The sequence below is a fragment of the Chenopodium quinoa genome, unplaced genomic scaffold (genome assembly GCF_001683475.1).
Source record: "Chenopodium quinoa cultivar QQ74 unplaced genomic scaffold, ASM168347v1, whole genome shotgun sequence".
Classification (NCBI taxonomy): domain Eukaryota; kingdom Viridiplantae; phylum Streptophyta; class Magnoliopsida; order Caryophyllales; family Amaranthaceae; genus Chenopodium; species Chenopodium quinoa.
Genome location: NW_018745533.1, coordinates 2,190,717 through 2,261,644, shown reverse-complemented (window position 1 = coordinate 2,261,644; position 70,928 = coordinate 2,190,717). Strand labels below are relative to the sequence as shown.

Below are 70,928 nucleotides of genomic sequence, written 5' to 3'. Positions count from 1 at the left end.
TGAGGTATGGAATCAAGATTTTGATTGATTGGTTGGTTGATTTGATCAGGATCTTTTTATGAATTTTATACTACTAGCTAGATGCTAATAATCACTGATAAAAAAAATATAGTTTGATGAAACCTCTAAAACACGTATTAATCCGATCCCTAATAAATATCCATATTTCCCTTTAAATCTAATGACATGTTCTAATTTATTGAACTGATTGGAGCTGAATTGAACTGGATATTTTATGAGAGAAGGAATTAGGAACTGAACTGAACTGAAATTAAGCTGAAGAGAACAGACCCTAAGTGGTCTTGTACAAATTCAACTAGCATAAATGAAAGTATCCCTACCTTATAAAAAGCATAAAATTACTCTTATGAATAGTGTGATGCCAATTTATCCCCTTAAAATGTGTATTTTCATATAACCCCTCACTAATCTGTATTAGTTTTTATTCATGAATAATATTTGAACAAGTATACCCTCAAAAACTATTTTCTCTCATTAATGTTAGTTGAATTACCTTGGACATTTAAACCTATAAACGTAGTTTTTTTTTTTTTTCGTATCAAGAATTAATAAATTTGTGATTTAAGGTCAAACCGAAAGTAGTTTTGGATATAGCTAGCTATGATGACCGCCTTAGCCTAGTTTACTTCAAAAGTATTCCATACTCTAATACAAAGTATAATTTAATTATTTAGGTCTTGTTCCGATTGACTGAACTGAGCTGAACTGAACTGAACTTATTAATTAGTGATTTTTAACTACGGATTAGTGATCTTTGATTATTTATTGATTATTTATTACTATACATATGTGTATATACAACTGTACATATTAAAATATTTACGAAAAATATACTATATAATTATAATTATAAAATGTATGGAAAATATATTATAAAATGTATGGAAAATACATTAAAAACTTGAAACCTCTAAACATTTTAAACACATATACTATTTAATTTAAAAATAAAATAGTATTAGGACAAAAGAACACAAAACACTTACATGTATCTAACCCATTTAAACAAATTTTAAAAAAAATAATATATAAAAAAAAAAGAACCAACAAGAAAAGCTAAAATTTGCTACGGCCCAACACCCTAACCCACTCTCTTTTCCTTTAATTAATAACAAATCTTACAAATAAAGAATTAAAGATGCTCTAACCCCAAATGAAGAGAAATATGTATCAAAAAAATTGAACCATTTGAACAATGAATTGTATCAATATTATTATTGTTATTATTATTATTAATTATTGATGACTATTATTATTATTTATTGATTATTATTATTATTATTATTATTTATTATTATTTATTATTATTATTATTTATTGATGATTAATATTATTATTTATTGATTATTATTACTAGTATTATTATTTCAATTATTATTATTGTTATTATTATTATTATTATTATTATTGTTTTTGTTGTTGTTGTCGTTGTAATAAGAGCTTAAAAGAATGAAATTTGGCTTTATATCATTAGCAATATCATTAGACATAAATTAAGAGCTGAGCTGAGCTGAACTGAACTGAGCTGAACTGAACTGAGCTGAACTGAACTGAACTAAATTTCAACGGAACAAAACTGGCCCTTAATTAAACTTGTCATACTTTTGAATTGATTTCTTATGCCATATCATGACACTAACTATTTTTTTTATTGACATACATTAAAGAAAATTTGTGGGAAACTACTAAAACTTATAAATAGAAAATTTGTGGGAAACTACTATAACTTATAAATAACTAACTTAAAATTATACTTAATAATATATATATTTTTTTTAAATAACCTAAATATCTTATACTTGTATGAACTTTTTCGGTTAATAACACTACTAGCAAGATATTGTCCAAATTTTTGCTTGTGGGGTCCACATTTATTGTTCTTGATTAACTTTTGGGTTTTTCTAAGCTATGTACCCAAGTTCTTCGATATCTAAGCTATATCCATGCTTTTTCAAAGTTATAAGTTGTGCTCTCCACCTCACGATATTTTATCAACAATACTCTTGGACTGTTATTGAAATTGGCGGTTCAAAGTGATGAAATTGGGTAGTGAATTGCTATTTGCGTTTTGTTTTGGTGGTTTGATTGGTAGTGGCTGATAGGCGGAATTTTGTGGCGGGTTGAGCTTGGTGGAATTAAAGTAGTTGTTATTGCAGTTGCTGAAAGTTTGTTGCTGTCATTTATGTTACGTTAATGTGGCCGTTGACGATGTTTTAATGCATTGTTGTCATTTGGTGGTTTTGCGACTTTCGAGGGTGAAGGGGGTTGTCGGCGCTTTCCGAGGGCGGGGAAAGGCGGGGAAGGGTGGGAGTTTTTCGGCAGTTTCCCAGTGGGGGAGGGGTGGGGGCTATTGGTGGTTTGATTTTTTTTAAATTTTTGTTAAATTATTTTTATTTTTTTAACAATCAGAGCTTGACACGTGTCAAGTAACCTGTTATAATAGGTTGTTGACTTTTATTGACCGGTCATGACTTGATAGGGGAAAAAAAAACTTCCCTCAAAGTTGGCATTATTACAGAATAATCGAATAGGTAATAAGCTTTTTTTTCTTGTAGTGGTTGGGATTAATTAAAGTAAATGGCTCAAAGTTGGAAAACTATTACCAAATTTTCCAAAATAATTTAATTTTAGTAAAATAATTTTAGTTAATAAAAATAATTTCAAATCATAAAAATTAAGGTGAAGTGAACAATGCCTAAATAAAAAACACTCATGAATTAGTAAATTCAATAATTTCAATTTAATTACGACTAATCAAGGATATATACTAATATTTGCTCATAAAAAAGGAGACATAATATTTCATTTGTTTATAATTTGTAATATATCTAATTAATATTTTCTTAAATGCGTTTTCATGTATGATAAAAACTTCCTCCCTTTTTGGACTACCTTTCTAGTTTTCTTCCATAATAATCAACAAAATTAAAACACTTAATTTACGAGTGTTGGTTGTATATTATGGAGCATTTATGCATGTTTAGAAGACTTTCAAATGTGATGAGCGCTACTAGAAAAGTTTTAGCCAACAAAATACTCATCAATTAGCTTATTTAGTTTCCTTGTTATTATTCTTTTCCAAAAGTGAGCATGCATATATTAATTTATTTGCAACTTTATTGGTTTTGATTATTTCTAGGGTTTTGAAATTCAGCCGGTCCACAAATAATTCCTCTTGGTGGTCCAATGCAAATAAAAAGCAAGGAATAAAAGTGATGAATTTTATTGTTTGTGAAATTGGAGACCAAGAAAACATAAAAGTCCAAAGATTTAGTTGTAACTATCAATAATTATTACATTTGCATGCATGCATGAAGAAATTTCTACGTCTTAAAATAGAATAGATTATTCTTTGGAATTTAATTAATTTTAGTTATTAGTTCGTAAAAGGATTGTGTAATATTTTTGACCTATTTTTCTAGGTGTGTCTTTGTGGTTGGTGTTTTCTCTAGCACGCAATTTGATTGTGGAAAAGTAAAATTTAGGTACTATTTGATGTTGAAATTTGTCTCTTACTCAAAGAAAGTACCCAAAATAGTTTGGACTACTATTGATGTTGGACATAATAATAATCAATGCATGGTGTAGGTCATTATAGGGTTGATTATGACAGCATAAGAACTTGGAATGTAAACACAATTCATGCTCCTCATTTTTCGTACTCACTAGAATGAAATTTAGTTTCTCGATGATTTAAAAAATTGAAGCAAAATATATTTCATTCTAACGATTAGGCGGATTTATCATGATTTAAATTACATAGATCTTCTTGGAATTTCATTACCTTAATCAAGCCTTGTAATTTTTTAAGGGAAAGATAACATACGGGTATTGAGTTAAAATCCGCCTAAGTAGTAATACTTTTGGGGAAACGAACCGATACACCTCAATTTGCTCACTTCCCCCGATTTCCCTGATATGGTATTACTTTTAATGATATGATTACATTACTAATCAAATCTAATTTTAACTTGATTTTAAATCTTATGATTTTATTACATATCATTTCAAATATATATAATTTTCTCTTTTTTATGAAAATATTGTTAATTTCTTTATTGAGTAATTATTGTGGGAGTAGGCTTGAAAATTTGTCCTATATTTATGCTTACATATGTTACTACAAATCTACAATAATGGAAGGAATTTTCAAAGAAAAAGATTAATTAATGGACTATATGTATTGTCAAGATTATATAAAAATGCGGACGAAAGTCGATAATATGATGAATTGTATAGCCTTCAATTGAAATTCGAATTGATATTTTGAATTAAATTATCGTAAGTACAGTGTTGTTTACTTTGACGAGTCAATTAATTTTATTTTATTTTTCCCTTAAAAATAGGCCCGAGCGTATTGATGGGAGTTGTTATTCTATTTATACAGTACAATCACATATAATATAAAATGCAAATAAATTTCTTAAATATCAAGGGAAAAATAATGTAGACAGAAGACATGTAATGCTAGGAAGATTAAAAGGTCCATGGAAATCAATGAAGTTTTAGACAGAATAATTAGGTGACAGTCAAGTATGCATGATTTAGAAATTAAAGTGGAGGCACACCAACATTGCCCTAGTAAAGAATTTCTTACAACTACATCCTATCGTGTTATTTCATTTTCATTCTAAAGTAATATATTCGGCATGTATTGAAAGTAACGGTTTATCTAACATGATCCCCGGGAACATATTGTGTAACAAAAAAATATTTAATTTTCAACGGCTTTACTACCAAATTAAATAAAAAATCAATACAAAAGAAGTATATTCCCTCTATCGCGCAAAAGATATTATAAAATGGAATTTGGACAATAATTATCCTACAAAAAGGCTAAAAAGAATGGATAGAATTTGTGCTTTAAAAGTTTGCAATTTGAGCAAGAAATTTCCTTAGTCCAGGCAGCCAGCCATGATGGGATGCTCTTATGCGAAGCAATGCAACTAATGCAAGTTATATATGTTCGTTAAATCCTTAGCATAACATTGGTTGGATATATATTCCCTTTGTTTTTCCTCTAATGCAATGCATTTGATGGCATTATTATTACTATAAACTATTTGATACCAAAACTTTAGAATATTTTGAACTTTTAAGCAATTCATGTTTTAGAATATTTTGAACTTTTAAGTAACTTGTGTTTTAGAATATTTAATTTTGAACTATATGGGATTGCTTCCATTATATGTGTATCTAAATAGTGAATAAAAAAGAGCATATTTGACAAGTACAAGGTCGGAGACGACACATGTATCTTCGAGATTGGGCTTTTTCGATGTATCTTCGAGATTGAACTTTTTCATTAATTTATGAGATTATTATTTTTTTTCCATAGTTTTTTCTAATTCTGAACTAATTCAAGGGTATTTTGAGAAATTTTACTCGCCATTAAGGAATATTTTACTAAAACTAATGAACGAGATCGATGTTTGCAAACACATGACCCAGGCATGAAATTGTTCGATCAAAACTTGTTTAGTAAATATTGTTCAAAACTCGATCTGATTATATGATTGACAACCCAATATGAACCTGAAATCACTTTATAGCTTGGCTAATTTTAACCAAAACTATATATAATTCGCGTCAATTACAACATGATCCAACTTAATTGATATAAATCTAAATCCATTATAACCCAAATACACATGTTTCCAACCTAAATCATTTAAGTTGAAACCAAATATGTCTCACATAATTAAATTTTGAGATTTACGTCCCAAACTGATTCGAAACCGTAAAACTAACCAAACCAAATCGATATTCTAATTATAGTAGATCAACTGGCCACCAAGTGAACCCGCTTCAACCCAACTCATTTACAACCTAACTTGAAAACAATCCTTTGAATGGGCACAATTAGTTTGACCCTTAATGAAAGGAAATTCTTGTGTATATATTAGTAGAAATTATATATGGAGTATAAATAAAGATAATGTTATAAAAAAATTATATAAATGCTAAATAATTTAACAACATTATACCATATAGCATTAGTGTGTGGTTTATATATAAGTAAAAAAAAAATATATATATATATATATATATGAAATAGTATAAACTATTACGAAATGGTTAGAGTACGTATACATATTGACACGATTATTATTATTATTAAGGATGGACTAATATATATAAATACGAGTACATGATTGTAATTTATGTTATCCCGAGAAAAAAACGAGTTTATGTTCAGATGTTGTCACACTTATAATCCAAAGAGATCGAGAGTATTAGCTATGTTAATACTACTAATCGTATTAAGTATGAACTAACCCATTTGTAACATCAGTGCCATTCCTTTCACGAATTCCAGGTGTTTTAAGTTGTTATAGTTTGAATAGGAGTGTCTAGCAAAATTGAAAACCTTCAACATATCTACCAATTAGTCGGTTTTTGAATGTGTAAGTCAAACATTCAAACCTAAAACATGCAATTTTGAAAACTATTGGACATGTTTGTTGTACGTCAACCCACACCACACTACTATTATCAGCAACATTTACACAATTACTTAAAGACTTTTGACGGCACTACCAACATACACTTGTTAGGCTTTTAATATAACGTAACAAAATAATACTACGTATAAAATGAAGTTTCATTAGCTAAATAAATAATTAGCTGAATTTCAAAATTCATTACACTTCATAAATACATATTAATCAGATATATCACTCTCATTAACACCAACAAGACACCAACTTATATTACTTGTCAGATTGATACCAACGTACTGCAAAAATAACTAAATTGACATAAATGACATTGAATAACCAATATATCTATACTCGTACTTAGTATTAAAAAAAATCATCATTCTCATTATGCCACATGTAAACTTTATTTTTCACCAATGTCATATGTTACCTCACCTTTTCATTAATTAATAATTAATCCCCTTTCTCATTAGTAATAATAATAATATCTTCTTACCGTAGTGTTCTTTGCTACCGGCCGGGTGTTCCTTTGTTCTCCGTTTCAACACCGTGTTCTGCTTGCTCAAGGGTTTTTGATGGGGATATTTATGGGGATCATGCAGTGTCTTGTGCTAGGATGGAGGGTATTAAACATCGGCACAACTTTGTTCGTGACAGCCTTGTTGATATTTGTTTTCGGCCTGGGATTTTTGCTCGAAAGGAGGTTAACGTTGGGTTGTCTGGAGGGAACGACGGGACTCTACGACCAGCAGATGTGCTGCTTTATTCCTGAGATAGAGGCCTTAATGTATGTGTTGACTTGACGGAGTCTTCACCTTTGACGCAATCGGGGTTGTCTGATTTCGTTCCTGGTCGTGTTGTGTCGGCGGCGGCTCAACGGAAGTGGGACAAGTATGGGATGCGTTGCAGGGCTATTGACTATGGTTTTCTTCATTTCTCCTTTTCTTCGTTAGGGGAATTAGAGAAGGATGCTATTGCGTTGCTGAAGAGGGTACAGGTTTTCGCTAAGACTCAGGATATTAGTGCTCGTGCAGCAGCTCACATTTTTAGCAGGATCGGGTTTGCTATAGCTAGAGGGGTGGGGGCTCAGATTGTATGTTGGCTTCCCACCAATTTCTTGTAAATTGATTGACTTTGTAGGTTTTCTGATAATAATAATAATAATAATAATAATAATAATAATAATAATAATAATAATAATAATAATAATAATAATAATAATAATAATAATAATAATAATAATAAGCACTAGCTTTAATTGAATGTATGAAAGCTATTTGATTCACTTTCTTCTAACTTAATATCTTATATACAATAACATTCAGTTGTCACCATTTCTTCTTCTATATAAAGTATTCATTTTCCAATTGAAACATATTATAAAATAAATATTTATATTGTACACCTATATACATTCCATGCATTGCACGGGCCAAAAGGCTAATTTTACTTAATTTTATACCCTTATAAAATTATAACATTTCTGTCCAACATTTATTTGCTTGTAAATAATTATTATTGTGTTAGAAAAAAAAATTATATAAATGACGGACGTGGAGTAAACTTAAGTGTTTAGTGCTGTTATGTCAATTTTATTCTTTTTTAGCAAGTTGGTGTCGATTCAACAAGTGATACAAGTTTATGTCAGTATTTGTAACATACTCCAAAATTGGTGTCCATGAGTGTAAGGGCCTGTTCCGATTGACTGAACTCAGCTGAACTGAACTGAGCTGAACTGAACTGAACTGAACTTATTAATTAGTGATTTTTAACTACGGATTAGTGATCTTTGATTATTTATTGATTATTTATTACTATACATATGCGTATATACAAATGTACATATTAAAATATTTACGAAAAATATACTATATAATTATAAAATTTATGGAAAATATATTAAAAACTTGAAACCTCTAAACATTTTAAACACATATACTATTTAATTTAAAAATAAAATAGTATTATGACAAAAGAACACAAAACACTTACATGTATCTAACCCATTTGAACAATGAAATGTATCAATATTATTATTATTATTAATAATAATAATTATTGATGATGATTATTATTATTATTATTTATTGGTTATTATTATTATTAGTATTATTATTATTATTATTATTGTTATTATTATTATTATTTATTGATGATTATTTTTATTATTTATTGATGATTATTATTATTATTTATTGATTATTATTATTAGTATTATTATTATTATTATTTATTGATTATTATTATTATTATTTATTACTTATTGATTATTATTATTATTATTATTATTATTATTATTATTGTTGTTGTTGTTGTTGTTGTTGTTGTTGTTGTTAATATTATTATTATTATTATTATTATTATTATTGTTGTTGTTGTTGTTGTTGTTGTTGTTGTTGTTGTTGTTGTTGTTGTTGTTGTTGTTGTTGTTGTAATAAGAGCTTAAAATAATGAAATTTGGCTTTATATTATTAGCAATATCATTAGACATAAATTAAGAACTGAACTGAACTGAACTAAATTTCAACGGAAGAGAACATGCCCTAATTTTGTGAAAAAAGTTGTACAACTTTTCAATAAATTATACATCCTAGTTCCTATGTAATCATACATACGTCTGTCAAACAATCAAGGATTTGATAAATTACAAATTTACAGGGAAAAAAAAACCCTTACATAAAATAAGTACTTCATCCGTTTCGTGATAATCGCAATTCACTAACTGTTGCACATAGTTTTAGGAATAATATAGTGTGGAGATCAAAAAGAGAATTTAATAATAGTTAGTATATAATATATATGAGTATATTTGATTGTTAATAGGAGAAAGAAATTTTAAAAAAATAGTGTTACAAATATTATAAAACGGATGTAAAAGAAAACTGATGTGGTTAATGGTTATTAATACCAAAAAAAATAAAAAATAAAAAATAAAAAAGGAAGTAAGAGATTTTTATTTTTGATGTTACTCTGTGCATGTGGCTTTCATTGGAGGGCAGCTCATAAAACTAAGGGCATTTTTATTTCATCATATATTATAACTCATCCGATTTTATTTTTAGAGGGGAATTTTTTTTTAATTTTAGACAATAATTAACTTATCTTCTTATTTGCAGGGTAGAAAGTTTTTTATACAATTTCAAATTTTCAAACACATTACCACAATTCATGTAATTCAAATAAATTAATATAAATTCATACAAAATTCTACTTTGTATAAGTTAAATAAATACTCAAATTATATAAATTCATATAATATAATTTCAAACAAAATCAAATACTTTCTTTATTTCTTTTTAGTTACATCACTTCTCTAAAATAGGGTTTTAATTAAATTAGTTACTCACTTTATATTTAGTTAATAAACTATCTCTATCACTCTCCTATCAGATGATCGAATCCTTTTTTTTTTTCCTATCTCTCTCTATCTCTCATCTATAAAAATTATCTCTGATTCCGCAATTTGCAAAATGATGCAACTGAAAACAAGGAGAAAGTAAATCGAATTGACCATATTGGTAAATAAAAAAGACCCCTAACGACAATTTGGTAAAAAAATTACTCCCGACAAATTGGTAAAAAAAAACTAACAATATGCGACAATTTGGTAAAAATAATAAACTCCTGCGACATTTAGACCAAAAACTCTATTTTTTTTTCCGACAAACTCTTTAAAAATCCTAATTTAATTTGTTTTTGTGTTTTTAAATTTATTTTTCTCTTTTAAAATTTTAAATTAATATGTCATCTCCTTTTTATTTTGCTAAATTCCAATACCAAATTTATTTCCAACCCCTTTTTAAAAACATTTCGTTAATAAAGGGTATGAAACTTAAGTGAAAATTGATACTTAACAATTTTTTTTTCTTGTAATTGTTATTTCCATAAAAAGGGTTGGTAAAAAAACAAGAAAAACGAACTAATTTAAGTATTCTCGAGTATTTTGTTGGAAAGTTTTGCATTTTTTGGATTAAATGTCGCCTGAGATAATTTTATTTACCGAATTGTCACTTAGGGTTAACTTTTTTTTACCAAATTGTCACTGATGGTTTTTTTATATACCAATTTGGTCAATTGGTCCCCACATCTCATAAATTTTTGAAATATCCCTTTTAAAAGTTAGTTAGAAAAACCCCACAACAACCGTCACAAACCAAAAATGTAACATCAAGAAAATGTTGGAGAAAGATTGTCATTACTCAAGTTATTTGACATGAGATGAGCTTTTATATGATTGATAATCGGAGTGCTAGCTTTCTTCTTCCGTCAAAGCAGTGGCCGGCTAGTAGGCCCTCTGTTAGGAGGCCACACTTTTTATGAAAGAGCCCCATTCACCCTTGTATGTTGCAACACATTGCCTAATAGGAGTACTAGTAATAAATCAATTATTTCCTCCGTCCAAATTTATCAGTTGTATATACTCCCTTCGTTTTTAAATACTTGCTCAATTTTTTCATGCGCGGAGATTTAGAATATATTGAAGAAAGTAATAAAAACATGAAAGTAGTGGAGTATGTGGAAGAATAAAAAATTGTAAAAAGCAAAAGTTGTAGAGAGAATTGGAGGAGAGAATATTTAATTAATATAATACAAGTACGTAGTCTGATTTATGGTGAGCCCATTAGGTGAGTGAAATTAATTAAATGTTGTAAAAGCTTTCCAAATAAAGAAATGGAGCTAGTATTTAAAAACGGCCGAAAACAAAAAGTGGAGTAAGTATTTAAAAACGGAGAGAGTACTTCCTTCGCTTTATTACTCTATAAGCATAATACTCCCTCCGTCCTAGAATAACAAAGACTTTAGATTTTTTTTTTTTTAGTATTTATATACTAGTATTAACTTTGACAATATATATTTTATTATTTTTATTACTAAGATAATAACAACATATTTTATACTTCGTATTTTTTTATTTTTTTTATAAATAAAATAAGTATGTTGTTAGATATTTATAAAAGTTTCAATAATTTTTTTTTTCTATAATTTTCATTGATATTTACTTATGTAAAAATAAGGCCAAATAGTGTATCGATATGTATGCAAAGTTTGAATGTGTCAGTTATTTTAGGACAGTGAGTGTAACTTTTTACACCTTACCGTCTTTGATTTTTGTTGCAGTACAATTTGGAATACTGTGTAGTGTGTACTGTAGTAATTGGTGGGGGGTGTCAACTCATGTCCTGCGTGAAAATACTCCATAGTAAGAAAGAATTGCATTCCTAATCAATATCCACAGTCCACGGCCACCTATCTTCTTTAGTACAGGATTAAAAAAAAACCAATAATTCATACAAGTCCAACAGTGGTATGAATCATTGAATCAAAGCCAAAGGTTCGAGAGTTGGACCTGTGAGCTGGTTTATGCTCGTACAAGTTGATAGAGAGGGAATAAAGATAACACAATTGTATAACATACTAATGTGAAATAAATAAAGGCGAGTTATTGAGTGTGCAACTGAACAAGTTGAATGAAATGAACAGACCGAACAAGTGACATGAAAGCCAAAGGTTCCGAAGCTGTACCTGCGAGCTGGTCTACGCTCTTTCAAATTGCTAGAGAGGGAATAACAGTGTTTCGGTAGTCATATCCCAATTTCACAACTGAATACAGATGTTCTGCCAGATTGAACTCCGTGAACTTCAGAATACGTGTGTGTATATCAGTATATGTGATGCTGAACACAAGGACGATAACTAACAGTATCTGCGTTCAAAATCCCTCAGTATATTTCCCTATTTCCACAATAAACACACATCCACGGACTTTACAAGGAATTAATTGATAAAATCTTAATATACACCTTTCTGTTGGTATACATAACAGAAATTATTTAGCACAATGATCCTGTTAAACTTCCATAAACAACATATATGTGATAAGATAATAAAAATGAATCACTTGGTGGCCCCTCAGTCAGAACTGGTGAGAAGTGAGATTAGGGACTCATACTTGGGAAACTTTGCAACAAGCAAACTTCGCTTTGCCGACTCTGAGTCTTCATACTGGAAAGCAGGTGCACAAGTGACCCCCAATAGAGTGTAGTACTTGTCGGCATCTCTGGGTGTGACTTCAATATGTGAACCATCTGCAGATATGGTAATATCTTTGGTTGGAAATGAACCAAACCACATGAGAGGTGGCACTGTGTGCTGTGGTTTCTCATCCTCAAGAAGGTTAGGCCCAACACGAGTAAACTTGACCTGTCCATTAGTTTCATCCAATTCCATCACCTGAAAACAGCGAATTCTCAATTAGATCACAAAAGATGCAAAGAAACAGTTCAGGAAAATGCGCTCTTGTAAAAATTTATCTGAGCAAGTGAAACTGAGATTAACATGGAGATGGATACAAACATATCACCAGAAGCAAGTTATAGCCCCTTTTAATATAACTAATCGAGGCTTGCAAAATACTGACTGAAATTTAAATTATTCATGTATTTTATCCCAGCTGCTGCCTAAAAACGGTGGTTAAGGAAAGGGGAACAAACCAACTAAGGATATCACTGAGATGCCTAACAAAAATAAACCAGGTACCTTTTATAGGTAGTTATATGGGCGTTTCATAAGTCCAGGAAATATTGAATCAACTGACATAAAAGTAGAAATTTATTCTATTACCCTTTATTTAGCAACAAAGCTTTCCATGCAGATTGGCTGCGCATTAAAAAATCTAACAAAAAGGTTGTTGGTAGCCTGAGGACAAAGTACAGACTACAGAAGTACAGATAGATAGTCTGGTGTTTCTATTAATAGTAAGAAAACTAAAAAAACATCAGCTTAACTTATAATCTTTATTTCAAGTAATTTCTGGTAGAGTTTTAAATGGCTAGAAATATAATCCAAGTTGTTGTCATACTTCAACGTAATAACGTGTCAAAAACTCAATATACTGAAAAGCCACATTCGAAAGTACAATACCTAATAATTTGGTAAGACTAACCAACCATCTTCTATATTCATGCAAATGTCAGGCTATGTAACTGTAATTAGCTAATGCCTCTCTAATCTACAATATAAAACAATGAAGAAACTAGGAAGCAGACATAACCAGAACGTGAGAAGCTATACAGATTATACTAGGGAAAGGTCATGAAAAGATGCATCCAAAGCAGGTTATTCACAAGTCAGCAACAAAGATATAAACTGCTTCTCAAGGGACAATCAGTGTCACAAAACAGCGAATTCTGACAATTGTGCAGTACAAATGTACAGAAAATCTTAACAATGGCTATAAACATGTTCAGTAGAGCGCCTGGAAATTCACAGAAATAAGACAAAACTACTTAATCACATAAATCTATCTAAGACAATTTCACAGGTGAGAAAGAGTCGCAAACTCACACCCATCCTCACCATAAGTTTTGACGAAGGTGGTAGGCTAGCAAACTTTATAGGTTACTCCTGCATGCAATCACAAGCAAATTGGTTTTCTTGTTACATGTTTTAGCAACAAATAAAACTTCATCAAATTGATACTTCTTTGATTCTCACAATCCTTGCCTTTTGTAAAGTACCCCTTGGTGAGGGTTTTTTTTTTTTTTTTTTTTTTTTTTTTTTCAGTAGTCCTCATTGTGAACATTACAGTTTACAGTTTTCTGAACTCTGTCACTAATTATTGGATACAGTAGTGGCTTGCTCATTCTACAAATGCTCATCTTTTAAGAGCCTCTTTCCTCAAATGTTTTTGTCTTTGAAAAATTGAACTATCCCAACTTATGATATATCTATAGGAAATTAGATAAAGTCTTCCACCCATGAGGAGGCAAAATATTATTGTTTGACTTCGAAACAAGGAGATGTAGCACATTAGTGATTGTATGTCGGATTGTCGGTAGAAATTAATGTAAATGTCTCACCTAAATTCCCTCCTTAATTTAAGCCTACCCAAAAAAAAAAAAAAAAAAAAAAAGATTCAGTGTGCTACAAGATTAGGTACTGCATCTGCCAATACTAATTACTTGTATATAGTTCTGATACCAATGTGCAAAAATTGGGTGCATAACTCGATCTTGGAAGCATACAAATAAATTATCCAGGTTCTTGAAGGAATTGGAATAAAAAAACTTCCTACTTCTCGTTAATCTGGTTCGCTTACCAAGGTTTTGATTTCTAAAACTACCCTCTAGTGTTCCACAACTCAAGAACCACTTCTCACTCTTTCTATGTGGATTTGTAATTGCTAGGGAAGGTCTCTACATTCCATTTATATTGTTTAGCCCACTGACCCCTTATCATAGGAATGGGGTGGAAAGGATTGGTTTTCATACCCTAAGTTTATCTTTATCCCTTCATCAATGTGCTCTTGACTACCACTACAGCATGTTTCCATTCTCATAACTTGGTAGGCCTGTTAAGATTGTTATGGTTCCAAACAATATTATGACCCTGAGAGACACCCCTGACATACATTTCCCAAATCTGGTCTACAAACATGGATAACAGCTTTCAGTTTTAGAGAATTTTCGACTATTTCAAACCCAAAAAAGATAAAGGATGAGGGGCTTCTAATGGACCTCAAGAGACCCAAAGAGGTCATTTAGGTGGTTGGAACCATCTATTTTGCCTCTTAAATATCATTTCATCTAATTATACACACGCTTTAATCATTAACTTAAGGCAACCACAGGCATTTATGTGATCGACTAGTGGGCATATATGGTTTCAAAAAAACCTAATGCATCCCATCATCACTAGAGTTTTCAACACCATGCCTCATAATCTTAAAAAAAAAAGGTTCAGCTTTGTGTATTAACCTTTAAATATAGCTTCTAATAATCTTAAAAAAAAAAAAAAAAAAAAAAGATTCAGCTTTGTGTATATTTAAAGGTATATTTAAAAACCTTTAAATATAACTTTAAATATAACTATGTATTAACACAAGGTTAGACATCAAGGTTTTTCCTGAAGTTCCCAAAGGACCCCAAGAGGCCTATTTGGTGCTGGGAACCATCTAATTCATGCCTTGGCCATAACTTTGCACCGCTCATAATCACGTCATGCTATGCTTTGCCTTGCCTCTTCAAAATGCCCCTAAGGCGAGGCAAGATGCTACCCTCTATTTCCATAATAAGCATTTAAAAAAGAGGTGTCCTCGTGCTCATGCCTCGTACCCATATCTCATTCCTAGGTCTTGTGGTGGCATGCCTTGGCTGGAAGCGCCCATGACTTAGAACAACTGGGCATGAGCAACAAAATAAAACCAACACAAATACAAATCTCAAATTGACTTTCAAAAACTTCTACCACTCACTCATGATAACATTTCAAACTGAGAACCCCACTCAATCACTCCCAAAAAAGATGATCATAAAGATTAACTATTCTTGCGACCGGCAATAATACCTGCATGTTTTGTGAGCTCCAAACTAAAAACCCAAACAAGAGCTAAGATGAAGACATCACCATTTAACAAAAAATACTTGTATTACCCCAAATTAATTTTACCTTGAACATGAATATATCGTCATCATCACATGTGTCCAGGATCATGTGTCTATATAAAAAGGTAGTTCAACCTATAGACAGGTACAACTAACATATAGTCTTCCTATCACCAAGATGTCATTCAGTTAAAAGCCAAGTACTTGTACTCCAATTAGACTGAATCATCCAGGGTCATAGCTAGCAACTAACATCAACTCTGTGTCTCCGTTCCTCATTACATTGTCAAAAGTCCATAAGGTTTGATTAACATTCTCAATCTATAGGACTCATATGATGACAAAGTAGGGATCCATTTACTCATGTCCTCATTGGTCGTAGTACACGTGCTATGGTAGAGAAGAAACTCTTTCAGCAAAGAGCCTACATCAATCTCAAAAATACACCACACAAGTTACATTCAGTCACACCCACGTGCCTAACCTAAGTATTTATATGCTTACTCATTAGAGTCCCATGATCTACAAAAGAAAGAAGCATGTAGCATTAGAAAGATTCCAGCATTCAGATCAAACCTTACCGTAATTGGCTCACCCATGTAATGGTGAAAGGTTTCAGCACAAGGAATACGATGAATTTTCGCCACGCTCCCAGAAGGCAGCATGAAGTAAATGGCAGTGCTAACGGCTCGATCCACCTTGTCTGAACATCAACAAAACTCCTAGAAAATCATAAACCAAGATTTTGGCACTATAATTTCACTTATCACTAAACACAACAATCACAATTCACACATCACACTACAAGAACTAGCTGCCAAATTTCATAATTTTACCTATATATCATTAGTGTTAATGCAATTGAAATTAATTGACAATTAAAACATTCCAAACACTACTCCTTCCACCCCACTTTAATAGACCACAAGACTATTGAACCAACTAACACAATTCCACAGCTACTTAAGTATTGGGGTTTGGGAGATGAAATGAAAACCTTAAAATTGGATAATTTAGCAAATTAAATGCATATCAAACATCAACAACTGTTTAACCAAAAAGGGGTGAAATTATAATATAAAGTGTTAAGGAAAAAGATAGAAATTATGAGGGTTAGAACTTACATTGAGGAGGAAGGAGAGATTTAGAGAGAGAAACAGAGTTATCTCTGAATGTCTCAAAGTAAAACCCACCATCTGAGTGAGGTGTTAAATTCAATTTCTCCACAATTTCTGATGCCCTCAACATCTTCTTCAAACAAACGATTTGCAAGAAAGGGTTTATGTGAAGAAGATTGTAGAGACTAGAGAGTGATAATTTGATGATACAACTAGTAGATAAGATATCCTTATATTATGATGATGAAGTTACTTCGTTTGAAAATTAAAGCCGTCCGTCGTCTTTTAAGTGTTTTTTTCAACTTATTTTGACAGGTTGAAACTATCGGTAATTATTATGTTTTAGAATAAAAGGTGTGATTGAATTTATTGAAATTTAATTATAGAGCGGATTTTATTTTGAAAAAACACACGGTTAATAGTTACTCCTTAGTAATGAAGTTCCGAGTATCTTGCCATTAGGAAAATTTCAGATTTAGTACTTGAGGTCTAAAATGTACTATAGTTGTTTTATTTTGGGTACCTCACTCTAAACAATCCGATATTACCCAATACAATGTACTCTGTATAAAAAAAATAGTCAGGAAGTATTTATAAACTGTAGATAAAATTGCTCTTTAAACAAAATATTAATGCCGTAAAAATCACTCATAAAGTCATAAATCATAATGCATAAAATGGGAAAAAAAAAATATTTGGTTTTTTATTAGGATTAACAATTCTCACCGGACATGACTCAATCATGAACAAGAAGTTATTTCCAAGAAAAAATCAAAGAATAAGGTATAGTATTACTGTATTACATTTACATGGTACTAAACAACTAAGCATAGCACAAGTTTGATTCAATTGAAAACACTGTACAAATAATTGTGTGTCTAACTACTTACAACTTTCAACCCACTATGTACGGTCAAACTCGGAAGTTTTCTATGGTCATTAAGAAATTCCTATAGCCTGTGCATTCGATCATGGAATGGTGAAACGGGTAGCTACCTTACAGCACTCATCTTTTGTAAAGCGCAGCAACCCAAGGCGCAAGTTCCATGTTATCTGGTGTTCTTGGATTGACAGAATAGTAATCTGACCAGTAAAAATGCTGTCTCTCAGTGAATCTTCCATCAGAATACAAATTCAATGGTAACCAACCAAGACCCCCATTCATATTTCTTTTCTGCTCTCTAGGATAAGCCAATGGTGCCTGCACATACCTGCATAACAGGAAAATTCAAGGACAAACTGAGTACGGGAGAGACACTAACAAGCTGACAGCGGAAAGATAGCTAAACTTTTGAATCATGATGATGCAAGTCAGGCAACATGGGAATTACTCGAAAGCCAAGGACCAAAGTTAAGATGAGGGACATACCTGATCCCATCAAGAGTAGCATCCCAGCCAAAATGGGTGTGGCCAAACACATGACATGCAGCTTTGCTCCCCTCAGCACCGTGTATAGATCTGATTCGAGCCTCAAGAAAGTTGGAACCGATGATTTTAGGAAGGTTTGGATAGTAAAGCATTCTTTTCTCTGGACATAGGTCTAGCCTGTGAGAATTTAGAGCATAAGACAAATTGCCAGCATAAAATGGCACTCCATATCATAAACATTCTTATCCTTCCAAGAGAAAAATCAAGTAAAATCCTTGGAGGATGTAGATAGAAATATGTAACAGATATGCCTGGAATCGTACAAATACTTAATAGTGATAGAAAGAATGCCGGATATAAATGAGTAACTCTTATCTTAAAACTAACCTAGGAACATAGTGGGAAAATGTAATTACTTTTTCACATTTTCTCTGGATCTCTTTTATTGCATGGGCATGTTTCTCATTCATTGCATCAAAATGGCAAGCAAGAGAATCATCCCTATCACAGAGCTCAGCAGGCCATCTGCACGCATGAAAATCTTTACATACCTAAAAAAGATGTCCGCAGAACTAGCATGATTAGACTTTTCACACAAGCCTAAATCAGGAAATTTAATTTGTGAAAGAAATTTACATCATCAACCATGAGGAGAAGGAGAAAGAAAAATACCGATGCCTATAAAACTATTTATCAATGCACAAACACAACCAAAGGGAAATATTTGTTGAAACCACAAATATAAAGGTTAATCTCTTTCTAATAGATCCAGCTAAATGAGGTTCTTCCAATATGGAGTAAATAAAAGTGATTTTCCAATAAAATAGGAGCAAATGATCACTGAGGATAACTACTTGCTTGTTGGTCTCACTAGGATGGTTTATCATCATACAGGAATGCACAAGATTATCTATCCTAGCTAGCCTAATAAATAGAGCACTAAATTGGTATCAGAATCCAACAGTAACATACATTGTACATTACCAAAGCTATTAATAATCAGAGCAAAAATATTCAGCAATGTTCACAAGGTTAAGAATGATTTACCATCTTCAAGGAACTCTCACCCCAGTTATATCCTGCTCTGTATCGAAACTCTAAAATGCATAAAGCTCTAATCAGAAAGCAGTAAAAAATTATTAAGTAATTCAATTCAACCATAACAACATGGAAAAAATTGATCCAAGAAACACAAACCAGAAAGTGAACCAAAAGAGATAGCTTCAACTAACCTCATGATGCCATGAGAAGAGGGGTATGATTCCCAAGTCACCTACGATCAAAGGCCTTGATTCCACTCCAAGTTCACCACATGCGCGAAGCAGCGCATTGAGCTTGTCAAGTGAATCAACCTGGACGAATATTACTAGCATAAGCAATTATAGTTTCTAAAATACTTAATATTGCCCAAAGCAATAAGCTAGACATGCAGGGTCATAAGAAGTCCGGAACTATATAAACCCAAGATACCCTAAAGCAGCTAATAAAACAATTTTTACTATGCTTTATCAGGTACAATGCAAATAATATTGAAGAAGTACAGAAATTTCAAGCCATGCAAGTAGGGTCTTTATGGCTCATAAGGTACAAGGGTTAAACATAGCAGTGGGTGCTTCTGAAAAAAAAAAAAAAAAAAAAAAGTTATCGTGACACAACTGAAGAATAGTGAATTTTTATGTTTGTGGAAGATCAAATTCAAAGAAAATCATAAGATTTTTAATGAGTTAATCAGGGTTGTTTGGGCAAAACAACTGTAGGACAGCATTGGCTGTGCTCCCAATCTGAAGTATCATTAGTTTGATGGGTAAAGAGTGCAATAACTTCTTTCTCATGCCAGAAAGTTTACACTCAGATACTTTAATACAGCATAATCTAATTATCTAAGAGACACAAGGTGCACCGCACTTCAATCTCCTATACTTACTAATTCTCCTCTTTCTTAATTCAGCATCATTGGCACCAACACCAAAGGTCAGCTATATAAATCTCCTGGTCATTCCACCCATACAATTCCCTTTTCAAATTTATAATAACCTAGATTATAGGTTCATTGTGCCTTAGAAAAAAAAATTCATAAATAATTGGTTGTTCAACACAACATTACAAGCATTCAAACAGATCACAGACGCTTTGTGAAATTCCCCGCAGTTCATCGAGAACCTGCTCATAATAACCTTTACATATCATTCCAACTCACATATGTTTATCAGCATGTTTCAAGTGAAATCACCGCCTTCACCGCTTCACATGGTGCATGTATTGTTCAACACATAATAAATTTTACAAAATAAACAAAGGCTAATAACTAAACCAAGCCTATCATTTTCAAAAAATGCATGCATTCCTTCTTGATTTTAATATTCTCCCAACAGTACCTAGTACCTACCAGGACTACTATTCTTTTAGCATTTCCCCAATGGTATCATTATCGCATACATTCTTTCTTTCAGCATTTCCTTAATAAAACCTTTTCAATTCAATGTACATTATGCACCAATTTGCTATTTGATAAGATTGGAGACCAATGAACATCAGCATTACCCAAATGCCTCTAAAGGGGACTTTACCCCCGGGTTAGAAATTGTTTTTTCTTTTTTTTGGTTGCAATACAAACAAATCTACTTTCTATAGACCCTTGAGGCTAAATGCAACGACTGAGTTCTATCTGACAATTAAAAAAGTGAGAGTATGCATTTTGATGAGTCATGTTCATTAAGTTCATTTCAAAATCCAAAACTATAGTGACCTTTTACTTAGTCAGAAATGGTCAACTCATAGGTAAGAGACTATCTCCCTCTAAACAAAGTCTCCAAATTCCAAACATGGGAATTTCTTCATAACTTGACTCTATTCACAATTATCATAGATGTTTATAGGTTTTGTGGCTGCTTAAACAATATCAATATGCAAATGCAAGTAAACATGATCAAGAGTAAAGCATATAGTAGTATTTCCCAATATTAAAAACTAGGGTATTAAGAGTTTAGATTTTGGGTCTGGGAGAGCACTAAGCCAAAAAAAAAAAAAAAAAAAAAAAAAAAAAACAACTAGTAGTATTCCCTGAAGGATAAAAGAAAGAAACATAAACAAGTCAGGAGTCTTTTTTTAAGTCTCCAATGGTATTTATACGGAAAAAACAGGAAAGAAAAATGAAAGAAACAAGAAAAGTAAACTAGAATTCTGATTCTTACAAAGTCTTTTTTATCTTTGCGACACCAAAGATCATGATTTCCAGGCACATAGAAAACATGCTTGAATTTATTTGTCAATATAGACATAGTCAAGGTGAACCTATCGTACGTCTCAGCCACATCACCCGCAACAAGAAGAATATCATCCTGGTGGCTTGATGAAGAAATGCACTTTACCCACGCCATGTTCTCTGCATAATCAGTATGCAAGTCTGAGACCACAAAGACCCGAATATCCTTCATTTCTCTATGCATTGAAGCATATATCCTAGAATTTCTAGTACCGACCCTATTAATTTTGCACCTGGAATTTTTCCATGTAAGCTCTCTTGATGAATTGCTTGCAAACTGACTAGAATGCAACACGCCTTTCAAAGATAACGAAGATCCTCCTATCATTTGGCAACTCCAAACTGTCGACATATCCAACTTCTAAGCTATTAGGAGAAGAAAAACAACACAAGTATAAATATCTTAAATCTTATACATTATGTTTATTCAACACAAACAAAAGGATTCTCAACTGTAAGTGGTGGCGAATCTAACATTTTATATAAGTGGGTTCAAATTAAGTCAAAATTAAATACAAATTACAAGAAACTAAGTATATATTAAATAACACATTATTGACCCATATAATTATAAGTATTAATAGACTAATTATAATTTTATATTACCTCCGTTACTTTTTTGTTGACACGTATTCCTTTTTAGAAAGTTTTTTTTTAGTTGACATGTTTCCTTTTGGGGTAAATTTTTTACCTTGTATTTACAACCTACCCCACTTGCTTTTTCATTCTCTCTCACTCTCTCTCCTTTCCTTAATACATGTGCCTAAATAAAACGCGTCAACTAAATAGAAACGGAGGAAGTATCATTTTTCTCATATTATATAAATTCTATGTTAAATAATTATATCTTTTCTTACAAAATAAGAGGAGATGATTGACCCCATTACATCGAACATCGATCCGCCCCTAACTGAAAGTCTCTAATCAATGAAATTCGGAAACATCATATGATAAGCAATGGCAAGCCGCAAGTATAATGTTACTTGGCATTTTCATTATGCTACATATTGCATCCTAAGACCATTCAGGGAGTGAATGACTACAATTAGAATGACTTTTACTTATACCTAAGCATTGGAACAATGAAACTTGAGGGAGTTGAAAATTTTAGTGTTCTCTTTACCTGGCCTATACAGTACTTCGTATTATCTTATTGAACAATATCATTAGGTCTTATCAGACATTAATACCTTATTGGCCTTATCTTATCTAAACTTATTGGCCTAATACATGACCAAATCCCTAAAGAGTAGTTGGATACCAAAGTAATCTATCCTATACTTCCTATTTTAGGAAGTCCCAAGTCCCAACATAAGCCAGTCTTCATGTTTAACAAGCTATATTATGGATTCCATCATATTATTTTTATGACTAAATTGGTAGGCGGTAATAAATGGTGGTAACATCATATTATTTTTACCCGACTAATTTAGTAGGCGGTAATAAATGGTGGTAACGGAAATGAATCCGTATAGAAGTCTTATGCTAATGCCCATGGTAATGCAGCCTATGCAGGGCATCATTACTTCTAACCAAATGAAAAATGCAAGATTGCAAGATAACAAGAATTAAGCATCATAAAAGGGATCAAAACTGATAAACAAACAGGGCAGAAATTCAAATTGATTAAATGGGCATATATAAACAAGAATTAAGCATCAAAAAATTGAACAAAATTACACAAACAATAAAGAAATGAAAAACATTGTAAATACTATGAAGGTATAAAAGATTGACCATGAAATTACATTAGAAGAACCAAGAAAGAAAAAATGTAAGAGATGAGAAAATACCCAGAAAGTTAAAAGGGAATAAACGAATTGTGGCGGTGCAAACTTCAATGGCGTCGGCAAAGTGCTGATTTTTGGAATGCAGGTGATGATTGAACTTGAACCCCAAATGAAAGTTTTGAGCGTTGATAACCATAAGCTTTCCCAAGGTTATACTTAGTAAATGACTAATGAGAGGTAAGGAGTTGAGCACATTTTAGGTATGTGTAATTTCAATTTGGATGCCTAGTCTTTGACGGGTATGAGATGGAAATAAGGATAAGGATAGCGAAACTCCGAAATAATAGGGTGGATAAGGATAAATAATGATTATTTCTTGTTTGAAAGATAGAAATAAGATTGAAAAAGTGACTAAATTAAATAACTAAAAATATTTAATGTTCAAATGATTTGACTTTTGCATAATTTTAGATATAGTTTAGAAGTTTGGTTGTTAACTTGCCATATATAAAAAGATTGATGTGTTTTTGTATTTTTTTCTCCATAAATCATCTATCATGGTAGTAGGCTATTAGCATTGTCCCCAATCTTGGTTATCAAGCTATGGAGGCATGAACTTTGGTGACAAATTGACTTCGATCAAAATTAAAAAAGATGAACGATTTTCATAGAATATGCTTCGAGATGTAGAATTTCTCTAATTACACCCCTAATAAATTTTTTTCTCAAACCTCAATCTACCACCTATGTCATTAGTACAATCGCGGCTTGTTTGGCAAAAATAGCGGTAGTGAGTAGCAGATTGTTGTTAAGGTAGCGAGTAGCGGTCAATTAGTAGCAGGTAGAGGTTAGCTGTCAAAGTAATGGTTGATACTATGAGTATTTGACAAAAATAGCGGTTGCAATACTAAAATATATCAAAATTTATATAAATATTGTTTAAAAAGTAATAAAAACCTGTCCAACGATACCCGCTACTTTCAAACGCTACTATTTTTAACGTTTGAGAAAAGCTACTTAAACGCTACCTCTACCACTAACCGCTACTAGAACCGTTACCTTGCCAAACACTCTCAAATTTTCTTCTGGTTGGTCAAAACGCTAACCGTTACCTCAAACGCTACCACCAAACAGAGCCTAGTCTAAACAAAACCGCTAACATTAGCGATTAAGAAAGGTAAATTGGCAAGTAAATTTACGATTTTTAGGTAAATGAATTACTACTTCAATCACCAACTTAAATATAGAAAACATGTCCACTTTCAATTGAATTAGCAATTCAATCTCGGATAATTAGGTAAAGTCACCGATTGAGTTAGTAGGGTGGACCAAGATAAAACCACAAATTCGATTTTTATTCGACATTACTATGGTTTTTAGTTCTTTTTTTTTTAAAAAAAAGTCATATGATATATTTCATAAAAAGAATAAAAATTTAGTCAAAATCACCATTATTTTGAAAAATATCAACAAATAAATTTTAAACCGGTTATTTTGAAAACTATCAACAATCGATTTTACGGTGTGCCGTGTGGTTTGATTTGAATTTTTTTTTTTGAAACCGCACCAAACTGCAAAACCACGAATCAATCAAATTTGAAAACCGCTTCGTAACTTTCAAACCGTACACCGCACCAAATCGCGATACTCTACACAAGCCCTGGTAGAGAATCCAAGTGGCAGGTGAAAATGAAGTGAACGTGGTACACTCCCCGAAACTCCTCCACTCTTCTCCCGCATCCTCTAAACTCGTCGTTGACACTCTTCTCTGCAAATCACCACTCTCTCTCCACCACCGCAACCATGTATCGCACGGCGGCGAATCGCCTCCTCTCCCACTCTCTCCGATCACTCACAACCACAATCAACATTCATCCTTCTTCTTCTTCAATTTTTACTTCTTCTCGTTTTTCTACTTCCTCTTCTAATCCCTCCTTTTCTTCCTCTAACCCTAACCCTAATCTTAATCCTCCTAATTTTAATTCTACTCAATCAGAAACCCCTAATTTCTCCGACCATTCTTCGTCCTCTCAAACGACGTCGTCTTCGTCTTCGTCATCTTCATCGGGAGAAGAACCTCGCTCTACTAGACGCCCTGTTGTGGAGTACGAAGAGGAGCAAGCTCGTGTTCTTCAAGCTTCTCTCCGTCACGTGGTATGCACGTGCCTCTTCCCCCAATTTCATTTTACCATTTTCGCATTTTAGGGATCATGTATTCTGGGTCTATCTAATTGCATTCATTTGATTCATGGGTTTTTCAAAATATTGCTTATAATGCAGTTTGAATTATTATAAATTTTAATCATAATGTTTCATTTTTTTTATTTTTTGGGGAAGAAAAATGTGGGTCTTAGTTTTCCTGTTATATACTGGTATTACAATTTGACAGGATTCAAGATGAAATTATATACTATAGTATAGTTGAAATGTTGAATTTTGTATTAGTTTTCGAATGGAATTGATGACTGATATGTAAGCCAGTGGAATGTTGAGGGGTTAATGTTATGATTGTGTATACCAGGAGAATTTGGGATGGACTGAGACGGCGATGTTGGCGGGCGCAAGGGAGATTGGACTCTCTCCCTCCATTGTTGGATCATTCCCTAGGAAAGAAGCTGCACTTGTTGAGGTGGTCCTTTTGATTTTTCTGATGTATGAATCATGCTGTTATTAAATGTTCTTGTGCATCTGATGAAAATTGGCAACATAACAAAGATGTGGCTAGTAAAAGTTATGGTCTCTCTTTTGTTGAACATAAGATTTGCTAATAATATTGGAATGACATAGGTATTTGGTTTATATACATGCTCACATGTTGCTCGTCTTATGCTTAGAAAAAAGAAAATGATTTGGCATGTATGAAGCTAAAATTTTTCACATTGCAAAGAATGATGATGTCTAAAAACAATGTTGGAATGCTTTGCCTTTATTGTTTCTTGCCTGACAGGCTGAGTTACCATCTTGTCGCAAGATCTGATCAATATTCAAAGATTGGATAGCATTGCTAGGGTATTGAGAGTTTCCTTGCTAAATGTATCAATCGGTTTTTTTTTTTTTTTTTTTTTTTTTTTTTTTTTTTTGTGTTTTTTCCACTTGTTAGGGGTAGTGGAATAAACGCAAATGTGTTACCACCTTTTAGTATGACAAAGATTGTCTTGTATCAGCGACTCATTATTAGTGAAACCTATTAAAAATTGCGTGTTTTCAGTTAGCTATGTAGTGTGTGTTTTTGTTTATCATATATCATACATGCCTATCCACTTAAAAAAATTCCCCCCCTTTGCCTTTGCAGTATTTCATGGATGAGTGTTTGGAAAGACTTATTGATATAATTGAGTCTGACACGGAGCTGAAAAACTTGATTCCCAGTCAACGCATATCAAAACTTGTGAGGATTCGTCTGGAAATGCAGGCTCCATATATATCAAAATGGGCCCAGGCTCTTAGTATTCAGGTATATTTTTTTCCTATCACTTGCTGACTTGAATAGTTGAATGTGCCATTTTCTTGTTATCATTTTTTATTCCAAGTCAATGAATTAGGATAGGCTTGCTATATCTAAGGTTTATGGATGACATTTACAACATGAACCACTATAACGGGGGAAGAAAAGGCAAGGCTCTTATAAGTATCTCTATTGTGATCTGACCAAAAAAGAAGAAGACTATTAAAAATTGTCTGGGAGAAATTTAATAAGCATTACTTAGACTAGCACCCATGACTCATTCCTAAAGAATGCATGTTACCTAATATTCCTATGTGAAAACATGGGCAAAGTTAGCTTCTATATTAGGCAGGCCGTAATATATTGTATGTTCTTTTATACTCCGTATTATTTTAAGTATTTGCAACTTTCTTGAGTTTGTGATAGTTGATCATAAGTTCTGTGTTTTGATTAATAGGCGCTACCAACAAATGTCCCTACAAGCTTTAAGCAACGTGCTGCTTTGATTGATGAGATTTGGCATGCTGCTGGTGATGATACCTCTGATTTTGATTGGTTTGTGAAGCGCACTGTGCTTGGTGGAATATACTCCACAACTGAGGTTTACATGTTGACCGATAAAACTCCAGGTTTGTTTAACTCTTCTGTGTGTGTAATTTGTTGTCTGGACGTTCTTCATAATTTTCTGTAATTTTATTTTTATTTTTTAAGGCTATCTCTATGCTAATGACTTGGTTTTGATATTCCTAGGAAGGTTTGACATATCTTTATATATATGTAGTAGTAGTTGCCATAACTTTCAATTTGCTGTATAGTAGAGCAGTACCTTGGAATACATTGCATGGCCTTATCTCTTTGGTAGGATTAGATCTTAAGGAGAGTAATTTCTTAAGTGTTACGCTTGGCATTACCAGAGAAATCTTACAGGACTAGAGTAGCTGGTAGTGAGGACAATTATTAGCTACCATAAAGCTGGTTGAATTATGGCACCTTAACTCTGCTCAGTGTTTGGCTTTGTATTTCTTTTCAACTATTACATCATTGTCAAATGCCTGATGATTGACTTAGATGCAAAAACACTGATTGCTGCACGGACTTGATCACCTGATTAAAACCTTTACTATGGATAGGAGGATGTTTCTTCTTGCTAGTTTGCCATGGGTCATCCACTGTTTTCTCTCTTAATTTTTTTTTTCCCCCTATTTTTGCCCCGCTATTTTAAAAGTCATTATTCATAGACACCAAGAATATATGCCTTTTGGGTCTTGCATGGCTGTCAATTCTTGTATTCGGATTTAGATGTATGCCTGCAATGAGGAAGGGCTGGCTGTAGAGAATAGTTTCTTTTGTATAGAGTGTAGTAGGGGAAATCAGTAATGGAGAAGGGAGGGACGAAGTACAGTTTGCTGTTGTGAATTCTTACTTGAGAATTGAGATTGAGGAAATATATTGTGGACTGTGGAGATATACTATAGGGTCTCTGCGGTTGCTAGAGGTCATTCCCAAATTAAAAGAGTGTAGAGTATGCCTTAATTTCAACTCCGATACCTTCTGACCCTAAGCACGCAATTTGTTCCAGATTTTCGTGACACATGGGCATTCCTGGATGCGAGAGTTAGAGATGCCTTTGATTTAAAGAAGACCCTTCAAGAGGTTTGCTGTTTTTTGTTCTTTTCCTTTGTTTTTGTTTTCTGGATTGAGTAGGAAACCTTATCACTAGTGTAATTATTCACAGGCTCAGTACTTAGCAGAAGCTGTAGGTGCAGGCTTGGGTGGCTCATTTCAGGGACTAGTGAAAGGAGTTTTCAAAAGATGATCCTCCTTCAACCTGAAGAATCACTCAATAACATGTAGTTGCATAATTAAATGGATATGCTCAAATTTGATGAGGCTCTTTGAAGCAACCTGTCCAACTTTTGCGTAGGATTTATGACCTTGCCTTGTGTTTCAGGCTACTTGTGCCTTTTGGTAGGTTAAAAGTTTTATCAAAATTGCTACATTGTTGGTCGTTTTGCTGCTTCTGCATGTTGGTGACCAGAAGTATGGTAGAGGATGAAATTAAGAGATAGGCTGCATTTTCGTTTCCATGTTATATCACATATTGAAATTGTTTTTTTTTTTTTTTTGTAAATGAATGGATGAGCTAATAATGCCCTCTGTGGTTGGAGTTGAAAAACTCTTGTTTATTACTCTGCCAGTTTGTGCAGTTTGATGTATGACATTTTTTGTTATTTATTTTTATTATGGAAGCAACATATTTACTTATTCTTGGGATATGTTTTTTTTTTGTGTGTGTAAATTGGTTGAGCTCATATGTGGCTAGGAAACTTTGTTAAAAAAAAAAAAAAAAAAAAAAAAAAAAAAAAAAAAAAAAAAAACCTTCTGGGAAGGGAGCCATTTTGATTGTAAAAACTGCAGTCGAATGGGGTACAAGAGTATTCCTCATGCTGAAGGCGACTCTTTGTAATTGAGGGTTTTAACCCTCATAGCTGAAGGCGACTCTTTGTAATTGAGGGTTATATCGTCTACAGTTAAGAAGTGCATTGAATCTTGAATAGTTTAAGATGTAAGCACTGGACTGAGATGGAAGTTTGTGGAACTCCAGCTCAACTAAGTAAACTGAATATGAAATAAAGGCAAGTAGGGGAAGTCTTGTTGCTTCCACAACTAAATACTAGTTTTCTGGATGAACTAGCAGCCTTTGCATTTGCAAAATGCACATAATCAACACATTAACCCATTATATGCACTGTTAAATAACACCTAACCATTACGCACTAACCACTACGCACTACGTACATGACTTTGTACGTAATCTGCCAATAGACACCGTAGACATAAGCTTGTAATATTTCACAATTCAATGTTTTCCTACAAAATACAAACATAAAATCTTTCTATTGTACCATAGTCTTCTTTCCCAAACACCCTAAATTACAGATCAATGAATTTAAAAAAATAATAATAATAATAATAAAAATCCTAGTCAAAGTATAAGAATTTTATCATGAAATGCTGTAGCTGTCAGCTCTCATATTCTATCATATCAAGCACCCAAAAACCTAAAATATAACTTTCTTCCTGTTACAAGGCTTGAATGGGATCTTGACAATTCCATGATAAGCTTGAAATACTGAGTTTTTCAGTGATTCAGAATAGTCTTTGATTTTTTGACATTACGAGATGCTGACAAATCAGCACTCCGTTGTACCTAATTACTGGCTTAACCATCACTTCATGGCTGAATATCCCCTTAAGCCTGTATCTCCTGTATCCTCTTTATCGCGTCCTCCATTGTAGGCCGTTTATTAGGATCAGTCTCGGTACAGCTGGCCCCCAATTGAAGGAGTTGTATCATAGCATCTAGTGAATTTGTAGAAGATGCTATTTCCGGATCTAAGAACCCTGCTTCTTTCTTCTCCTCAATGGCTGTTCGAACCCACTGGATGACATTGGTGCCTCCTTTGCCGGTATTGAGATATTGAGAAGGGAATTTCCCTGTAAGCATTTCAAGGATGACGATCCCAAGACAATATACATCTCCTTTGGAAGAGACTTGCTGGCTCTCAACTGATTCAGGTGACTTGTAAGCAAACAACCCTTGTGCTGCTTGTGTTGGTGTCACCATTCGGCTGAAACCATAGTCAGCGAGAAGTGGTTCGTAGTTGCTGCCTAGAAAGATGTTGCTAGACTTAAGGTTCCCGTGTGGAAGCTCATAGTCAGACAGTTCTGCATACAGGTATTGCACTCCGCTGGCTATGCCTTTTATGACCCTCAGTCGCATAGGCCAGTTCAGGTCTGCATGACTAAGCCCTCGATCCCCTGAAAAACCATGACCACAAAAATCAAAAATTCAGACTCATTTATTGTCCTGAGTGCATGTAGTATTCATTCAGTTTAATAAAACAAGTGTATGTCTTAGCTTCAAGTTTACAAATCATTGTTTATCTTTGAATGCAGGAAGTTCCTTTGTGCTAAAATTTCTACAAAGAATATTTGAACACAAGATGTCAAGAACACATGCTTAAGAGTGTGTTTTCCCTTCGTATATGGATACTTGATTAACAAGAGATTGTCTAATTGATGTAATTACTGTGCAGGAGGATTGCATCCCTATTGATATGTCAGAAATATGGAGTAGACGACATTAGTGGAAAACTTCTACGATACCACATACAGGAATAGCATAATTAAGCTTTGAAGGAGTAAGACATCATACCGTGCAAGACATACAACAAACTGCCTTTTGGAACGTACTCGGAGACCACAAGCTTCTCTTCTTTTCGAAAATGGTAAGCTAGGGGTGTCAAGATATTCTTATGACGAAGCTTCCCAATCCTCCTAATTGCAGCATCAAAGTCATCCTTCCCCAACTTATTCATATCTCTTATCCTCTTAACTACGACAGACACCCCATTAGACATGACAGCCTTGTAGGCCGATCCTAGAGCTCCATTCCCCAACACCTCAGCAGACGCCTTCATCAGATCAGCCAAGCCAAACGTACCCTTTTCATTATTGATCACAGTTAGATCACCAATCGCTGCATTTTTTCCTTGAGACCCTTTTCGATCACCCCCACTGCCCTTCTTTGAGGAATCACTAACACTAGATTTTCTTGAGCCACCACCAGATAGGACACTACCCCCACCAGAAGTAACGCTACTCCCAAAACCACCACTATTCATGCTTCGAGCACTCCCAGCACCAACACTCCTGGAGGTTCCTTGCACACGTACCTCCACCACATCTTCCGTTGGCTCCTTGTTATTATACACATCAAAAGCTTCATCATTGTTGTTCTGGGACTTCTTTATGGTTGTTACAATGAGAACTATAGTCATAATCACCACAATTCCCACCATTATCCCTATAGTAACCTTCACATTGTTGCCATTTTTTCGTACAACACTGCATTTCTTGCTTACCGGCTTCCCACAAACACCCGAATTGTCCTTAAACGCATCCGCCCCAAACCTTACCATACTCTCCGGAACTTGGCCTTCCAACATATTCCCAGACATATCCAACTCAGTCAATGTGTCTTGCGAAATCTCAGGTATCGAACCAGTAAACTTATTCCTTTCTAAATGAAGAGCCATTAACCCCTTCAATGTACCTAATGATTTAGGTATTTTACCAGAAAACTCATTGTCTGACAACCATAATCTCCTCAATGTTGTACCATCAAAAAAGTCGTCTGGAATTTCCCCTGAAAATTTGTTAGAACTTATATATAGTGACCTCAAACCTTTCAACGTATTGAAAGGTGGTATAGGACCAGAAAACGAGTTGTTCGAAAGACTTAGAGTCTTCAAGTTTGGAATTTGGGCAATAGAACTCACATCAACAGAACCCGAAAGGCTCATTTTTGTTAAATGCAAACGAATGATCACAGGTTGTTGTTTCTCACAGAAAACACCTTCCCATTTGTCCTTGCAGGGGTCTGTGTTGGGTTTCCAACTGTCCAAAAATTCGGTGTTTGACATCGAAATCTTGAACGCCAAGAGGGCTTCTGCCTCCGTGATCGACAACAAACACGGAGGCGATAATGAGAGGCAGAGGAGGAGGAGAAGAAATCGAACAGCAGACATTTAAGGTTTGCTGTTGTTTCTTTCTTTCTTTTTTCCTTTGCCTCTTTTTAGAGAATGAGATGAAGATAGAGAGATGAAATTATGGGAATTTTTCTCTGCTATGGAAGAAGGAAATCTCTTTATTTTTTTATTTTTTATTTTTTTTTTTTTTTTTGGGTGGTTGGGAGATGCTGATTAATGGTTGATCTTGGTTATGTTTATTGAAAATAGTGTAATTTTGATTTTTGCAATGTATCATAGTTTTTTCTATGATTCATGAATCTTGTTTGAAAAATATTGAGGTTGCTGCCATTAGAGCGTGATTTGCTAAGAATAGGTTCAAATAACAGAGAAAGAGAGAGAAGGATATTTGAGAATTGAGAGGGTGAAAATCAGATAGAATCCTACTATACACATAATGAGCAAATGAGCGGGAATTGAGGGATTTATTTGGTTTGATTATAGATATTAGATACACACTTTTATAGGACTATCCTTTTTTTGTACTACAAATTATTTGTTAGCAAATTTTAAGAGGAAATATAGGAATAGATATGGAGAATTTATCAGCCAATGTGTCTTCTCTAATCAATCCCAACTGGGAAGTAATACATGAAATCATATCAATATTGTTGCGAATATTAATTATGTAGCCTATTTATCCCCTAATGTGCTGTTTTGTAAATTTTCGTTGCCCTCAAGGGAGGTTTGCCTGGTTTGTAGGGAGGAAAGGGGAAAGCCTGATTGAATTTTTACTAGTATGAAACAATTTTTTGGAACTTCACAATTGTATTATCAATCATCCATTTCATTGCATTTTAACATAGCTTGTTAAAAACTTCAATCATTTGCAAGTAGTTACTATAAATAATATAAATACATTAATGTGACTATAATCAATTAGTACCAATAAAAATTACTACCCTTTATTTGTTAGTTTGTGCATATATTCTTTCATGATCATACAGTAAATCTTTATCTCTGCATTTTCTCGAAGCTGATAGCATGAATCAATGTGATGAGAAGGCCTACAACCAAATAATCAAATAAATGTTAGAATTATTGGGAAAAAATAATCATCACAATTTTATTTTATTTTTAAGTTGAAGAGAATAGAACTTAATAGCACGTAGGAACGAGAGTTCTAATAGGAGTATGATGTATTTACCGAAAAGATATTGTAATGACCGGGATCAGCAACGTGCTTGCTGAGGTTCTCAAGAGGCCCTTCACCGGTATAAACAGCTTGAAAACACAACCCAACAAAGGCCAACATAGCAAGCCTCCCGTTCTTGATCTCCTTAGTCCTTAGAACCATGACGGGCTCAGGGGACCCTCTTCCCCACATCAAGGGATCAAACCATAGTCCCCCTGGGTAACCCACATCGGGTTTTGGGTTCTTCTTGTGGGGAACCTTAGGCTCGATGTCAACACATCCAGGGTTCACATAGTCTGCCCATCTCCTACCCTCAACCCACCCCATTAAGGCTAGTTGTACCACAAATAGGGTGATTGGGTCTGCAAAATACTCGCGTGATCCAGCATCGTACCAATTGAAGTCTTCCATAAAGCCAATGGATTCGAGCCACTCCGGGATTAGGATGCCTGATACTGCTAGCATTGCCCATCTGCTGTGCATAAGCTCTGCTTGAGCAAACCATCTCAGTGTCTCTGGGTCTGACCCTGCATTTAGTAATTTGTTTTATTTTAGTTAACAAGTAAAATTTTACCATCATACATCAACAATACAAAATAATACATACCTAATCCGAGTGGGTCGAAGCCAAAATCACCGGGAAGACTACAAACAATAGGAGGTAAAGTTATGTACATAGTTAGCATTTTAATGATAAAAACTAAATTGAATTACATTTTTGGTGCATTAATTCAGTTAAGGGACATCTAATGATGTAATATTGGATTGATAATTTAGATTTTGGTTAATGATATATGCAGTCCTAAGGGCTAAGCATTTCCGCATTAATATTTATGATCACATGATAAAATCATGGGTTGATTGGTGTTATTAGTGTATAATTTATGCTTTAAGTTTCCTCCTTTATCTTTCTTTTACACAAATAACATATCATTTTTGTACAAACTTACCTTATAATATTAAATTAATGTGATGAGATGATGTTTAATATCGCATTGTTATTGTAAAGTCGTTTATGTTAATATCGTAGGAACTGGCTAAAACGACTTATATTTGAGATCGAGAGTTTCGAATAACCAACCTGCCATCTAACCATTGAGGTGGTGTGCTACCAGGGAACCACAAAGGCCTATCTGGAGGAAGTGGTTCACAAACACTTGAAACTCCTCCTTTAGCTGCATTCACCTTACTACTACTTCCAACCATACATTTCTTCACTTGATTCGGATATAATTTCCCTGGAATTTCTCTGTTCTTACAGAATTTCCAACAACCATTAATTAATTAATCAGAATTTGATGATAATTAAAAGAAAAATACAGGATAAAAACATTACTCAAAGTAGAATATATTATATTATAAAGTTTGAAGCATCTTATGTTTCATAATAATTAATTACAGTACCTAATTGGAAGGTTTGAGGACAGTGCAGTTGAAGCAACAGCCAAAGCCATTTTTTAATGGTGCAAAGATTATTCACATAAATGAACAGTTGATAGTTTATTGGAGGGAAGCTTGTCACAAGTAGCTTATCTGCAAACTTGGATTTTGTGATTATAAACTGTTATTCAGATTTTGACTTGTGGTTGGGCTATATGCCTATATCCTATAGCTTTGTTAAGCCCATTACTTGCAACTAAATTGTTTCATTGTTTCTCCAATGTTTCGAGTTCGAGCCTTGGGATGGCTCATTTGGGTCATTACTCGATTTGAATCTGGATTAGCTACGGTCTATTCAAATAATTTGAAATATATTACTCCTTTTATTTTTCTTTTATTGCACCATAAGGACTTTTACACAATTTACATAATCTTCTTTGACCATCTTTTGTGATTTATCCATTAGGAAAAACATAGTCATGTGGGATTTAGTTAAATTCGTCTCGAAATCTATTTTTAAATATCAATTTTTTTATGATTTTTACAAAAGTACAATTATAGATATTAATATCCGAAGTAAGGTATCGACAAGTGTGAAATCCCTCATGGTGCAAGAAAAAAAAATTGAGGAAGTATTATGTTGGGTAATTACCCAATTATCGAAATTGGATAATGAAAGCTATCTTAGTGATGAACCCACAACTAAATAAGCGTGTACAACTTAAGTTTAATTTTAACAAGCGTTTAAAATCAAAGCTAATATGTAAAGATAAGGAATTTTTTTGTAAGTATCCAAAACACTCCATTAATAGTTATAAGTAATATGAATAATCGGTTCAAAGTTGGACATACTAAGATGGAAATGTGATATGAAGTATTATGTATATAATTCTATGACAAACTAAAATAGAATTGTCAAATTGCCTATAATGATGCCATGATGGCTATAAATACTCTATGTCATCACTTTTAATGGTGAGGAAAACAATAACATATTGTGTCTTTTATGTTACATACTATGTACCTTAGGTTAATTATTCACTCATTACTTTTGTCCATGAATTGTAAGATAAAAGGGGAAACATGAAGAATAATACTCCAATGTATATGAGATTCTATCCCATGTTTTTAGTAGCAACCTAAACTAATGTAGCTAGTATGTACAAATTTCAAGAAAAAACTTCAAGAAAACCAAAATGAAGTTTACATGAGGTTTTGCCTAGTACAATAATGTGTTGTTTTGCATATTGTGAAGTAATGTGAACAATGGCATAAAAAAATGCTTCTATTGGTTGTATAATACAAAACACTACCTCTCTACTTCTATCCCTATTTTTTCCCGATTAACTTCATTCAATTGGTAAGAGTTTCAACACATACATAATTATCATAAAACTATTAAATTAGAGTACACCACTTAAACTTAAGGAAATGAAAACTTCATACATGATTATCATCATAAAATAATTGAGTTAGAGAGCTCCACTTCTTTAATTGAATTGAGGTAAGTAATGATGGAACAACATATGCCATGCTAATCATAAAGTACAACTTACAATCATTAATAAAATCTCAAATCTTACAAAATTAGGCAAATACCAACCTTATTCAACCAAACCTTGAATTAAATTTCAATAGAAAGAAACGAACCTCCTAACTTTGTCAGTGTATTCTACTTGACTACTTCCAATCACTGTTCCTTTCCAATTACTCCAACAATTTCCTTAACTTCTCACCTGATTTTGATCTCTGACATCTCTCCTTCCCAAATCCAACCTCTTCAATGGCAATTTCATCTTTCCCTTCAATTTCCCACTAAAACACCTCAAAAAAACCCTTAAAAATCGCATCTTCTTTACTGGGGTTTGTCAAAAAACCATGTTTCATCAACAAAGAGCAGAATTAAGAAGATGGGTAGTTTCAATTTTGTCCAATCACAAAACCCTTTTCACAGTTTTATGGATCGTGGGATTTGCATCGGTTTTTATATGGCAGCGCAACATTGTTGATAATTTGTTGTCATTCCGGCGAGCTCCGGGACGCCCAATGCCGAGATTAAGGCCGTTTTCTTTCAACATTTCGGATTTCGGGGCGGTCGGAGATGGTGGTACTGATAATACTGCGGCGTTTGAGAGGGCTATTTCAACCATTGCTAAGCTTGGGAAGAAAGGTGGAGGTCAGCTTAATGTGCCACCTGGGGTTTGGCTTACTTGCCCTTTTAATTTAACCAGTCATATGACTTTGTACCTTGCTGAAGATGCTGTTATTCTTGGAGTTGATGTGAGTTTTTTTTTTTTAATCTTTGATTTCAATTTGTGTTTTGTTATGATTTTGATGTTGTTGTTATTGTATATGGTAGGAAGATGATTTTTTTTTATAGAGATATGAGTAGTTATATGAATTTGTTTTATACTTTGTTTATAGTAAGTTGTGATTGTTGCTTTGAGTGTTTGATTAGTTGATTCAAGGTCTGGTATTGGCAGAGAGAATGTTAGGTTAATCTTATTTTTCGTGTAGGCGAATTTGGTTGTGTGATTAGTAGGAGAGAAGAATAAGGTTTGTTGTTTATGATGAATGTTTGTTGGCTAATTCCTCCTTTAGAATGTGCTATATGGCCTGTATCAACTGTTTGAATGGCTAAATGCTGGAACTTTGAGGTGATATACTGCCAGAGTGCTAAAATGTGAATCTGATCCATCTTGTTTGAAAGGGGAAAGGGAGATCATTGAAAGGAACTTCAAATTTTGCTTTGATTTGTTTAGAGTGAGTTACCTCCTTATGTGCTCCAATGTGATGGTGTTGGGCATTTATAACAGAACTTAGGAGGGGAAGGGAGGTTATGCCGCTTGGATATTGAATGTAGTTGAGCGGACTAACGCAGTGATTTGATTGAGCAACTGTCCAAAGTCATGGAGATTTGGTATTTAATGATTACCTATATGAGCCTGCTGAAGATTGTGAGAGTTAGAATGAGCATGAAGCGAAATTGGAAGATACATTTACAATACACTAATCTAGAAGTGTGGATTACTTTTTTCAAGCATGTTTTATGTTGATAATAATGTATTTTAAGCTGCACTGCATGAGCAACCATCACTCTGTGAAAGTGGTTGCCAAAGAGATATTTGCATTATAAAAGATGTTAATGAAACTACCTCTTGCGCCATTTTACATTGTAAATGTTTACATGGTTATGAGAAAGGGAGAAAACAGAGGTCATTTAGATGTTTTCTTGAGTTCTCATCTCACAAACCATCATGTGTGCTTTAGTTATGCACAGTTTTCTATTGAGGCTCTTTGCCGTGAGGCACACTGATTTATGCTCAAGAGAAGTGAAAATCCACAAGTCCAATTGCGTAACAGTTCAACTTTTATTTGGACATATTCCATTAGGCTTTTACATTCAATAGAAATTTAAGTTTCAGATGCTGGATCAAAGGATATGTCTATGTTTATAAGATTCACTACCATGGGCCTAAAGTTAAATGCCACAATCTATTTACTGTGAAAGGATAAATGTCTACTACTGTTAGTGACTGCTATTAGTAACTCTTAAAGGTACAATCTTGTCAAATTGCTAGTAGCTGTAATTGTTGTGATGAAGGGAAATGACCATTCCTTATTTTGAATTCCTAATTATTGTAATTTTTATGATTAAATCCTTGCTTGAAGGAGTCATACTGGGTTGTCTGTTGCTATATGCTGAATGATAAATTTCAGGTATTGTTTAGCTGTGGTTCCTGAGAAAGAAGGACACTTAATTTTCTGCTACTAGAACAAAATACTGACTTCTTACTTTGTGATATATATTTTTTCTATTTCAGAAAGCAATAGACACTTTTTTTTTTTTAAGTGACACGCTTCCTCTTTTTGGATATTTCCTACCATAATCTTTTTTCTTTAGTCACCATCACTATATTTTAAATTATTCCTTTCTTCCCATGGTCCTCACTCCTACATTATTTTAAATATCTCTCCTCTCACATCGTTTTTTCTTTATATTAACTATTAAACCATCATCACTTTCTCATAATATATAATCCTCCAGCACCGCTACCATAATAATTCAAGGGGCTTATGTAATTCTCCTTAAAGTTCGTGTGGAATCTAGTGTGTCGCTTAAAAAAAAAATAGAGGGTGTATTAAAGAAAATTGAAGATTAAATGATTGAGTTGGGAGAAGGGTGGATCTAGTGATGTTTGATTTTTATACTTCCTCATTTCTCAATACATGAAACAAGTTGACTTTGAATGAGTGTCAAAATTTCACATTTACTCTCCTTGCAAGGATAGAATGTCAACGAGTCAATCTAGTAGTTGAGAGAGTGAGCTTTGGTGAAACAAGAATAAGGTGTCAGGAATTTTCCTGAAAGTGTCATGGACTCATGGTGGACTATAAACCATATCTTTTTTAAGTTTTTCTTTCTTTCATGGCGCTCGTTGAGTTGAATGTCACTGAGTGCTGTTGTTTTGGTTGTTTATTGCCTGTAAAGCTGTTTCTTACCATGAAATTCCCATTTGGGTGTATAGGATGAGAAGAAATGGCCATTGATGCCACCATTGCCATCATATGGATATGGGAGAGAGCATCCTGGGCCCCGATATGGTAGCTTGATTCATGGTCAAAATCTCAGAGATGTCGTCATAACTGGTAAGTTTGCTTAGTATATTAGCGATTCTAATTTTGCTGAGTAATTGAACTTGAAAAGAAGAGTTTTGTTTCCTTGTGAGTTACAATAATAATGAAAAATGTTACTATTATTTCTCCCATTAGCTGTCTATATTGGATTGGGAGTTTATCTGTGGTGGCATTTTGACATCTCAGCCTAATGGCTGCTGTGCGTGCATGTATGACTGTATGAGTGTGGACATGGCATAGAGCCTTGTGTAAAAGGTTGGTGGATCAAGAAGTCTAACAGAAAAATATGTGTATGTCAAAAATGATACATTAATTATAGAAATCAGCCTGTCAAAATAAATAAATTAATTAATTAAAAAAGAAATCAGAGTATGGCGTTTTTTTTAGAAAGGCTCTTAGTATAAAGAAGAATTGTAATCTTACTAAGTTATGGCTTTAAAATCTACAGTTTTCTTAATGGATGACTTGCTTAAGGTTATATTCTTTGTAATCCTAATATATTTTTAGGGCCTGTTCTCTTTAGCTTAATTTCAGTTCAGCTTAGCTCAGCTCCAATCATTTCAGTTCAATTTCGTTCCTAATTTCATTTTCTCATAAAATATTCATTTCAGCTCTATTCAGTCCAGTTAGTTCAGCCCCAATCAGTTTAGTTCAGCTTAGCTCAGCTCAGTTCTATAAATCAGAACAAGCCCATATTTATATCTCATTTAAAAATAAATACTATTGTTTATATACTCACTCCTTAAAAAAAAATATTTCTACTGTCTTTTATTATTTCTAGATTGTTGTTATATCTTCTGCCTTTCCAGAAACCTATAGATTCCTTAATTCATATTCATTATTCTCTTTTAATATCCAATACGCTGTGGACATGAGGGCTAATTTTCTTCATTTAGTCTAGAGACACTAGATGTGATTTCATCTCTTGATCTCTGAGCTATGTAATAGTGTAATATGAGGCAAAATCATTTTGGGTAGTGAATGGAGTTTCAGCAAACAATTATTTGTTACAGGCAAACTTAAAATAGCTCAAAATAAAAAAATAGAAAATATATATTAAAAAAAACAAAAAAAACTGTTACTATATATATTTGCTAATGGAGACTGAAGTGTAAGTTACTGTTGACTTGAAGAGGATGGTACACTGATTTTGAAGTGCTGGCCTCTAAAATTAGATTACTGGTTTGGCCTTTTGCAAATTTCTTGGCCTTCTTTATCGCCCATAGGTGCATAGTTTAGGAATACCATTATAGACTCCTTAGTTTAGTCATCTAGCCACAAGCCACTATTTTGTATTTCTTCGAGATCAATAGAACTCTTCTCTCACATGTCCGTGGAAGTACCTAACTCGTCGTTAGTGAACCTCGTAAAATCTGTGTTCTTATTTGTTGATTTCTATTATCTTTTGTACATCTGTTGTGAGAGTAGATTTTTTTTTTTCTGTGATTCAACAATTTGTATCTGGTGATTTGAAATCCATTTATCATTCATGATACATTTTGTGCTTGCTGCGTTTCAGAAATATGTTTATTGGATCATATTGTATTGTCTATACCTTCTTCCCTCCTTGATAGACGAGATGAATTTTCAGCATGTTAGGTTTCACTTTAGTTGATTTACTCCATATGTTGTAAACTTGTAATATCAATGCTATTATTGATGCACTACTTTTGCTTAGATAAATCTATTTCAAATTGATGTGCTATAGCTGACAATATTGCAAACATTACCAGCACAATTTAACTTTACTCCTGCTGACAGGGAACAATGGTACAATTGATGGCCAGGGACAGACATGGTGGAAGAAGTACAGGCAGAAGGCCCTTAATAATACTAGAGGTCCTCTTGTACAGATCATGTGGTCAAGTGATATTGTTATTTCTGACATTACTTTACGTAATTCTCCTTTCTGGACATTACATCCTTATGACTGCAAGAATGTGACAATCCGGAATGTTACTATTTTGAATCCTGTGTTTGAAGCTCCAAACACCGATGGTATAGACCCAGGTAAGGTCATTTTACAAATTGTTCTGAGCAAGAGGATGTCATACTGTCAAATTTGTTTGAGAAATGTAGCAGTATACATACACATGTTGTACACCTAGTCAGACCCCTCCTCTGTCCGACTGCCCCTCCCCTTAAAAAGAGAGATTGTTTCACGTTTCCATTAAGAAGTTACCAACTTGTCCACTTGTATCAAACACTTGCACACTCCTGAGATCCTTAATTAGCTGGTCTCTTGTTTCACCTTTGGTCAATTTGAGATACCATTATCAGGAAAACTAACTAAACATCAATGATTGATAGAAAGACCTGTGTGGCATAAAAGTCCCGAAGACATGAAAGATGTTGCTCTAAAAGTTACTTCCATTCTGCAACTGACACATTGGGCCAATTTATTGCTTGAAAATTCTACTGGAATGAATGAGTCTGAACATATTGATCATTGAGCTGCAAATTTGTCCCATTGCTTTATAAGTTTAAAATTAAGGAGCCTGCTTGGCTTTCTTTTGTTCGGAAAGTTATTGATCATTGAGCTGCAAAGTTGTGCCATTGTTTTGATAAATTTCTACATTTCATCAATTTACATTAAATATCTTAGTAAACAACATTAAACATCATCTTTTGTCATGCAATAGGCAACAAAGATATACTGTACTATACAAGTAGATAATGCTAGCTTCATTGACAATCTGAGAAGGAATATCATATGGCTTGATTTAATCTTATAAAAGTGCATCCATATCGTCCTCGTCAACTAACTGGTACTCTGGCGGTACCCATCTTGTCTGTCATTGAAATTCGTAAGCAGAATGCAATAATTAAACTGATCTTGCCAGAAACCCTGTTTGAATCATTGACCTTACTCATATGTAACAGATTCATGTGAAGATATGGTGATTGAGGACTGTTACATCAGCGTGGGGGATGATGGAATAGCAATAAAGAGTGGTTGGGATCAATATGGCATTGCTTATGGCCGGCCCTCGAAAAACATTCTTATCCGAAATCTTGTTGTTCGGTCTATGGTCAGGTGAGTGAACTTCAATTATGAACTGTACAATTCCTTGGAGTTTTTTTGCTTCAGTGTGGTCATAATAGAGTGAATGACTGAATGTTGTGATGTGAAACCTCGCTGTTGGACCAACTTTGAACATTGTAGCCTTGTGGGTGCGACAATGAGCTCATGGAATCACCTCAATTTTAGTTCTGACTAAGAGTGTTTAGCTCTTTTTATTACTCACCCCCAATCTCTCTTCCACACTACCGCTCACAAATCCCATCCAAGGGAAAGTATATTACTAAGTTGGGGAATAACTTTTTCCTTGGTTTCCTGATTCAGCGCTTTGAGTTTGATGGTGCTAAAATTCATCTAGTCGCATTTAGTTTACAAAGGGAAAAGGATATATCAAGACTAATGGAATATCAACTATCAAACACAAGTTATAAGTTTAGATCCATAGGCAAATTTGTAACCTCAATTGATTCCAAGAATTCAGCCTAATATATTACTCCGTATATTGAAATTAGGTTCATGATCCTATCTTGTAGCGGTGGGAATTTCTGAAGATCAAGTGATATGACTGGGTTGTAAAATGTCATGAATTCATGATAGTAGGTCAATTTGCTGAGATTTTTTGCCAATCTTTTATGCTACATATTAGAAGTTCAACAACATTGGAACTTGTTCATTTTACCTCTGAACTATTTTGTACAGTATTAACTAATTAAGTTGCTATAACTCGTGAACTCCCCGTACAATTTGTGCAGTGCTGGTGTATCGATAGGGAGTGAGATGTCTGGTGGTGTCTCAAATGTTACAGTTGAGAATGTCCTTGTATGGAGTTCTAGACGAGCTGTCCGAATCAAAACAGCCCCAGGTAGGGGAGGATATGTAAGACATATAACCTACAGAAATCTAACATTTGATGAGGTGCGAGTTGGGATAGTTATAAAGACCGATTACAATGAACACCCAGATGAGGGATACGATCCCAAAGCTCTCCCAATCATTGGAGACATAAGCTTTACTTCAATCCATGGCCAGGGAGTTCGTGTGCCTGTGAGAATCCATGGGAGTGAGGATATCCCCATTCGGAACATCACATTCCGTGACATGTCTGTAGGATTATCATATAAGAAAAAACACATTTTTCAGTGTGCCTTTGTACAAGGCCGTGTGATTGGATCCATATTCCCAGCTCCTTGTGAGAATCTTGATTTATACGACGAAATGGGAAAACTCGTAAGACCCTCTTCTTCACAAAACATAACAGACATAGATTATAATATTTGAGGTTTTATTGAGATTGCAGGGTCTTTGTTCTCTGTTCAGTATATCCCAGTAGCTGCATTTATGCCAGGTACCGAAATTTTTGCTGAAATGCATAGGATTGTAGCCTAGTTTTGTTTCTTTTTCCTCTTTCTATAGGTTTTCCTTCAATGTTGCTAGAAATTTTATCACTGATGTGTAAATAGAGCCGATACACAGATAATGTACACGAAATCGATGGCGAATGGAACCAATATTTTTTAAGACTGATTTTCTTTTGAATTTTTGTTTTAGAAATGAGGTATTCGTCTTTATATAATCAATTTATTACCATATATTTCTAGTTTTTTCTGCATATTATTTATTATTTTCCCCTCATTTTTTTATGTTGTTGTTTAGAGAGCCATAAGGGCGAGTGATGAGAATCAATCTCAGAATCTCCTAGAATCTGGAGAGAAACTCTAATCACTTGAGCTATTCCTCGCTCTCAATTCCCTCTCATATTTAAGTGTTCATTTTCCAATTTTGCTACTTGATGCTATTCATGTCAAATTTGACTGCAAATGAACTCAATATGAGAGCTTAGTTGCTAGTGAGTAGAATTGAATGAGTATATAAGTATATAACTATTACGGAGTACGAATTTACAATTATAATAAATAAAACTTGTATGAATTAGAAAAGTTCTAATATAAGTAAATAACCGATGGTTAAAAATATGACTATTATAGATTGAAAAAATATATACTTTGTGTATATTTAAAATTGTAACTAAAAGGTTGAACTTGAGCTGGAGTTCAGTTATGACTTGTGAATTTATGTTGAGTCAAGCCTCCATTTTCAACTATAACAAGGCTCTAGGTCGAGTTTGAATTGATTATGAGTCCAACTAAGGATCTGTTCTGATTGACTGAATTGAGCTGAGTTAAACTAAATTGAATTGAACTAAACTAAACTGAATATTTTATGAGAAAAGAAAATTAAGAACTGAACTTATTGGAGCTGAATTGATTTGAAAATGAGTTGAAGAGAACAGACCCTAAGGTATAACAAGACCGTATTATGTCCAAGTAGAAAATTCATATGGCACCTTTAATTTATTTCTATTGAAGTCTTCAGTCCGTTGTGCATTATCTACCAACCTATTAATTATTATTATGTTAATGAAAGCACTCAAGCACCAAAACCTAATTTATTTATTTGTTTTTTTAAAAAAAAAAAAGAAAAGAAAATTATTTATTGTTTATTAAAAGAAAATTTACGTTTTTGTAATTTGTAGGCATGTTCCGTGCTGGACAGAACTTCCAAACTTGAGAGTTGAGATGTTTGACCTCCCTATATGAAATGCTCTAAATAGAAGATAGGTTTTGTACCGTGATTTTTTAAAAATAAGCATTTACTTAGTATATTTAAGGTACAAAAGTCAATGGTCGATAGTCGATAATATAAGGAAACTGAGGCAATCTTTCACTTTTAAACACGTGTAATATTAATGTTCGAACTTATGACCAAGTCTTGACACAAATGTTTTGGTAAAATCTCCAAAAATATACAAAATATTATTATTATTATTATTATTATTATTCTAAAAGGTTTTTTTTTTAAAAAAAAAAAAAATCATAGAAAGATTTAAAGAATAAACTACTCCGTATTTAGATGAGATTTAATCAAAATAAGGCGTTTAATACTTTAATCAAATTAGCTGACATTTACACTTTAAATACCTTATAATAGGCGTTGATTTTATTTTCATTTTAAAAATAACGTTAATTGTTAAAAGTCTTGAAGATTCCTAGCAGGAGGCATGGATTTTGTTAATAATATTTCTACTTGAAGATGCTTCACATGATATCATTCGTTGACTTCCTTGATCGACATTAATAATTCTTGGCCTTTTTTGACATGCGATACACGAACTAATTAATATTTGACCTAGTCTCGTCACATGGGCCGATAAGCCGATATTACTCTTATCAATTATTTCCAAGCAAAATAGTTGGTTCAGTCTAATTCCGTGACCCGATTGATGTCTATATAATTACAGAGAATTACGTCAACTAATAATTTAGTTGGTTAAAATTTAAAGGTGATATTCTTAACATGAGATTGAATCTCGTTTATATTACTTCCTTCATAGCAATACTTGGGGGGAAAAAAAATAATTATCGAGTTTTATTGGAGTTGATAATGATAGCTTACTAATTATCATGTGTCCATATTTTCAATGTTTACATACTTCATTTGTTAGAAAATTCAAAGTAACTAAATAAGAGGTCTAAGACTTAAGAATATAAGATACAAACAAACAAATAAAGAAAAAATAACGTTCAAAGTAATCAGCATGTTACATACTTTCATGTATGACTTCAAGTCATAGTGATTTATTTGGTATGGCTTCTAGAATGAAAAGGCTTATCAGCTTTAATTTAGAAAAAAAAAAAAAATTTAACCCAGGAAACATCTTCTCAATTTCTAGGCATGAAGAATAATCCAAAAAAGAAACTGAGCTAAATGAACATTAACTACTCTAGTTACTTTAAATTTGAATAATGTTCCCGAAAAAAAAAATTGAATAAATATACGTAGTACGTACTTAAATTTTGTATATTTTTCTCTCTTTTTTAAGACGAAGTCTTCATTTTTACACAAGAAAAAAATTCTGCTTAGAACTTTCAATTCTCTAATTTTACACTTGTCACAATTATGGGAAAAAAACATTAATCCATTATTTCAAATATATAGTTGCCCCTAGAGCTCCAAGAAGGGGCATGTAAATCAAAATAACTACAGTATTATTTTTTTGAAATAAAATTGTTAAGTGAGACAGACTCGTTTATTAGTGAAACGCACCCAAAATTTGAAACCTATGAACAAAATTCAATACTCTAAGTTTTAAGAGCCTGTTTTCTTCAGCTTAATTACAGTTTAGTTTAGTTCAGTTCAATTCAATTCAACTCCAATCATTTCAGCTCGGTTCGGCTTCAATCAGTTCAGCTCTTAATTTTATTCTCTCATAAACAATTCAGTTCAGCTTAGTTCACTAAATCAGAACAGACCTTAATATATATATATATATATATATATATATATATATATATATATATATATATATATATATATATATATATATATATATATATATATATATATATATATATATATATATATATATATATATATATATATATATATATATATAATTTGACCCAAAGCCATTTCCCAAATATAGGAACATATACAATTATGAAATTGTAGCAAATGTACCGTAAAAATATTACTACTAATCTCAAAAATATTACTCGTAATTCATACAAGTACTTTCTGAAATAGGAAATCCACTAATTCTTAGTCAATTTTCAATTTTAAGAGATTAGACTTTGAAACACTTAAATGTCCCATCTTGTCCTTGATGATTAAATTTCTTTTTCTTATGTCTTATCTTGATACCCATCACGTGAAATTTTACATAATTCCTCAATTAATCCATTTTATAATCTTAATTTCCAATTAAAACTATTTTTTACTTGGCCTTTTGTTCCTTTTTAGGGATATCATATATTCAATATGGTTATTTAAATATAACAGATTACATTTTGAAAATTAAACACAGATGACATATTCATATATAGTCAAAGTTGATACACAATAACGTTAAAAATATATTCTCTACGTTTTAATAACATAAATTGATGTGCATTTCGTATTTGATGTGCATTTCGTATTTGTGTTTGATCTTGTGCAATTACGAAGATTTTATGCTTGAAACAAGAATCATAAAAGGGAATACAAGGTTGATAAAGGATTACTAGAAGAAGGAATTAAAAGTAAAAAAAGATTGAAGGATGTTTGATTTTTCTTTGAACAAGCTTTCATAATAATTCATAAACAAACATATATATCACGTGGTAGATTAAAATCCTTCATTAATACGTTAGTGTAGAGGTGTCACCTTCAAAGCTTCATTCTCGTGAACACATCTTCTCTTTCCAAGTCATTTCACCATTTTTTTTTTTACCAATTATTTTAATTTTTAATATTTATAAAAGTATTTAATTCACCCTCCGACAATTTCTCCTAATCCAACAAATTATGGGCCCAACCACTCCATGATTTTAATTATTTTCTTTTCAACAAGGAAAACATTGCAAAGAGTCCAACTTGTAGTGGTTAGGGGTGTACACCGGTCCAAAACCGGATCGGACCTGGACCGGACCTGTTTGGACCGGGGACCTGAATTGGGTAATTATGAGGACCGGGGACCGGACCTGAATTAACAGGTCCGGTTCCGGGCTAGACCTGAAAAATCAAGTCCGGTCCAGGTTTGGACCTGAATGGACCTGTTTTGTGATTTTTTTCGTTTTTTTTATTTTTTTTAATAAAAAACTTGTTGGACCTGCATATGGACCTGCGTATGGACCTGTTTTGTGATTTTTAGACCTGTTGCATAATTAAATAATTACATACAAACCAAAATTATTAATCACAAAAGTACAAAACTACATAAAGTCTATAAAAGTATAAAGTCCCAATTCTCAAACACCAAAAATACCAAAAAAAAAAACATAAATTCGATATGAAGTACTTTTGGCTATCTGAAACACAGGAAACACTCTCTTATTATCCTTCATGCTGCGCCTATAACACTCTGCCATCTTGGAAGCCCTTTTCTTTTCTCCAGGTTTAAGATCCCGCCTATTCGATATGAAGTACTTTTGTTTCCACTCCATTGTCACGAACAAACTGTTTCCATCCATCTGTAAACACCAATGGCCTTTCATCATATGTACTCGAGAGTCTGATTTTCCATTTGTGTTTACTTGGCGCTATAAGTGTACACCACGGGGAGAGTTTCTCCTTGAAACACTCCATGAACTTCTGAGGAATATTCTGCAAGAAATGTTCACCAAAAAATTCAATCAAGTGAGCTAATATATATTAATAATATAAGTGCAGTTGCTTTCATAACACTCCATGAAGCATACCTGAATACAAATGCCTAGTTAAGCATCATCTTTGAGAATGAATGAATGGTTAATTGTTGTGTTTTAAAGCAGTTTTTAGGAGATCCAAAGACCTTTTTTTTTTTAAATGCAAGATCATTAAAAAGCTGATCTTGTTAACATAAATTCCAGAAATTTTCATGACATCGTTAAGAGAAGTAAATAAACCAATTGGAAATATAAGCAAATAACTAAGAGTATAGAAAATCATCTTGAATAGACACGGATAGAGCACAAAACAAAGTAGGGAGGGTGTCTCTTTTTAAGGATGCTCAGTATTCATTTCAAGACGGTACAAGTTTCATTTGAGTAGGCAAAATTTAAGACAAAACCAACAACCTTAACCTAGGACCTGGGTTTTTCCTTCTTTTCCTTGAACATAGCTAGAAGAGAGACACCAGCAACCTTGACAACCTTAAATCGGACTCCAGGAATATCTCCCACAGCATGTCCTTTACGACCAAATCCAGCAATCAACACCTCATCCTGCACAAACCACATTTTCTTAGTATGGAAGGAAAAACAGAGCTAGATAATATCAATTTCAAAGTCAAATACAATATAATCAGGTAACAAATATTAGACAAAATTCCACAAACTTCTGCATGATCCACATTTTCAGCATGAATCTACACCCAAACACAACATTAAACTACATACATATAACAGAAGACCTTGACTTCTTTTACCAATCAGGTAACTTCTTTAGTAAAAGGGAACAGTTTATCGTTCTTTGATAAGAAGTATGAATTAGCATTATCTTAGAACAACTTTTTCCAGATGATTTGCTCATGAAAGGATAAAAAACCAACAGTGTATGACTGATCTTAATTGCTCAAGCTATATACTCTCCACCGCAATATTGTTATGATAGTCTTAAACCACAAAAATAAAGCTGCACATGTACTGAACAGGAGTGGGTGCAGGAGTACTGACAGAAGAATCAGATAAACCAGCACAGAAAGAGTGCGCACTATCATGTTTTATATGTTTCTGGATAAACTGTTATCAAGAGTTTATGATATGAGTATAAGAAAAGCATTGTTACTAATGTTAAACCTTCAGTAATCAGATGCCAGTATTTCTCCAAAAAATCCACAACAGAATTGACATTATTTCTACAATGGTTAACAAATAACTGGAGTTGTTTAGACTTTAAGAGTTTCTACAAAGGTTAACAAATAATTGGAGTTGTTTAAACTTTAACAAACAACATTATTTCTAACACGGTTAACAAATGACAGTTAACAAACTGCTAGTGTATCACTAAGTTTGTGTCGAAAGGCACAAAATACCAGCAACTTCACAACCAAGCAATTTATGAAACAGTAAGTGCATATATGCTTGCAGACATTAATAGAACGGACTTACATTTTCCTCAATGAAGTTCAAACAACCATCATTGGGCACGAAAGCAGCAATCTTTTTTCCATTCTTAATCAACTGCACACGAGCACACTTTCTGATAGCAGAGTTGGGCATTTTTTTGCAATGATAAGTTTATGCAACAACGCTTATATAATGACTAATAACATAGAATTTATGCATCCGAATGCATAAAATCAACTATTCAATTTGAAGCCATGCCAAAGGTCAATGCAAAGTACTAGATAAACACTAGACTACTAGATGTTTACAATCTAATCACTACTTTCCCTGCTCTTCTGATTTTATTAAACCCTAAAACCCTAAACTTTAAACTAAAAAAAACCAAAAAAAAAACATAAATTCGAAAGAAATTCGATTATAAACCAAAAAAGAAAAAACATAAATTCGAAAACATTGAAGTAAAAAAAAGAAATTCAACATGCAAACATCAAATAATCATTATAAGCAATTGAAACATGAATAAACATATAAATTCTAACACTTAATTCATTATTTCGAATACAAAATACCCAAACATAATTAGATAATTTAGATTTACATTAAAAAAAAATAACTTACCGGAGAAATGGAAAATCGCGCAGTAGCTGTCTCATGCGGTGGTCGGTGGGCGCCTGGGCTTCGCCTGAGAGAGTGAGGAAGGCAGGAGGTGTCGGCGGTGGGCGTTGCCGCGTTGGGCTGAGTCTGGAGACAGTGAGCGTGACTGCGTGAGGGAGAGGGGGAGACAGCCTGTTTGTTAGGGTTAGAATGAAATGAAAGAGAATTCAAGCGTCACTCAAGCTGCCAGCGTTATTTTGATTTTTGAATTTTTTTTTTTTTTTTTTTTTTAAAAAATACAATTTTTTCGGGTTTCAGGTCCGGACCTGAAAACCCCGGGTTTAGACCGGGTCCGGACCGGAACCGGGAACCTTAATTTTTAAGGACCGGGACCGGACCTGAATCAACAGGTCCGGGTCAGGTCCGGTCCGGATCAGGTCGGTTCAGGTCCGGTTTCAGGTCCGGTCCAGTTTTTGTACACCCCTAGTAGTGGTATACCAAATAGTATATCAATAATTTTATTTAATTTATAATCTTTTGTCACATCAAATACATCATACAATTAAATTTAATGCAACAACAAGAAATGCATTACTCTAACTACTACTTTAAGTTAATCTCTTTACCTTTAACTATTCATTTTAGAGTAAACGTTGGGTTTTGGATGAGGGAAGCCTATGGGAAGGAAAGGATAGGAAGAAAGAGGGGTATGACTCTATTTTTCATCATTTTTTATTTTATTTTTTTATTTTTTTTTATTTTTTTGGTGAAAAAGTACTTAATTAGCATAAACCAACATTTCAAAGTCTAAAGGTCTGTTCTCATTGACTAAAATGAGTTCAACTGAACTGAACTTATTAGAGCTGAACTGAATATTTTATGAGAGAAGGAAATTAAGAGCTGAACTGAATTAAATGAACTGAAAATAATCTGATGAGAGCAGAGCCTAATACAATCCTCTAAATAGAGATCCATACAATAACTAGGGAGATCGGAAAACATCCTAGTTACATTCATTTCATAATCTAAACATCTTGAGGTATCGGCAATCATGTCAGCTAGCTTGTTCCATTGTCTTCCTACATAATTAATGTATACCTTCATCTCCGGCCAGGCGGCCATCATATTTTCCTTATTTCATGTGCGATATGAACATCTGATAGAGAAAGAAATGGATGTGTGGGATTAAATCGGACTAAACCGTCTAGATTTTACGACAGATGGCTCTATTTTGACTAAATCAATCACGACTGAATGATTTAATATTATATTTGAATATAGCTAATCTAATAGTGACTCGATTAATTCAAATTGAGTTCTAGAAATCTCTTTTTCCGACTTTTATGATAAGGTTATCTTCATTCTTTTTTAGGGTTTTATTTTTTGTTCAATTATCTTTACATACTTTAAAAATCTAACAAGGGTTTGTAATTTCTAATACAAATTTGGAAAAATAATTTTGAATAAGGCTATGCTCTCTTCACTTCAACTTTAATTTTGTTAAATTATTTTATATTCTTTTTTTTTTTACTGAAATGAAATTATTTCTACATATTAAAACTTAATTTATTAATTCTTTATTATATTTGTTCTTTGAATTTCTACCAAGTAATTTTTAATAAACTAAAACTATTTTTTTTTTATCTAACTTAAATCATTTTTACTAAATTAAATATTATTTTGGCCTAAGATGATGAGAACAAGGTCAAGTTTTAGAAAAATAAAAGCTACAAAGTACCATCAAGGATTCAAGGCTATGCTAAATTCACCTTTTTCAAGGGCCGAATACCTCAAAAAAAAAATATTTAATCATATATATCTAAGATAAAATAGTGCATTGACATGTGTGCCAAATTTAATTGTGTCAATTATTCAGGAACGGTGGAGTATCGTAGTTCAATATTAATGATACTTACACTATATACTACGTATATGTTTTATTAGGCATTCCTTTTCAATTTTTTTTTTTAATTACATACTAGAGTTTATTCATTAATTAGGAGGGTAACTATTAGAGTGTTCAATAATATTTGTTCCATTAAAATATCTCGATATTTTTTATGATTCAATCTGAAAATTTGGTGATCCGATCCAAAAATTCGAAAATCCGATTATAATTTCTTTGATTCGGAAGTTTTGAATATAAAAATACGATCATAATAATACTACATATATATTGAGATAAATCCAACAAATTGTATACATTAATGAGATTTTTTATTTAAAGTTTTTATACTTTAACATAAAATTGAAATAGGTGTTATAATACGAGATGGAGGGACTATAACCTTATGCTATCTACATGCTCATAAAGTATAAAATTTAAAATATCAAGTCTTTTGTATGATTTTGAATTATATATGTAACTAAATGTTAATAATTGTTGAAAAGTAGGGGGGGAAACGGACTTGAACTGCTAACACAAAATACATTCCCTCCTTTCTATGAAATTCTTCTTATTTTTCGATTAGGGTTGCTCCATGAAGTTTTTTTGTACTTCTATTCTATTTTTTCTATTATCGATGGAATACTACATAGTACTACATATTAATTAACCCGAGCTTCACCCATTTTTTGAACCACTTAGGGCTTGTTCTGATTGAGTGAACTAAGCAAAACTAAACTAAACTAAATTGAAAATAAGCTGAAGAAAACAGACCCTTATATTACGGAGTAATATATACAAAGTATATACTCAATCTCCCTTATCATATGTGTAAAAAAAAAATCCCCTTATCATAAAGTAACTATATGAATCAGCTTATATTACTTTATTTATTTTCTTAATATATGCATTTATAGTAAATGGAAAGAAATTTGTTAAAGGACACAAAGTATAATTAAGGGCTACTTTTGTCTATGAAGTTTTCCAATTACTTTAGTTGATGCCGTTTTTCATTTTCCACTCCGTACTAAACTTATTTTTGTTCAAAAAGGTTGAAGATTAGGTACATGTACAACAGTACAAATGCACATGAGTAGACGAGTAGTTAAGTAAATCGAATAATTATCTCTTCTCATAAAATAATCACGTTACCACTAATAATTATTCTTGGTATAGAACCACCCAAAAACTTAGCATTATGTTATTTGGCAGTACACTTAATAATGTACCATTTTTTTGTATTTTTTTAAATGAAAAGTACACCTTGGTCTAAAGCATAAACTTTAATATAAAAATATAATTGTATAAGAATTTTGATTTTATATTTATTCTTTAACATATAGAAATTTAAAAGTATAAAATCAAATAAACATTTCCACTGTTTTTTTGAGTTGTATTATTATAAGATTTCTCAACTAATCATTTATTTGAGAAATAAATATTGTAGCCATAATTGAATCAATTTTTTTTGTTTGTTTGGTGCACATAATTGAATCAAAATTTGACCATAACAATTTGCAATTATGTATTAATTAAAAATAACTTACGTGCGTGACTAAAGAAACGTATCAACTAAAAAGAAATGGAGGACTATTAAAGTACAAATTGTTATACCATGTTGATCAGACATTTTCTTGCTTTATTTATGATTTTACCACTCGGTTAATTAATTTTGCATATCAATGTGATACAGAGTAAATTGAAACTCCCTCATTATCAATAACCAAGAAAAATAAAAGATGTTCTTTCGAAAAAGAAAAATAAAAGATGTATTTAACTCAAAAAATCTACTTCCTCTGGTTTTTTTTTTGTTTTTTTAGTTGCAATAGTTTGACTTTTACACTATTCATGAGTTTCACTTTGCTTAGTTTTGAAAATTTATGCATAGATAAAAATATAGTCACGTGGAATTTTGTTAGATTCGTCTCGATTTGTACAATTTTAATATTATTGGTAATAAAATATGTTAACGACTCAAAACATGCATTGACAAGCGTGTAAAAAGAAGTGTTGCAACTACTCCATAAAAAAAAGAGGAAGTAAACTTTAAGAATGAAAAATATATACTTCTTCCGTTTCTATTTAGTTGACGCGTTTGATTTAGGCACATATATTAAGGAGAACAGAAAGAGAATGAAAAAGCAAGTGGGGTTGTTTGCAAATGCAATGTAAAAAATTTGCTGCAAAAAGAAATTTGTCAACTAAAAAAACTTCCTAAAATTAAATACGTGTCAAACTAAAAAGAAACGGAGGTAATAATAAAGTAAAAAGGAAAAAAGCACGAGTAGCAGTCCTCTTCTCATTGGCTCTCACCAACGTGATGTTGCCGTTTATTTTAACTGGGTCCCACCCCACCCTTCTCACTAACTGCAGTACGGCACGTCGTTTTTCTCGATATATTATTTTAATTTTTTTTAATATTTGAATAACGCCGTTATTTTTTCTATTAACGCCGTTATGTGGGGACTACTTCCCGTTTACGGTATTACCCCTAACGTTACGGTAGAGTTTAAACGTGAATTCTTTGATTTAAAAAAAGATTCGAAAATGTGAAGTGGTATTTGTCTTTTTTTTTTTTCTTTTTTTTTTTTTTTTTTTAAAGATATGAAAATGTGGGGTTTTTAAATTTGAGATTTGACGGACCACAAAAGTCACATTCATTGTGATTAAAGAGTATAAATACAATGATCAATTTCCTCTTTGTATGGTTCACAAAATTATCATCTACCCTATGTATATATGTATAGATCTAAGGTTTTAATAATATCGTGTTTGAAATTTCTTTTTCAATCTTTTTTTATAGGATTGTTTTGTTACATTCAGCATTGATGATTTGATGTCGACTTTTTAATCGAGTACTACTATTTGAGAAAATTCATATAATGTGTTGAATAGGAAATGATTCGTACGATTTTTTAACAATGAACATCAAACAATTGAAGGTCAATAGTACATGAGAGTGATGAGACATGAAAAATAAAACAACGGGACAAAATGGAGGGAAAAAAAAAGGAAGTGTAGTATGTGCGCAAGTTAGCGAAATAATTAGGCTCAAGTGTTGTTTCCTAATAACTTGATATCTTATGGTACCTTCACGGTGTTGGACCATGCACCTCTTTTCTTTGATTCTCGCTACAACAATGCTAATTTTGTGCCACGAATGTTTCGGTTCTAAAATTATTGGACTCTAGAGGAGGAGTCTCATTCTATAGTTAAAAAAATATGGCCGCACGTTCACGATTTTATCGTATTCAACAAAAAATGTCTAGAATAAAGACCGAGCTTAAGACATGGGCACGTAAAAGGTATGGAAACAATAATAATAAATTATTGGCAAATGAAGAAAAAATAAAAGAACTTCATCGTGCCCTTCGATCACAACCTTTTAATCTTATTTTAGTAAGTCATATTAATAGAATGATTCGTCAATGTGAAAAACTCCTCCTTTTTGGACAGCGACATTATGGCTCTCTAAATCGAAAGAAATGGTTAACTCAAGGAGATAGGAACACTCGTTTTTTCCATAACAAAATGAGCAAAAAAAAATAGTCTCAACGACCATTCATAGGCTAAAAAATGAAAATAATGATTGGGTTGATACTTGTGATGAGATTAAATCTCCTTTTAGACTCATTTCGCTCGAGATTTAAGACAACTCGTAATACTACAAGACAATTAGACTTATCCTTTATAGACCCTATAACGATACCCGAAGATTGCAACTCTCTTCTTGCTCCGGTCTCTAAAGAAGAAATTAAGGACGCTTTCTTTAACATGAACCCAGACAAAGCCCCTGGCTCTGACGGGTTTGGAGCTAAGTTCTTTCAATCCTATTGGAAAATTATTTAAAAAGACATCACCTTGGAGATCCAAAGTTTCTTTTCACATGGATGTCTTCCACCAGCAATAAACCATACCATCATTACTCTTATTCCTAAGACGGAAATGCCCGAGAATCCTAACCACTTTCGTCCGATCAGCCTAGTGAACACAGTGTACAAAGCAATTTCCAAGTTATTGGTCAATCGTTTATGCCCTATTCTTCAAAAAACAGTGAGTCCGCTTCAAAACGCTTTTACTCCAGACCGTTCTATCCACGATAATATCCTCGTTGTCCAAGAAATTTTAAACACGTTCCAGAAATCTAAAAACAAAACAGGTTGGTACGCCTTAAAACTTGACATGGAAAAGGCATATGATAGAATAGAATGGGATTTCTTGTGGGAATGCCTAAAAGCTTTTGGCTTCCCTTCCCAATGGATTGCTTGGATCCAAGAATGTGTTACTAAAGTTTCATACTCTTTAAAAATTAATGGTGAAACAACTGACTGGTTTAAACCCTCTAGAGGTCTTAGACAAGGGACCCATTATCCCCCTACTTATTCATCCTTTGCATGGAAGTTCTTATTAGGAAACTTTGTTTAGAAAGTTCTAACTGCAAATCTGGGATAAGCTTCAAAATTTGTCCTAGGTCCTTTTCTATTCCTTGTTTGCTATTTGCAGATGATAGCTTACTTTTCTGTAAAGCTACCAACTCAGTTTGTACTAATCTTAAGAATATCCTAGATTTTTTTTGTGACATCTTTGGCCAACTAGTAAATTTTCACAAATCTTCAATTATTTTCTCAAGAAACATCCCTAATGGCCGAAGAACATCCTTAGATGCACATTTTAACATGACCCCTAAAGCCTCACTTGGTAGATATTTAGGCGTTATCTTTAGTTCTTATTATCCAATGAAGAAATATTATAAAAATGTCATGGAAAAAACTGAACAGCGTATCCAACATTGGGAAGCCGGTTTCTTATCAAAGGCAGGTAGACATACGCTTATCCAAAGCAATTTGGAAGCTTTACCTAGTTACCTATGCTCATCTTCCCTCATTCCTAATGATGTCTCTAAAGAATTAGACTCCCTTCACCGTAAATTCTTTTGGAGACAAGAGAAAGATAAAAACAGCATCTCCTTATCGCTTGGGATAAGATTTGTAGACCAAAGAATGCAGGTGGGCTAGGTCTCCGGCAAACACTGCCTCTTAACAAGGTATTCATTGCAAAGTTAGGGTGGAAAATTATCTCCGAACCTAATAGTCTATGGGTTAAAATCATTAGAGATAAATATCTATGTAATAAATCCTTCTTTGAATGCACTCCAAATGTTAAAGATTCTCATATTTGGAGGAAAATCCTTGCCCAACGGGAAATTTTAAGAAAAGGAATTCGATGGAAGGTTGGAAATGGAATGGATATATACTTTTGGATTGATAATTGGGTAACCAACCAAAGCTTACTTGAACTACTTCGTATGGATCCTAATCAAGTTGAGTTAGACACAAAAGTTTCGGACTTCATTCTACCCAACAAACAATGGGATAGACAGAAGCTATGCTACTTTCTCCCAGACAATATTGTTTCTCAAATATAGGAATTCCATTACCTAGAAGCACGATGCTAGATATGCCGGTGTGGGGTCTTACTTCGTCTGGCACGTTTACAGTAAAATCCGCCACATGGCTTGCCCATAATCTTGACCTTGATGATAAATGGGAACATCGTTGGATATGGAAATTAGATATCCCCCCTAAGCTCCAAATCTTCTTGTGGAAAATTCTTCATAATAGTCTAAGCGTTCGTGATACACTTTACAAAAGAAATGTAATTCCTTTTAGTGAATGTGGTCTATGTAATGTTCATGGTGAAATAGCGAACCATCTCTTTCTTTCTTGCATTCATTCTAAAGATGTTTGGAACCATACCTTAGTTAAGAATTGGTTGGGTAGTAGAGTTCCCTACATTGATTTAGTTGAAGCACTTTTATGCTTAAAAAAACACAAACTATCTATTAGGAAATTTATCTTCCTTATTTGGAGTATTTGGAAAGAGCGAAATTCTATAATTTTCCGCCAAGAATCCTTTGATATTCCTAGAATTTTCCACCGAGCGCAATTTGCGTTCAATGAGTGGCACTACAGAATTCTCACCGATACTTTTTCTTCATCGGGATCTCCTATTCGGATATCCTCATCTTCTCCTCCTCATTCTCCAACATACACCATCATGGTTTCCTGGGAGGCGCCGCCAACAAATTTCTACAAACTCAATTTTGACGGTTCAGTACTCAACAAGTCAGCAGCAGTAGGGATTCTCATCAGAGACAGTAGTGGGGCAGTTTTAGGAGCTCGAGCTTTCAACCTCGGCACCACCAAGGTTTTCATAACAGAGGCCATGACTCTTCATAAAGGCATTCTTCTAGCTCTTGAGCGTGGGATCAAAAATATCATAATTGAAGGTGATAATCTTTTGGTAATCAACTCCGTTAATGGCATCTGGTCAACACCATGGTTGATCATATTATTAAAGACATTTGTTCACTTCTAAGCAATTTCGATAACTGGAGCATTCGTCACATCTTTCGGGAGGCAAATCAAGCAGCGAACTGGATAGCAAATGTTGGTCATTTAGTTAGTAATAGTATGTATATAGTTCCTTGTAATAATTCTTCTTTATTTCCCATCCTTTCTTCCGACGCATTAGGAATTCCCCTCGTTAGGAGGGTTTCCTAATGTTTACTTTTTTCTTACCATTATTAAAAAAAAAAAAGGTGTTGTTTGGTGTAACTACTCCGTATTATACTCATCTATAAACTATAGCCATATATTCCCGGCCATTTGACAAATTTTGCATATGAATGTGGCTTTTATGACAATCTAGCTAATTGGCTAGTTTTACCTAGATTTCAATCTCTTAAAAGTGTGAGTGATATATTTTTTTTCCACACGTTTTAATTAGTTTACTTTATTGGGTAAGGGCTGCATATAACCATTTAATATCCTTCTTGTTTTTAGTATTATTAAGTTGGAAATTTATCGACAATTTACAAATAAATCAGTGTAATAATTGTTTATTTATTGTTTATATTTTTTTTCTTTTTTTAGCTTCTTATGGGCTGCATATATCTTTTTCCTACTTTTATACTAATTGTTGAAACCTAACATAAACTATAGACAAAAACACAGAGTAGAGGAAGTATATTTATTTATTTATTTAAAGGAAAATATTTATCTTGCATATACGTGATTGATCATTTCACTCATTAATTGGTTTCAAATGAAAAGCCATATTACATGCTACTCCATATGTACATTTGTGTGCAGTGTGCATCCACAACTACAAGTCTACAAGAGTGTTTTCTTCACCTATTTGAATTTGAACTTAGAATATTCAAAAATTAGGGTCTGTTCTTATTGACTGAACTGAACTGAACTAAACTAAACTGAACTGAATATTTTATAAGAGAAGGAAATTAGGAGCTGAACTGAACTGAACTGAGCTGAACTGAACTTCAACGTAAGAGAACAAACCCTTATTGAAACTGGTTGAAATATATTAGATCCGATTAAGTATAATTGATTGAAATTTATTAGGTCTGGTTGGAACTTATTGAATCTAATTAAAACTTGTTTATTATTATTATTATTATTATTATTATTATTATTATTATTGAAGTTGATACTATAGAAATATGATTAAAATGTTACAACGACATTGTCCTTTTAAAAAACTTACTATAAATTCTTTGCTATTCGTATTAATTATCAATAAATTATAAATAAATCTTAAAGTATAGAGTAATAGCTAGCTAGTACTAATAACAAAACAATGTACCTAGTAAAAAAATTTGTAGTACTAGCATTACTATATAAAATCGTAGAATTAATGTGATGTATAGTATTTCGAATATTATGTATTAATACTAACATATTTTAGGCATGAATGAAACTTATTAAATCTGATAAAAACTTATTGAAATTTATTACGAAGTAAAATATATTGGGCCTAATTAAAGCTAATTTGAACTTTTCTAAACTTCTTAGACATAAAGCTTACTCTTTTTTGAGATGAAAAGAATACACCCTAATTTAGTTCAAAGTACTTTTAAATGTTGAAAATAAAATTCTAACTTACTATTATTCGAGAAAGCAATTGTTTATCATCATGACAATTTAATGAATTTTGTTTGATTAGTTTCTATAAAAATTCTAATATTTCATATGATGTACAATCTTTAAATCAGATCACCAATAAGTTAATTTTACAATAGTAACTTAGCCATGTGAATATTGTGGACCTACTTTGGTAAAGAACAATGTTAGAGATTTGTCATCGATTGACATCATTAAAAATCTACAGTATTTACTTAGACGTGAAATTCAGATTGAGACTTAATGACAAATAATGAAATAAAACCATTGTAGAATCGTCGCTAATCATAATTGATCGAATTTTGAGTATTGATGGCAACTACTATTATTGGTATGTCATTTATTTTTTGTTTAATGAAGAATTTATTAACACTATACAATTAAAGTAAATTACAAAGTAGGGATTGTATATAAAATAAGGGTTTGTCTCTTACGTTGAAATTCAGTTCAGTTCAGTTTAGTTTAGTCCAGCTCAGTTCAGTTCAGTTCAATTCAGTTCAGCTCCTAATTTCCTTCTCTTATAAAATATTCATTTCAATTCAGTTCAGTCAATGAGAACATACCCTAAGTTTTTCATATAGTACGGACAGTGGCGGACCCAGGAATTTCCGATTGGTGGGTCACAATCGATAATCAAGTATGTAAAAAAAAAAAATTACCGAACAACCAAATAATAGTACTAAAAAATACATCCAAATATTCAAACAGTACAAAATACAACCAAATGTTCATATAATACAAGCAATTTCACATAATGACATAATCACATAAACATATTACACAAAACACAATTACACAAAACAGATTTCACATAAGTAATAAGTTCAAGAGATTTCAATTACACAAAACACAATTACACAAAACACAATTACACAAAACAGATTTCACAAAAAGAATCAATTGATGATTAGTTGATTACCTACCTTGCTAGGCGGAGGCGAGCAGCGGAGCAGGTGGAGCAGCACTGCAATAGGGCCACGGGCAGTCGGCCAGCACCGCATCACGGCAGTTGGCAGCACTCAAGTCTCAGGCACCGAGGCACGCACTCAGCAAGACAGCAATTCGCCAATTCAGCAGCACAACCAACTACAAATTAACAAATCAACCAAAGTTTAAACCAAAGTTTAATAAAATTAACTAATTAGACTGAATTAATTTGAAGATTAGAAATTAAAAATAAAAATTAGAAATCAACTTACTAGCGAGTAGCGATTTCGAAATGCGATTATGCGACTATGCGAGAAGCCACGAAGAGGACGGAGTCCACGACCACCGACGTCCGACCACCAGGCGAAGAGAACGGTGGCTGCCTGGCTGGGACGAAGCGAAGAGGCGAACTGAAGAATGGAGATGAGGCGAAGTCGCGAAGAGAAGAAGGCTAGGGCTTGAAGTCTTGAACTGAATTCGTGTTTGGTTTTTTTGGGGAAAACTGATTTTAATTTTTTTTTTTTAAATAACTTAAAATTTTTTTTTGGGCCTGGTGAGTCACTTGACCCACCAGGTCTAAGCCCAAGTCTGCCACTGAGTACGGAGTATCATCAACAATATACTCGTATTTTTTTACAAGGTAAGAAAAAGATAGAGGAAATATTAGGAAACCCTTTGCACGAGGGAAATTTCTAATGTGATATACTCATATTTATAAGTCATACTTTGTATATATAGACTCATATAATATATATTCGTACTTAAAGTGTATGCATGCAAATATGCAATGCCTCTATTATCGTGTATTATTAGGTCTTTTTATAGGTTAGAAAAAAATATCCTACTCGTATTAAGATCAACACTTCTCATAGTATAGCGGGGCAAGTAGTTTTCTTGCCACTAAAATCAACATTTAATTTTATAGTTATTAGGTCATAATTATAAATTAAGTTGTGGGGAAGTAGTGTGTTGAAGGGCCTACGCGTTGTTAATAACGTCATTGCTAATCAATTTGCACACCATGTAAATTAGATCTAAACATGAAATTTTGGATTAAGACTTGACATGAAAGAGCAAGTATTAATCGATTTAACGTTGTTTATGAAGTATTATTAATCAAATCACAATAAATAATACTATGAGATTGTCAGATCAACTTTTACTTATTACTCTATTCATCAAATAATTAATATGATCATATTCACTTGAAGAAAGATTATCCAATTTTCTTGCTTAAATGTAGGCCTTTATACTCTATATATCTTACAAACTTGGAGTATAATTTATTTCCTTAATCTTTTTTTAATTCACTTGAAGAATGATTGAGATTTTTTTTTTTTTTTATTGCTTTAATGTTCTTTTCTAATAATATATAGGAAAAACTAAAAGAATATAATTTCATTAATGCATGGAATCCATTGGTAAACAGATGATGTGTCTAGTCTCAATGAATTTTTATTTATTTATTTATTTATTTATTATTATTATTATTATTATTAGAGGTAATCTCAACGAACATTTATCAACATAGAGATTGCTTTCTCAAAAAAAAAAAAAAAAAAACATACAGATTGTAAATTTTATGCTACAATTTAATTCTTCATTGTTTATTCATTTGATTAGTTACAAATCTTGCAATGCAATTTGACTTTTGCACAAATTTCACGCTTTAGTTTGACTTTGATTTTTTTTTTTTTTTAAATGTAGTAATGTAGGTCTATCATGGTGATCAATATTTTCAAAATATCGAAGTTTACAATTATACATATTAATAGCTAGAGACATACAAATATGTGATCAAAATAACACATATTAACAAACGGTAAATAAAAAGTATTGCAACTAACAAAACAAACAGAGAGCACTCGTAAAACTAATTGACATGTATGCAAGTGGTTGTTGTTGTCCCTATAGTAAGATTCTTTGTGTTCTACATAAGATGGCATACATGAGTCATGGAGATAACATTAGAGTAATTGCACTTCTTGATGAATTGACGTGATGATAATAATGGTATATACTTCTATATCATTATTATGAATTGAAGCTTATTTTTAAGACTTGTAGTTATGTACTAATGTCTCTTCCTTCTATGAGTTGTTTCTAGTACAACAGTTAGGCGATCTAACTTAATTTTTGGTATTTATTTTCAATTGAAAAGGATTGGAATGTTTACAATTTTGAAGATGTGATTACTTTAATTTAATTAATTAGCTTGTAATATCACCTAATACGATATACAACAATAGTATATTACCAGTAAATTAAATTATATGCAATTTGAAAGCCTTAATTGGAAGACAAGTTATATATGTCTTGGACTACAAGACAAGATTAAGTTAAGTTAACTCAAGTAATACCTTCCGTTAATGTCTTAATGATCGACCATTTGAATGAAGCTAATAACTCAAAGTACTCAGTTGATCAATAAAGTATGATACTTCATATCTTCATATAAATTGAAATATATTATATATGGGGAAATTAATTAGAACTCATGAAATACACCAAATGTATTACAATTGCTTGTCATCAAATTAGTTCAGGTATGGTGAGATGATTTCAAAAAAATAAGTGGATAAGTGAAAATTACGGGCTTGTCACTTTAGCTTAATTTCAGTTCAGTTTAGTTTAGTTTTGTTCAGTTCAGTTCAGTTCATTTCCTAATTTCTTTCTCTCATAAAATAAGCCTCCCTTGGGGGGGGGGGGGAAGGAACTGCAATAAGGCTGCCCCTTGCTCTCTTTCCCTACCTTTTTTGGCTTGGACCATGTCTCCCGAACAATCTCAGTACATGTGGCGCAAGACGATTCCACATATCGAGGTCGGAATGGGATCGGGTGTTGATTGCAACTCTATTCAGTTCACTTCATTCCAGTTTCAATTAATTCAACTCAGTAAATGGGTGACCAAATCCCAAGTGAAATAAGCATACCATATGATCAATGTAGACTAAAAATTCTAGAATATATTCTAATTTATAGTATAACACCCTATTAACATAAAAATCATACTCTAAAAAAAAACAAAAAAAACAAAAAAAAACAAAAAAAAAAAACATAAACATCACACTATAACTTTTTATAATCCCGTTGTGTTTAGTGCATAACCTATTTCAATGCAATCTAATTGAGTCCTGAAAATAAAAATTTACATTTATTTCATTAAATTCAAATAATTTTATTCAACAACAAAAAGGTAAACAATACATAAGCATTAATTAGAATTTTTAATTAATAACAATATTCAACTAATTTTTCTTTTAGTCAAATTATCTCGTCTAAAATTCTTTACACTACTTTAACGAAACATCATTTTAAAACGGAGGAGTATCCATGAACTTGAAATCCATTCCATTAGTGCGATGTCGTAAACCGAAAACGCTGTACCCGTGGTCCAACTCTTTAACCATCGCAATTATATTAAATCGATAAATTCCATCTTTCTTTTTGACGAAAAAAAAAAATTATATTAAAGTAAACGGTAAAATGATTCTCCGTTACTTAACCGAAGCAATGGCAACGTTTGAAATTACTTAGCAATTCCAAGGACATTTCTAAAACTATTCAAAACTTTCCCTTTAATTAAAAAAATCAATAAAAACCACCTCAAATTCAATATTTCACCATTTTTTTAAGATTCCCAAAAATAAAAAACAACACGTGTTTATATTGTCCCAACCAACCAAACAACTGTACACCCTCTTTTTTAAAATTAAAATAATAATTAAATTTCAATTTTATAAAATTAAGCTTTAATGTTAATTTCTTTACCACTCATTTATAAAAAGTCGCCCGCCTCCCTTGTTATTATTTCATCTTCCTTTTTTTTTATTTTCATTTCATTTTCTCTCTCTTCAAAATTTTTATTCCTCGTGGCTAAATCTAAGCAACCCATCAAATATTCTTCAACTCGTCTTGATTTTTTTTCATTTATTTGATTGATTTTTTCACCGGAAATCATGTCTGCTTCGTCGGCGATGGGTGATTCCGGCAGATTTTCCGGCAACAAGATGAGTTTTTCTCAGACTTGTAACCTCCTCAGTCAATATGTCAAGGAGAAACGCGCCCTTGGCGTTGATTCTCGAGGTAAAGATCTAAAAATATTAATTAAAATCGAAAACACGGACTAGCCAATTTAGTCGTGTTATATTTTTTTATTTAACGCGTAATTTTAATTTATATTTTGGAATTTTATAGGACCGTCGACTATGAATTTGTTTCCTGTAAGTGGGAAACAAGGAACAGCAGCAGCTGAAGAAGATTCAAATGGGTGTGTTGGGAAAACCATCAATCTCTTTCCTCAGCTTTCTGGGTTTAATTCAAGGTAAAGTTTTATTTTATTTATTTTTTCTTTTATTAGTTATAATTAGTGTTTTAAGTTTTCGGGTTTTATTATTATATCACGCGTCAATTGGTGTTATTAATGTTTTCGTATTTTGTTCCTTATCTACGAAAGCGTATACAACGTGTGTTTGGTACTGCTGTAGTTTTTCCACGTGATTAAAATTATTTTTAGCTAAAATCTTGTTGACTGTAAATCTGTAATTAAGAGATTAGGTTTTGACTAATTTGGAATTAGGATAAAGTTAGAGTAGATTGTAATTTTGTTGGACTATTTTAATTTTGTTGTTCAAACCCTTTAAAACCCAATTAAATTAATTAAATGTAATAAATGAGTTGGGTATTATATGAATTAATATTAATTGATTATTGGAATTTTCATGAAATGTTGTTGGTGTGAAACAAATTGATGGGGCCTTGTTATCTAGTCTAGTATGTAGGTGTGCCCCCAAAATTTGAGGATAAAATTATATAGGTGGACTAGGGATAATGCATGAAGAAGATGTTTTATTTTTGGATATACATTATTTGAGCCTTCTCATTTATTGAAATTTTAATTTTTTAATCCCTTGGATTATTTAGAAGTTTAGAACCTTTTGCTTAAGGAGTAGTTTAGATCTTAGGGAGATTTCTAAACATGTTTAAGATGGCCTTGAAGTTGCTCATAAGCTCGTGTAACGCTTTTATGGTAGGCAATCGGTTTTGAAATAGAATCCTTAACACATTTAAGGTGGTGTTGAGCTATTAAATAAGCTCGGGAATTGCTCTTACTATATCTGATTGGTTTTGGGATGGAACTTCGTGTAGACTAATTGTTTGGACTATGTATGGAATTTATGTACCTTTTTTTACGCGTTATTGATTCTTGTGAACTAAGATGATCAAATGTTTTGAAAAAAATTAGTAGCCAAAGCCCTCATGCATATAATTTTTCTAGCCTTGAATTAGGGTTATTGACCCTTGTGATGTTTTGGTTAAAGTTTTCCCACTTTTGTTCCGATCTTTACTAGGTGGGGAGATTTTGTGTGTCTGATTTGTTTTACTCGTCGTATTTCAGTGGGAACAAGCGTGCTAGCCCTGAGCCTCCGACTCCCCAAATGACCATCTTCTATGGAGGGCAGGTCTTAGTTTTTAATGACTTGCCAGCTGACAAGGCAAAGGAGGTCATGGACCTGGCTAGCAGCTTTGAGGCTAGCCAAAAGAAGAGTAAGGTCGAAACTACCAACTCGTCTCCCTCTAGCCCTGTTGCTGTCCCAGTATCAGCCCAAAACACCAAATCAAACCTGAACTCGACCCTGAACTCAAATCAGAACCTGACTGCTGCTTCGAAATTTGGGAAGAATGTCATACTAGCTGCCATGCCTAGAGTGTCTGGTAATTATTCTGTGCATGTAGATATGTAATGACTTAAAGGATGGGAGTATTTTGAACTATTTTTTTTGTGAATCTTTTGCTGAGTTATGTGGGTGTTCTGAAGTATTATTATCAATCTTTTGCTGATGTAAATCTTGCTTGTTTTGAACCTGCAGATCTGCCTATTACTAGGAAGGCTTCTCTTCACCGTTTCCTCGAGAAGAGAAAAGATAGGTAAGGGAACTGTTTTGCAATTAGTAGATCAAACTGATGGTTTTGTTCTTTCATCTGTTATGAGTTTGGCAGTAGGTGGTTGATGTTATACAATTGTTACCCACATTACGAATTGGTTATTATAAACCTGATTACAGTTTTTAGAAACCTAAAGAACTCGAAACACATGCTATATAATTTCTTTGCTTGAATGTATTGGATCTGATTTTTCTCTCTGTTTCAAATTAACAGGCTTGTGGGCAAACTCCCTGCTGATGTTGCCAACGGAGGCTCAGCAAAACCCGCAGAGGGCAAGGCCGCGTGGCTGGGACTGAACTCTGTGCCAGTGTTCCAGATGCAGAAGCAGCAGCAACCCTAGTAGTTCTAGACTATAGTATATGTGTTATTTATGTATACTATTATAGGCATTTTATATGAAGTATATGATATAACTAATGAGCTTATTAGCTGTAGTGTTTATTATGTTGGGGGGGGTTTGGTTATTAGAATCCCTGTTTTTAAGTTAGAGCTGACATTTTTGTGAAACTTGCTAGCTTATGTAATTATTTTAAGCTAGTCTAAGTTATTTCTCAGTTGAAATGAATATATATATGATTAATATTTTTGTTGTCGTAATTCTATCGCATCAGTGCTAAACTGCTAATCCTTTGTTCGACGGTGAGTCATTGAAATCAATTGGCACGCTGCACGCGCTAGGTGCTGTAACTGCATGAATCCAGAGATTGTAGGGTTTGCAGTAGAACGAAACCTTGAGCAGTTTCTGGGGGTTATGGAGGGCCATCCGAATCTGTTTTATAGATACATCATGTATCAAACATACCGACATCACTTCCATCAAGGCCTACTATTCTTACTCTTTCTAATGTGAACTAGTTTTCAGGCTTGAGCGATGCCTTGCTTATTATTAGTAAGCAAAATCAATATTAACTATTGCATGGTTTAGTGGTTAAGACTTTAAAATCAATCATTAACGTCGTTTACTTACAATTGCGATTACATACATTTTCGTCTTTCCTCCGACTCCAATCCTCTCTCACTCATGGCACCCCACCTGACCACCAAGTTAGCCAACTCTACCTTATTAGCAGCCAATGTTAACAGATTCATATTTGAATTAAAAAGGAAATTTTGTGTAGAACTGTCCTAAAGATAGGGTCATTTGTGAACAATTACCCATTTTTTTAAATTTGTTTAGAACTACCCACAAGTTTGAAAACATTTGGGTAGCACTACCCATTAACATTTTTCGTTCAATTAAGACGTTATCGGAGCTCACTTTTTTCACTTTTGCCACCCAATTAACTCTCCCAATTTGTATAAAGGTTTTAATTTACCTTAATTAACCTAATTAAGGTTCTAATCATAATTTATTTTAGGGTTCATGAGCGTAGTATTATTTGGGGATTTTAATTTCTAAGGTTTGGGGGTTTAATTGAATTGGGATTTTTGCCTATTTTAGCATTAATTGACCATTGTAATTAAAAAAAAGTAAAAAATTGGGCCAAAATAACGTTTTAATGGGACGAAAAACGTTAGTGGGTAGTGCTCCCCAAACTTTTCTAAATTTACGGATAGTTCTAAACAAAAAAAAAAAAAAAAAAAAGGTATTTGTTCACAAATGACCCTAACTTTAGGGTAGTTCTACACAGAATTCCCAATTAAAAATTATACCAATCATACAACTTTTGCTTGAATTGGCTAAAGTTGAGAGTGGACCTTTGATTATAAAAATCACGCCCTATTTTAATTACTAAAACATTAATGTAATAGTATATCCCTTTTTATAATATCAGATTATTCAACAAAATTTAATAAGAGTATTTCATTTAAGGGAGTATTGTATAACCAGTTGTTTATTTATTTATACATGGTGTATGATTATTCAATGTACCAATACACAACTACAAGTATTTGAAATTTTATATACTACCTTTGGTTCGTATTATATGCAGCATTGGTGTATAATTTGTGAGATGTAAAAAATTCCAAAGTTGCATATAATATGAACCGGAGGTAGTACTATTTATACGTGTTTGTTAATTTAACATTTTTTTTTATGAATTGTTTGATTATAGACACTATACCAGTACACTCTTGTTTATTATCTGTCATTTATACAATTGTACTACAATTTTTTTTTTTTTTTTTTTTTTTTTTTGATGCAGAGGAGGGAAAAAAACCCGAAAACAAAAACAATTACACCACCAACCGTGGCAAGGCCACTCCTACCATATCCTCCCAAAGAAGGTTCTTTATTTCGATCGGAGGAGCATCGAAATAAACCACCCTCTCTTCAAGGATAACTCCCAAATTAGCGAGTTTATCCGCTACCCTATTACCCTCCCTAAAACAATGAATAATATTAAAATAAGTACCAAAAGAGCTAATAAAATTACGACAGAAATTGATAATGTGCACGCATTGGTTCCTTTGCTGAGTTGAATTAGTGATGGCTTCAACACAGGCTTTGTTATCCATTTGAACAATCAGCTTTCTTATGCCTCTCTGTTTAGCTAGTTTCAGGCCTTGTTCTAGTGCCAGGAACTCTGCTCTGTATGCTGTGCAGATTCCATAGTTAGCTGCAAAACCTGCAATGAATCTGCCCTCCTCATCTCGAATTAAACCCCCACCTCCAGCCATGCCAGGAACTCCCTTTGCTGCCCCATCTGTGTTTAGTACCCACCAGCCAGTAGGAGGAGCTATCCATATATAAATCTGAAAGTATGTGTGTTGTTTATTTGTTACAAGTTGAGGTTTAAAACGGTTCCGTAGTTTCTTTAATATTTCCTACTTTAAAAGCTATTCTATTTTTGATTTGGTACTAATTGGTAATTTGGTATGTTTGTCAACGTAATATCTTTGATTTGGTATGTTTGTTAATGTACAAGTTTAGTTCTCAATATCTTGGATCTTTTACCAAAATGGCTAGTTTAACAAAAGTATTTACCAAAACGGCTAATTATAAAATTTAATTCCCAAACTAGCTAAATTTATTGATTTGAAAGGATATTATTTATTTCTTATTATTTCCATTGAACCGGTTCGGTTCACCTTTTTTCTTTCTTTTTTTTTTAAAAAAAATTTTGTTTTTTGGGTTTTATTTTTATTTCGGGCCTGTTCATATTTACTGAACTGAACTGATTGGAGCTGAACTGAACTGAACTAAACTGAACTAAGCTGAAATGAATTTTTTATGAGAGAGGGAAATTAAGAGCTGAACTGAACTGAACTGAACTGTACTGATTGGAGCTGAACTGAACTGAACTGATTGGAGCTGAACTGAACTGAACTAAACTGAACTGAACTGATTAGAGCTGAACTGAACTGAACTGAAAATAAGTAAATATGAACAGGCCCTTCCTTAAAGATTTTGTTAAGTTGGAAAATTTAAGCAATTGATTCGTGATATATTAAAGTAAACAGTTGCAAGAACCCTAATTTCAATAAAAAAAAAAAAACTTAAAAGCCCTAAATTTTCATCTTGATCAA

The 70,928-nt window shown here is 32.8% G+C and overlaps 8 protein-coding genes across 14 annotated transcripts; 3 read left to right on the top strand and 5 right to left on the bottom strand.

Annotated features, from left to right (window-relative positions):
- Window positions 1-12,103: 12,103 nt before the first annotated feature.
- LOC110715843 lies at window positions 12,104-17,233 on the bottom strand. Its single transcript, XM_021894460.1, has 3 exons — window positions 16,972-17,233; window positions 16,429-16,550; window positions 12,104-12,695 (listed from the first exon to the last, which is right to left on the bottom strand). Exons 1-3 carry the CDS (start codon window positions 17,093-17,095, stop codon window positions 12,375-12,377), a joined length of 567 nt encoding a protein of 188 aa, XP_021750152.1. The 5' UTR covers window positions 17,096-17,233; the 3' UTR covers window positions 12,104-12,374.
- A 230-nt stretch (window positions 17,234-17,463) lies between these two features.
- Window positions 17,464-23,580, bottom strand: LOC110715956. 7 transcript variants are annotated; one of them, XR_002510357.1, is made up of 7 exons: window positions 23,390-23,580; window positions 21,526-21,938; window positions 19,567-19,686; window positions 19,382-19,431; window positions 18,722-18,885; window positions 18,335-18,511; window positions 17,469-18,176 (listed from the first exon to the last, which is right to left on the bottom strand). XR_002510357.1 is itself a non-coding variant. In XM_021894569.1 (7 exons), exons 4-7 carry the CDS (start codon window positions 19,493-19,495, stop codon window positions 17,972-17,974), a joined length of 660 nt encoding a protein of 219 aa, XP_021750261.1. In that variant the 5' UTR covers window positions 19,496-19,686; window positions 21,526-21,716; window positions 21,830-21,962; window positions 23,390-23,580; the 3' UTR covers window positions 17,472-17,971. The 7 variants fall into 7 exon arrangements, 3 of the variants coding, with proteins under 3 accessions (XP_021750261.1, XP_021750263.1, XP_021750264.1); XR_002510358.1 differs by having other exon boundaries at window positions 18,722-18,859; XM_021894569.1 differs by having other exon boundaries at window positions 17,472-18,176; window positions 19,382-19,686; window positions 21,526-21,716; window positions 21,830-21,962.
- A 1,395-nt stretch (window positions 23,581-24,975) lies between these two features.
- Window positions 24,976-29,036, top strand: LOC110715808 (ubiquinone biosynthesis protein COQ9-B, mitochondrial-like). Its single transcript, XM_021894422.1, has 6 exons — window positions 24,976-25,480; window positions 25,848-25,955; window positions 26,619-26,780; window positions 27,229-27,400; window positions 28,351-28,424; window positions 28,507-29,036. Exons 1-6 carry the CDS (start codon window positions 25,130-25,132, stop codon window positions 28,585-28,587), a joined length of 948 nt encoding a protein of 315 aa, XP_021750114.1. The 5' UTR covers window positions 24,976-25,129; the 3' UTR covers window positions 28,588-29,036.
- Window positions 29,037-29,125: 89 nt separating this feature from the next.
- On the bottom strand, window positions 29,126-32,988 carry LOC110715810 (pollen receptor-like kinase 3). Its single transcript, XM_021894425.1, has 2 exons — window positions 30,991-32,988; window positions 29,126-30,593 (listed from the first exon to the last, which is right to left on the bottom strand). Exons 1-2 carry the CDS (start codon window positions 32,363-32,365, stop codon window positions 30,025-30,027), a joined length of 1,944 nt encoding a protein of 647 aa, XP_021750117.1. The 5' UTR covers window positions 32,366-32,988; the 3' UTR covers window positions 29,126-30,024.
- Window positions 32,989-33,167: 179 nt separating this feature from the next.
- On the bottom strand, window positions 33,168-35,060 carry LOC110715809 (photosystem I chlorophyll a/b-binding protein 6, chloroplastic-like). Its single transcript, XM_021894423.1, has 5 exons — window positions 34,905-35,060; window positions 34,582-34,749; window positions 34,108-34,145; window positions 33,513-34,027; window positions 33,168-33,372 (listed from the first exon to the last, which is right to left on the bottom strand). Exons 1-5 carry the CDS (start codon window positions 34,952-34,954, stop codon window positions 33,355-33,357), a joined length of 789 nt encoding a protein of 262 aa, XP_021750115.1. The 5' UTR covers window positions 34,955-35,060; the 3' UTR covers window positions 33,168-33,354.
- Window positions 35,061-36,400: 1,340 nt separating this feature from the next.
- On the top strand, window positions 36,401-44,129 carry LOC110715807 (probable polygalacturonase). The gene is made up of 5 exons (XM_021894421.1): window positions 36,401-37,160; window positions 39,410-39,530; window positions 41,280-41,528; window positions 42,402-42,555; window positions 43,293-44,129. Exons 1-5 carry the CDS (start codon window positions 36,759-36,761, stop codon window positions 43,816-43,818), a joined length of 1,452 nt encoding a protein of 483 aa, XP_021750113.1. The 5' UTR covers window positions 36,401-36,758; the 3' UTR covers window positions 43,819-44,129.
- Window positions 44,130-48,573: 4,444 nt separating this feature from the next.
- Window positions 48,574-50,468, bottom strand: LOC110715939 (40S ribosomal protein S23-2-like). Its single transcript, XM_021894557.1, has 2 exons — window positions 50,166-50,468; window positions 48,574-49,280 (listed from the first exon to the last, which is right to left on the bottom strand). Exons 1-2 carry the CDS (start codon window positions 50,274-50,276, stop codon window positions 49,140-49,142), a joined length of 252 nt encoding a protein of 83 aa, XP_021750249.1. The 5' UTR covers window positions 50,277-50,468; the 3' UTR covers window positions 48,574-49,139.
- A 14,830-nt stretch (window positions 50,469-65,298) lies between these two features.
- On the top strand, window positions 65,299-68,054 carry LOC110715732 (protein TIFY 10b-like). Its single transcript, XM_021894338.1, has 5 exons — window positions 65,299-65,597; window positions 65,709-65,835; window positions 66,910-67,226; window positions 67,382-67,439; window positions 67,671-68,054. Exons 1-5 carry the CDS (start codon window positions 65,471-65,473, stop codon window positions 67,795-67,797), a joined length of 756 nt encoding a protein of 251 aa, XP_021750030.1. The 5' UTR covers window positions 65,299-65,470; the 3' UTR covers window positions 67,798-68,054.
- The last annotated feature ends 2,874 nt before the right edge of the window (window positions 68,055-70,928 follow it).

Coding starts and splice junctions, on each gene's coding strand:
- LOC110715843 (XM_021894460.1), bottom strand. CDS start 17,095: ATGTTGAGGGCATCAGAAATTGTGGAGAAATTGAATTTAACACCTCAC. Junction 16,551..16,971: donor ATCTCTCCTTCCTCCTCAAT/GTAAGTTCTAAC, acceptor GTTGATGTTCAG/ACAAGGTGGATCGAGCCGTT. Junction 12,696..16,428: donor ACATGGGTGAGCCAATTACG/GTAAGGTTTGAT, acceptor CGCTGTTTTCAG/GTGATGGAATTGGATGAAAC.
- LOC110715956 (XM_021894569.1), bottom strand. CDS start 19,495: ATGGTTGAATTGAATTACTTAATAATTTTTTACTGCTTTCTGATTAGA. Junction 18,886..19,381: donor GTGAGAGTTCCTTGAAGATG/GTAAATCATTCT, acceptor CATCTTTTTTAG/GTATGTAAAGATTTTCATGC. Junction 18,177..18,334: donor GCTACTCTTGATGGGATCAG/GTATGTCCCTCA, acceptor CCTGTTATGCAG/GTATGTGCAGGCACCATTGG.
- LOC110715808 (XM_021894422.1), top strand. CDS start 25,130: ATGTATCGCACGGCGGCGAATCGCCTCCTCTCCCACTCTCTCCGATCA. Junction 27,401..28,350: donor GTTGACCGATAAAACTCCAG/GTTTGTTTAACT, acceptor AATTTGTTCCAG/ATTTTCGTGACACATGGGCA. Junction 28,425..28,506: donor TAAAGAAGACCCTTCAAGAG/GTTTGCTGTTTT, acceptor AATTATTCACAG/GCTCAGTACTTAGCAGAAGC.
- LOC110715810 (XM_021894425.1), bottom strand. CDS start 32,365: ATGTCTGCTGTTCGATTTCTTCTCCTCCTCCTCTGCCTCTCATTATCG. Junction 30,594..30,990: donor TTTGTTGTATGTCTTGCACG/GTATGATGTCTT, acceptor ATGGTTTTTCAG/GGGATCGAGGGCTTAGTCAT.
- LOC110715809 (XM_021894423.1), bottom strand. CDS start 34,954: ATGGCTTTGGCTGTTGCTTCAACTGCACTGTCCTCAAACCTTCCAATT. Junction 34,750..34,904: donor TCCTCAAACCTTCCAATTAG/GTACTGTAATTA, acceptor CTGTAAGAACAG/AGAAATTCCAGGGAAATTAT. Junction 34,146..34,581: donor CCTCAATGGTTAGATGGCAG/GTTGGTTATTCG, acceptor TATTGTTTGTAG/TCTTCCCGGTGATTTTGGCT.
- LOC110715807 (XM_021894421.1), top strand. CDS start 36,759: ATGTTTCATCAACAAAGAGCAGAATTAAGAAGATGGGTAGTTTCAATT. Junction 39,531..41,279: donor CAGAGATGTCGTCATAACTG/GTAAGTTTGCTT, acceptor TCCTGCTGACAG/GGAACAATGGTACAATTGAT. Junction 41,529..42,401: donor CACCGATGGTATAGACCCAG/GTAAGGTCATTT, acceptor CATATGTAACAG/ATTCATGTGAAGATATGGTG.
- LOC110715939 (XM_021894557.1), bottom strand. CDS start 50,276: ATGCCCAACTCTGCTATCAGAAAGTGTGCTCGTGTGCAGTTGATTAAG. Junction 49,281..50,165: donor TGAACTTCATTGAGGAAAAT/GTAAGTCCGTTC, acceptor TGGTTTGTGCAG/GATGAGGTGTTGATTGCTGG.
- LOC110715732 (XM_021894338.1), top strand. CDS start 65,471: ATGTCTGCTTCGTCGGCGATGGGTGATTCCGGCAGATTTTCCGGCAAC. Junction 65,598..65,708: donor CCTTGGCGTTGATTCTCGAG/GTAAAGATCTAA, acceptor GGAATTTTATAG/GACCGTCGACTATGAATTTG. Junction 67,227..67,381: donor TGCCATGCCTAGAGTGTCTG/GTAATTATTCTG, acceptor TTGAACCTGCAG/ATCTGCCTATTACTAGGAAG.